This window comes from Rosa rugosa, chromosome 3 (genome assembly GCF_958449725.1).
Source record: "Rosa rugosa chromosome 3, drRosRugo1.1, whole genome shotgun sequence".
Taxonomy (NCBI): domain Eukaryota; kingdom Viridiplantae; phylum Streptophyta; class Magnoliopsida; order Rosales; family Rosaceae; genus Rosa; species Rosa rugosa.
Genome location: NC_084822.1, coordinates 9,345,227 through 9,415,912, shown reverse-complemented (window position 1 = coordinate 9,415,912; position 70,686 = coordinate 9,345,227). Strand labels below are relative to the sequence as shown.

Below are 70,686 nucleotides of genomic sequence, written 5' to 3'. Positions count from 1 at the left end.
GTCTGATGGTCCGGAATACATCACACAATGTCCTATTCAACCTGGGGGAAGTTTCAAACAAAAGATCATATTTTCTACAGAAGAAGGTACCATTTGGTGGCACGCTCACAGTGATTGGTCACGTGCGACAGTTCATGGAGCAATCTATGTCTATCCAAAGCCAGGAACTAGCTACCCTTTTCCCAAGCCCCATGATGAAGTTCCCATAATATTAGGTATCAATTAGTTTTAAACCTCTGTGCCAGGCGTTACATTAAAGATTGAAATTAAAAAAAGAAAAAAAAAGTCAAAAACCAAAAATTGCTATTTCGAACCTAGTCTAAGTTTAACTCTTGGAGTCTGGATTTATGGAGATGACCGGACCCGGGAGATTTCCTCAAAATTGAAAACTAACAGGTAATGAACTGTTGATGAAAATGCAGGTGAGTGGTGGAAGCAAGATGTAATGGAGGTACTTACTGAATTTGTTAGAACCGGAGACACTCCAATTACCTCTGACGCATACACCATAAATGGTCAACCTGGAGACCTCTATCCTTGCTCAAAATCAGGTTCGAACTCTCATAGTAATTAGTTAAATTTCCTAGAGCCAAATTTCACTCTTCTTATATTTGCTTTATTTGATTAGCAATAAAGGTGTGCTTTAGTTTTCTCAAAAAAAAAAAAAAAAATGCAGATACATTCAAACTCTCTGTGGACCAAAACAAGACCTACTTGCTCCGAATAATCCACGCAGGAATGAACGAGATCCACTTCATGGCGGTGGCAAACCATAAACTCACGGTGGTCGCGACAGACGCAAGCTACACGAAGCCAATCGAAACGGACTACATCGCAATAGCTCCTGGCCAATCCATGGATGCCTTGTTGGTCACGAACCAACAACCTGGTCGCTATTACATGGCTGCTAGGGCATACCAGAGTAACTCTATGATTCCTTTCGACAACACCACCACCACAGCAATAGTTGAGTACAATAATGGAAATCATAATGAGAATGATACTCCATTATTTCCTTACCTTCCTCCCCTTAATGACACAGAAAGAGCCTTTGGCTTTTTCACTAGCCTTAAGAGCCTACCCGTTGAGTTCAAACAGCATGTCCCGAAAACTATCACAACTCGAATAATTTCAACAGTTTCACTCAACACATTCCCTTGCCAGGGAAATCAAACCTGTCAAGGACCCAACGGGACCCGATTAGCTGCCAGTATGAACAACATAAGCTTTGTGGGGCCAGATACAGTTGACATATTAGAAGCTTATTACTACTATATCAATGGAGTCTTCAACAAGGGTTTTCCAGATTCTCCGCCGTACGTGTTTAATTTCACTGCTCAGGACCTGCCTCTGATTTTGCAAATACCAAAGAGGGGGACGAAGGTGAAGATTTTGGAATATGGGACGGATGTGGAAGTTGTGTATCAAAATACAAACCTAGTGGCTGGGCTAGATCATCCTATGCATCTACATGGGTATGACTTCCACATAGTTGGAAATGGCTTTGGAAATTTTGATGAAGAAAAGGACCCATTGAACTACAATCTTGTTGATCCCCCTCTTAGGAACACTGTCAATGTCCCCATAGGTGGTTGGGCTGCAATGAGATTCAAGGCCACAAATCCTGGTAATCATGCTATACTCAGAATGTAAATTATTATTTAGTTGAACATATCTTACAAATATTTTGCTATTTTAGGAGTATGGTTTTTGCACTGCCATTTGGAGCGTCACCTAACATGGGGAATGGAAACGGTTTTTATTGTGAAGAATGGGAAATACAAGAAGGAAAGGTTGCTGCTTCCTCCACCGGATATGCCTCCGTGTTAAGAATCTGGCTGAAATTAGTGTCACTATTGCCGTATCTATGCATATTTACATATATCTAAAAACTCATAGTGTCTAATGTATATGGAAAATAAACGATAAAGATCAGGGTGTTGCACGTGTGGTATATTAAATTACATTTTTTTTTCAAGAGAGAATATTAGAAAAAATTACAAATAAAACCTTCTAAGGTAATTCGACCCAAAAGAATCAAAATTGAAGGCCCTTTATCACACTAAGGGGTAGACAATCGTCCAAAACTTGCTCATCACTAATTGAGTCGCCAAGATTTGCTAAGACATCTGCCACATAGCACACTTCTCTTAAACCATGTTTGAAGTTGATTGAAGAAAAAGACTTGTTAGAGTCAACGCAGTTGAAATCAAAACCGAACCAAAGCAGTGCAATTTCGTTTTTGAAAAATGAACCGAAATCATGAGTTCAGTTAGGAATTAGTACCCAAAATGGGAATAGAACAAACCAAGTCCGCCTTTAGCCACGACAGAGGATAGAATAAAAAAGCTTACAATCGAATCCCATAGGTCCATCATTATTTTTTTGTGTCTCTGTAATGGAGTCTCTCATTCCTATCCTACCAACTACAACTATGGACGTCAAACGCTATAAAATCGAATGTTCAATACCCTTGGCCTCGTTTACTTGTTATCTCTGATCATTCCTCCACAATGTCTTTATTTTACGCCAAAAATACGTATTTAACTATTCATCAACGACCTGTGATACTCCATAGAACGTCATACAAGTTTTTAGTATCATCTTTTTGAATTTTGATAACTCAGATCAATTGTGGAGTAAAAGGTCATCTGTGCACTTTCGGTTAGCCCAAGGGGTAGCGGGATTATGTTAGGCCGAAGAGTGATTCTCCTCCAATCTTCCAGAGTTTCTAGTTTACCCAAACTCATACTCGTGACCATAAACTCAAAACACCTTTACGCAACACAACCTCGGTTACTCAAAACCCAAGACATGGAGTATGCCCAATACAGGCGTATAGTAGAAGTTAAAACTCAGTATTCTGTTTACTCTAAAAGACTGTCAAGATGATGAATAAATGGAAAGCTTCCCACTCATTTTAATTATCATCTTCTAAATGGCAAAATTCATCTTTGAAACGCGAGTTCAACAAAAGAAATCCCATAACTTTATCAAGAGAAAGGAATAGAACACTAATGCAGTTGAATTACAATAAAATCCATGCATAGTACAGCAATAAGCAAAACAGTCCGTATTCCATAAACATAGCAAATGGTTCATACTGTCAGATATAATGTTATTCCAATATATTCATTATTGTCAAAGGATTAAAAGGTATCTTTTCTAACCGAGAAACAAATCCTTTTATGATCAATGTAGCAGAGTTTCTTCTTTTTTATTTTTATTTTTTTATGGACTGTTTCTCTTTTCCGCTTTTCATCAAACCAAGTACTTCATGCACAAATAACCCGGTTTCAGACAAAAGGGAGTAGATTCTCCAACCAGCTTTTGGATTTAACAATACAGCAGCAAGAAAATCAAATTGCAGGATGGAACATATTGGTCTTCCCTTTCATGTCAGCAAGGCTGGCGTTTTACAAATCGGGCACAGATTCTTCTGCATTAGCCACTGTTTAATGCAGTTGGTGTGGAAGTCATGCCCACAATCCAGTCTGCCAATATCATCCCCATCAGCATATTGCTCCTGCCATATATATTCAGTTCAGAAAAGTTGGAAGAAATCAAATGCATGAAGCACTTGAAACAATAAAACAGATTCCTATAACTCATACCTGACAGATACAGCAGGGTTCCATATCTGCTGGGAATTCTGTTGTAACAGATAGACATTTTCTCTGTTTCATCAATTTCAATATGGTCTCCTCACTCAATCCAGTGCTAACATCTCCTATACGTTCCTCCAATGCTAATAGTTCCTATTATCCAACAGCATAGTTATTGGAACAGCTTTAAAGCAAAAACCTATGGGAAAATACTTGCTTCAGTTTTACCTCGTAAGACATGTTATCAACATCAAGGCGCATGTCTCTGTGCCTATCATGCATCTCGGCCATGCCATGATATATGAATGGGTCAAAGAGCATATAATCCTGAAAATAATCATATGAATATCAATTGTCAAAGAGATAAAATCTCTTGTATATAAAAAGCTAAACCATTTTTTTTTTCAGAGTAAACCCCAATAGATGCAAACAGAAGAACCATCAAGTGTGTACCTGCTCATAAACACACGCATTGCAGCTTAATTATGCTGCCCTGATTAATCATTAGTTTCTATGAACCATACAACTCTTTTTCCTAATACAGGGATGTTTCTCCCATCAAATTATAACTATAGTTCGAGAATTAAAGATGATTGATTATCCATATATATTGTAATCTTATTCAAGAGAAGACCTATAAATGCTATGCACCAAAAAAGGAAAAAAAAGACAGCCGTTGCCATTAAAAAATGGAATAACCATAGTTTTATTATTCCTAGCATCTTTACCTAGCAAAACATATAGTGGTTGGGGACTTTGGGCACACTTTGTTGTGCTAATTGAGTAATTGATACTGCTTTCATGTAGTAAACCCATTATTGACGCTATACAGTGGCAATTGAAAAGAGATTTTTAAACCTTTCCTAGATATCATCATGATACAGAAATGGATCAGACTATTCAGCTGGCAAATGTAACACCGCCTTTATCCACAAAAAGATAGAAGCAGATGCAATAGACCTGAACAGTGTAAAGGCTCAGAGCTACTAATTATTGCAATTTCGAAGAACTAAATTCCATCGGCACCAACAATGATGAATGTCATATTTTATGGCTGCCTAAATGAACTCATGGGGTATGAAAAATCAAATTTTAATCATTCATAAAGATGGCAAAAAAATTTAATAAACAGAAATTAATGTAGAGGTGAATATCAAACCTCGACTCGTAAGTTCTCACCCCTGCGCATAGCATTCAAAACTTGACGAATCTGGTACATGGAGGAAGTTCTAATTGTTAGTTTCAGAGCAGATATGTCTTATGCAAAATTTAGTGAATATCTAAGAACAAAACTTGAAAGCATTACTTGTCTCTTTGGTCAGAGGCAAGAAAGAAAAGAAAAGAGGCCAGCGTCTGCAACCCTCTACTTGTAAATACTAAGAATAAGTAATTCAGTACAAGGATACACTTGTAACATAACACCCACTAAACAAGAGGTAGATAAGAGTAGAATGGAAGATGGAAATAGAACCACGCAATATGAAAAAGATCACTTTCCAAGCAAAAGTAAATCGTTACAAATTAAGTGAAACTTAACAATTCATTGTTCATGAAAAAGCAAGGAGAACGAAGGAAACAACATTAAAGCAATTTTGAAGTGAATATTTAATCAAGTGAGCATGTAGAAATTTAAATTGCGATAGATTTTCAGTGAACAAGCAGCGATATAAGTCAACGCCAAACCGAAACATTTCAAAAGTGATATCCAGACTCTGTCATCTGGATACAAAGAGTCAAACTGAAAAGTAGCAAAAAGAGAAATGCCACAAACCTCAGATATAAGTCGGCGCCTCCCATCAATGTCAGCTGCTAATGCCCGTAGTGAATGGGGCATATTAAGAACATCATCACCTTGTCTGTCCAACAAGAATGCTGACCTAGGATGTGGTTGTTGACGACCCTGATTATTTGATCCAGAAGAAGTTCCAGAATCCTGAGAGGAAGCAGGTCCTGATGGTATTGGATTATAATGATTATGACCTCCGGGTTGAGAATCTATAGATGGAAACAAAGACCAAGGTGCAAATTCAGTAATCCTTTGATTTTCCGTTGAAGGGCTGTTGAGAGGGATCCATGAGGGATTAGGCAAAGAATGAACGCTGGAACTGGAGCCAATTCTAGCAGAGGAAGGACCACCTACAGAAGTGCTTAAGTTTCCCGGGGTTAAACTCCAACCTGTTGGATCCTGTGCTGAATTTCTCATATCAGTAACAGCTACAAACATGGGGTGCTCAACATTGTTTCTAGAAATGCTTCGTGAGCTTGCTTCTTCTCTTAACTCAGCACCTCTATATCCGGACATAACAGAGCCTGATAAGCTGCCCACTCGTGAACTGGAAGCACCATTCCAAGGGAAAGGAAGCATGTTTCCCGACGAACTGTTGATATGCATAGCAGGAGACTGGCTTTGAGGACCACCCGAATTTGTTGCAGCTACTGTTGTTGATCTTCCAGCTGATGATAAGTTTGATGGTGCAGATTCTTGCTGAGACCCAGTACTACAGAAACCCCTAACATATTGTCTCAGTGGGCTCTCTGCATTTCCTGTAACACCTAATGAAGGAAAGGTATCAGATGCTCCAACTCTCAAACCAATCCTGGTTCTTGAGTTCTGCTGCTCTGAAGGAATGCCACTAGGAGAATTACGGGGCGTAGATAAACTTAAACTACTAGAAGGATTATAACATGCAGGACCAGCATTCCATGCTCGATTTTCAGGTTGAGGAAATGAGCTAGAACTTCCACCGGGATAAGACTGCCCTGACGTACCCTCAAGAGCCTTTCGCTTGCAGGATAAACCCCAATTGCCAAAAGAAGAGCCTGGATTACCATCGTCTTCCCCAACCATATAATCAGAGCTTCCAGATGAAGTCCCAACAATATCATGTGAAGCACTGCCTGGAGATGTCTGTTCTGCTTCTAATCCACTTGACTTGTAGAATTTAGGGTCTGCATCAGCTTCCATACCATGCCCATAGTTACCACTATTTTCAACATATCCTGCATTTAAATTTACATGCTGAGGGATATAACTAGAGCTAGAACCTTCTGAAAAAGAAGGCCCACCTGGTATCTGATTGCCACCAAGGCCAATAAGAGATCTCCCAGGAAAAAGGATATTTGGCTCAATTCGTCTATCTTCTGATCTTTGAGCAATCACAGGACAAGCACTATATGGAGCAGACCAACCATGTTCCATTCTGGTCCCACCATCATTGACCGTGTTTTGCAAATTCAATCTAGAGCTAGGTTCACCTGGAAACAGTAAAGCTATGGGTATCATGACTAGGGCATTTAAACATGTTATTTCACCATAAAATACCATATAGCTTGACAAATAGATTTGTACAGGGTTTAGCATATTATTCAAAGAAGTCTGCTGATTCATACCAGTGCTGTTGGAAACAGGTCCAAGACCAACATCAGTGATTTCTGAAAAAGTATCAATTCCACTCCCTTGACCTTGCATTAGGGACAGCAACTTCCCCCTAATAACCTGATAAAGTGCAGAAGACACTATATTGTATCCGCAGGTGGTTCAGATTAATCACTTCAACAACACATCTGGAATCTGCAGATAGCAGCATAAACTATATATCTCAACTCTATGCTGGTCAAACTAAAGAGTACGCAATAGTAAACATCTGCAGGAATTCAGATATAAATATTAATGCAAGATAAATAGATATATAAACATATATATATAAGTAGTGTCTCTGTGTGTGTGTGTGTGTATCGGGAGAGAGGGAGAGAGGGGAAGAGAAGAAGAAGAAGAAGAAGAAGAAGAAGAAGAAGAAGAGACTGTATCTCCTTACTTACTAATACTGATCAGGTGATATGAAATAAATTTATTGCATTAGGTGCATGTCTTCAACTGAAAATCCTGAAAATTAATATCAAAAACATGTGTAGACAAGAATTAGAAAGTGCATGGAACTCCGATTCTAAAACTACAGACATGCACATTCTCGCATAGCAATTCGGCAGAATTGGGATCAAGTAGACCACAAAAGTAAAACAAAAAAAAAATCATAATACTGAACAATGGTGCAAGAAAAGTAAAGAACAGAGAAAGCCGGAAAACTAGAACAAGAACAATTAGCATAGACAATATCACAATAATCTTAATATATTTCAATCATGTACAAGAAGCCTAAAACCCAAAAGACAATCCCATAACAATAAAAAACCTAAAATATTCTAAACACTAAAACATTTAAACTAATGAGAAAAGTTTATTTGATACTTGTAATAAGCAGCTTTAATTTCGGAATGTTAAAAAACTGCTCTTGTAATAGGTTGGTCAAGGATGTCATGCACTATAACCAAGAGAACAGCTTGGCTTAGAGCTAAGAATCAAGCACACACCACTTTGTCAGAACCTTTATTCAAGACGAATTAGTAGCACAAACCATCAATTGATTTTAAATTATTTCCAGGAAAACCAACTTAGGACTCCAAAGACAGCTCTACAAATGGTCTAGTTACTCTATCCTACTTTGCATTGTATAGATATACTTGTTAATGTTAGATTGACATCATTGTTTCATTCCTCAATACTGAAAGGGCAAGAAGAGAAAGACAGAGGGAGGGAGAGACTTCATATCATACATAGGAGAGCTCCGGAACAGGGAGCCAGTTCCACACTCAAATCTGCACCCCTCTGATATGTTTTCCGTAGGCCACACACATACCTTTGAGGGCGATAGTATTTATCTATATGTTCTTGTTGGACTTGGACCTATATTGCAACAACTCGGTTTCTTAGATAACTGTCTATCTACATAGTTACCGCTTTATTATGTCTGCCAAAATGCAGAAACTTAACATGACATAGCTGAATTCCACTCCTAATCCAAAATGGCATCTCTGTTCAACTATCCTTACTATTTGATTCCTTGTATGCTGCTCTGTTTGCAACAAGAACTTTTGAAAGCTAACTTCAGGAAACATTTTCAATGGTTGCCACTACAACAAGCAATTGATTTTCCAGTAACCAACATAATGTTGTCAAAAGACCATTGATCAACAATATGAGAAGCAAATTGCTAGATTCAACCTTTGGCACAAACAATATATTGTCACCTCGAAACAATGTCAGCGAAATTCTTGATCCTAATATTGATATTAAAACAAAAGAAACTGCTGAGTACAATAAATCAGCGCAACAAACAAACAAGACTACATATATGCATTAGTAATGCAGAAACCTACAGCCCATTATTATCCCTATGAAAGTGATTGCCAAGCTAATAAAAACACAGTCATATAAACAGAAAATGACCAAGTTTGGGAAAAATCGCCCCATCCATTCCTATGAACTGATTACCCAAGTCAGGATCTTTACAATTCTTACCCAAAAACGAATACCCAATCGATTCTATGAATGTGGACAGCAACAATGACCCAAACAACAACCAATTGATAGGCATATCCCGGCGAATATCCACACATAATCAATTGAAAAAAAAACGAAGGAACGGGCAATTGGGTCGATTCCGATCCCCTCTAATTCTCCAATCCTCATGAAATGAAAATAAAATTAACAAAAATAAATAGAAAATGACCTGAATTTGGAAAATAAGAGTGAGAGATGAAAAAGAGAGAGAAGTACCGAAGGAGAGTGAGATCAAATTGGTTGAAAAAAAACCGCTTCCCTAGTCTCTGGCTTTGCGGGTCGGACCTTGTTTCGCCTCGGTTTCAGTTACCTCATTTTTTAATATTAATTTTGGTCCGGAAGAGATAACCGAAAACGACAAAGCGGACTGAGCAAACGGATGAGAGAGAGAGAGAGAGAGAGAGAGATTGAAGAGGAGGAATTGGAATCAGAGAGAGAGATGAAAAGAAACAGAATCAAGAGAGGAAGAAAGAAAGAAAGAGTAATGTTGAATCTTTGGATTTTCCAATTGATGTGTTGGAGATTTTATTTGGCTGAGAGAGAGAGAGGGGGTGGGGTTTGGGTTTGTTAGGGGGGGGGGGGTCTCTTGAGTGCTCTCCCAGAGGAGGGAGAGCCCCCATTTCAATGTCCCCACATAGCTTTGCATGCACCCCCTCTCTGCTTGTGGGACCCACGTCCCGTGATGTGTTTTTTCCTCCTCTCTTCGCTAATTAGTCAGTTTAATATTTTTTATGTGCTGTGGCACGTGGTCCTTGCTCGCAACCGTACGGTGGTTTAAGGTGATAGGCTGTCCCCCCCCCCCCCCCCATACGGAGTGAAACGTGTCCCACTTTTTGTTTTAATGACTTCTAACAAGTCTTTGGCCACATATGCATAGCATATGTAAAACAGTTTTTTTTTTTTTTTAATTTTCTTTTTGTAATATTTATGTTTTAATTTTATTTTCTGAAATTTGCACATGCAGAGCATTGTGTAGAGAAAGACTAGTAATATATGATATGGGGGTCTTCGTGTCTTTTCACATCTACTTTGGCTAACAAAGTGGGTTCTCTTAATAATAGTATAGATATAGACCGCAAAAAAAAAAAAAAAGTTGAAGACTGAAGGAGTGTTTTTTTTTTTTTTTTTTCAATTACACGCTTGTAGTACCAGAGGAGGTCCAGGAGGATGCGATGGAGCTTCGTTCGATGAAGTGTACGACGGTTTTTTGTGTTTCATTCTTGTTCTTCTTATACAATTTCAAGAGTTTGTATTTTGTAATAACAACATCTAATGTGTGGTTATGATCACTTTGTTATTACCTTATGTTCCTGTTTGGACCAAAAATGAGCATTTTGGCCTGACAAGCTATATATTGTCGACAAGTTCAAAATATATTATTTAGAGGCTATAAAGCCTACTATGGAAGATTATGCGAGCTGCAAGAAAAGGAAATGATGGAAGCATGGAAATGAAAAGTCAACTTTAGCACATTTTCCTACTTCGGCTAGGAGAAACCGAGCTAAACAAAGAAGGAGGGGTGGTAGACTAACTAAATGAAATCCAAATGAGCTAAAACTTTCCAGATTAATTCAAGACATCCCAAGGATCATTTCTTATGAAGAGTTCCAGAGCTAGTTATGAGTGGAAAGCCTTCAAACAATCAGTCCAATTTTCTGCAGAAGCAAAACTGGAAAACTGGACCTGTAAGGAGTCCAGCAGTATTTCCGGCCCAACCACATGGAAGAAAGCTCTGAAAATTTGCCACAATGATCTATACTCATTGTGGATCATTTGATATGAAGAAGTCGAAGGCCCATTTTGAGTTTTTGGTGGAGATATAGCTACAGTAAAATTGGAGCAGTAAGTGCTTAAACCTAACACTCCATTAGTGTTTAAGTGCTTAAACCTAATATTCCATTAGTGTTTTAAGTGCTTAAACCTAACATTTCATCATGATTTGTTTAAAGGTCAACCACTATGGCTTGGTAGCCTATATATAGAGGCTACAACAAGTACCAAAAAACAACACAATTCAACAACAATCTCTAAGATTATCCAAGCCTCTCTAGAGCAACCCCTCTCTAAGAGCAACTCCTCTCCTTCTCTTACCAGTGATCACACTCCAGTCCTAGTCTTCTCAAGAGCCGACTGTCAGTGCCACCAAACCCTCTGTCAATGTGCTTCGGTCCTAGTCTCCTCGGGAGCCGACTGTAGTACCACGACCACAACGGTTACGGAACCAGCTAAGCAAGGGTAACGCCCTCGCAAACCAGCTAAGCTAAAGTCACGCTTTGGCAAGTTCTCTCTACTTCCCGGTGATTTCGCTCTGCTTAACCTACAACGTTGAGTATCGACTTGGTGACACAAGATAAAGTCCTCACCACGAGGCACAGAAGACCCCCACGACGAGGTTGGTGCTCTCCTCGTCTACAGTGACTCAAAAAAAGTCAGGTCAAGAGACACCCCCGACGACCGCACCCAAACGGTGCTGGCACGCCCGCGCAGAAAAGAGACTGTTGACCAGCTGCAACAAAACTGGAGCCAAACATTTTGGCACGCCCAGTGGGACAACATCAGAAGTTTTTCTCTTGAAGCACATTCAACCATCGGGCTTCAAAACAAACATTTTGGCACGCCCAGTGGGACTACACCAGAGTCTTTTTGTATTCACCATCATTGGGATGCCAGGGGAAAATCTTTACCAAAAGAAATTCCTGAAGTCATGCCCGTTTTTCTCAAGAAGAAGTGCAAATTCCTAAACTTCCCAAAGAGCAAGACCTCCAGTCACAGGCCTCATGAGAATGCTGCTTGTCGTGGTCTTTCTGAGGAAGAGGACACTATTGTCAAGCCTGCTTCCACCGATGTGCCCTATCCTGGCGACACCGCGGTGTCCGACGAGCTCGATCCTCACCCCGTCCCAGAAGGTGCAAGCATAGAGGATCTGTTGGCCATCATGAAGATTAACAGTGATAGATTCTCGAAAAAGATGAACAGATCATTCGCGGAATTCGCAAATTTGAGCAAAGAATGGTCCAGAGTGCCTACTCAAGTGGATTTGCAGCACGGCAAGTTTGACGCCATCAACACAAAATAAGAAAGCTTCTTGGAAAGTCAACAAGTGGCGCGCGAAGATGCTGTTACCAAAATTGAATTGCCTATAAGAGGCGATCAATCTAAAGGCAAAAACCTTCCTCTCGACCAACTCGTCGCAGAAGAAGAAAGTAGCATGTCCATTGTTGAATCACAGCCTTACATAGAGGCTGTTTATGGAGAAGATGGTCCACAAGATTGTTCTTCTGACAAGAAAGTTGTCTCTGAACATGTACTTGACTTCTCCAATGATCAAGCCAAATATGTGGCTACTGATCAGATGCTTGGGGGGCAAGACGTAGCCCACGTTCATACTGGTGATCACCAAAAGCAAGTTCTTAAGGATTCTAATAGCCAAGCAGTGATTAAATATGGTATAGGCGACCAAATCGTCGTTTACCAGGAAGAAAAGCCTCTAGAAGTTCATGATCAATTCAATTGTGACTCTGCTACTGGACGTCATCATGACCATACAGAGGGTCAAGGGCAGTGCCCACCTTACTATCATCAATTTAGCCTTGGCCATGCTGGACGTCATGGTGGAGTTAATCAATTAAGCCATGACCAACTTAATTATCAATTAAGTTGTGGTCTACGGAAACCAATCTGTGGCTTTATTAATCAATTCAACTTGAAGTTCTTCATATATTCTTCAAGGCCAAGCGGTGGCTTTGATATATGTGAAGGGCACATCTACAACCCACTTTGCATGAATGGCCAGAACAATTATTCTAGTGGCCAAGTTGTCCTTTGCGACTGTAAATTTGAGTATCATCAATACAAGTTAACTCTTGTTTACAATTATCCAGCTCCAAATTTCTTGCAAAAGAAATTTGTCTATAATACTAAACAGTCCATAGAGGCGTCTCAATATGATGCCTGGAAAGAATATAGAGGCAAACAAATATTTGATATGCCTATTTTCGAAGAAGAGATCAATTCATCGAATTTTGGTGATTCTAAATTTGATCTCGATGCGGAACCAATCTATAATAAATATGATGATAATTATAATTTTATTATTAGTTCCAAAAATCATATGCAGGAGTACAAGTCCTTTGAAGCTCTTGATATGGAGAATTTAGACCAGCAAGTGGTCGTCTATAATGGCCAATCTGTGGCTAATTCTACAAAGACCATGGTCTATGACATGGTCGTTGGCGACAAACCCGATCTTGGGACATCTTCATCGCCAAAGTTGCAATTGAAGATCATCATTCACCAACCAACAAAGATACTTGGGGGGCAAGACTACTCTTCCTGTGAGCCAAATTGCTTTCAATTCATCGACGCGAAGTATCTTTGTTCTTTTCCTACAAGCTCTCACAAGAGGGGTTTTCATGCTATAAATTTTGACACATCGGAGTTTGGAGTGAAGCATAGGTGGCCTCCCCCGTGACCTTTTAGAGGTTAGCCAAACGTGTCGTTGCTAGCTCCTTTCTTTGATTTTAATTTCCTGTCAATTTTCAGTTTTTACTTTTCTTTTCGTCATTTGTCAAAAAAAAAAATTTAAAAAAAAAAAATACAAAGAGTTTCAAATTTGTGCGTCGCGGAGGATGCAAAAATTGTGTTCTTGCCTAAACAGTGGCTTGAACTTTTTGATATATTTAGAGGCCATTAGTTTTGGCCTGGGCACATATACAAGAGGCATTTAATATGCCTAGTATGGTATCAGCAGTAATTTCAGTCAGGCCAATAAAAGTGGCTTTGGACCAACGACATTATAAGAGCAGTGCTGATTCAAGACCTCTTCAGTCAAGACGAAGACCTTTGACTTCGAGGTCTGGGGGGCAATGTTTGGACCCAAAATGAGCATTTTGGCCTGACAAGGCGTGTCTTGGAGAAATTGAGCCAAAGTCAGTGGCTCAACCTATATATTGTTGACAAGTTCGAAATATATTATTTAGAGGCTAAATAAAGCCTACTATGGAAGATTATGCGAGCTGCAAGAAAAGAAAATGATGGAATCATGAAAATGAAAAGTCAACTTTAGCACATTTTCCTACTTCGGCTAGGAGAAACCGAGCTAAACAAGGAAGGAGGGGCGGCATACTAACCAAATGAAATCCAAATGAGCTAAAACTTTCCAGATTAATTCTAGACATCGCAAGGATCATTTCTTATGAAGAGTTCCAGAGCTAGTTATGAGTGGAAAGCCTTCAAACAATCAATCCAATTTTCTACAGGAGCAAAACTGGAAAACTGGACCTGTAAGGAGTCCAACAGTATTTCCGGCCCAACCACATGGAAGAAAGCTCTGAAGATTTGCCACAATGATCTACACTCATTGTGGATCATTTGATATGAAGAAGTCGAATGCCCATTTTGAGTTCTTGGTGGAGATATAGCTGCAGAAAAATTGGAGCAGTAAGTGCTTAAACCTAACATTCCATTAGTGTTTTAAGTGCTTAAACCTAACATTCCATCATGATTTGTTTAAAGGCCAACCACTATAGCTTGGTAGCCTATATATAGAGGCTACAACAAGTAACAAAAAACAATATAATTCAACAACAATCTCTAAGATTATCCAAGCCTCTCTAGAGCAACCCCTCTCTAAGAACAACTCCTCTCCTTCTCTTACCAGTGATCACACTCCAGTCCTAGTCTTCTCAAGAGCCGACTGTCAGTGCCACCAAACCTTCTATCAATGTGCTTCGGTCCTAGTCTCATCGGGAGCCGACTGTAGTACCACGACCACAACGGTTACTGAACCAGCTTAGCAAGGGTAACGCCCTCGCAAACCAGCTAAGCTAAAGTCACGCTTTGACAAGTTCTCTCTACTTCCCGGTGATTTCGCTCTGCTTAACCTACAACGTTGAGTATCGACTTGGTGACACAAGACAAAGTCCTCACCACGAGGCATAGAAGACCCCCACGACGAGGTTGGTGCTCTCCTCGTCTACAATTGCTCAAAAGAAGTCAGGTCAAGGGACACCCCCGACGACCGCACCCGAATGGTGTTGGCACGCCCGCGCAGAAAAGAGACTGTTGACTAGCTGCAACAAAACTGGAGCCATATTGTTATGAAAGTTTCATAGCTCAATTTTTAGGGAGAGTGTAAGTTGATGTGATGAGATGTGTTGTGGTGTTTTTTTTTTTTTTCTTTTTATTTGTGGTGGAATGTGATTAATAAAATCATTGTGCGTCCATTGACTATTGTTGAATATTTTAATCCCATTGATCCATATATTTTTGAATTGTTTTAGGGAATCGATATTTGAGAGAGAATTTTATGTGTTTTAATTGATAGGACTAAATTCAGTTTACTCCCTCCAACTTTAGGGCTAAAATTACTTTGGTCCCTGACTTTTTTTTTTAATCACGATGGTCCTTGCACTTCCAAATTACATCAACCTAGTCCAAAATTTGACTTTGACTCGAAACATGACGTCATACGCTGATGTGGAACCGACATGGGGTCCCACTTTTCAGACTCTGACCCTCAGTTTGAACGAAAAGTCCAAACTGCCCCTACTTCTTCAGATTTTTTTTTTCTTTTTCTTTCTTCCTTTCCCCGATTCTATTCCCTTTCGTCTTCTTCCTTTCTTCCAACCCTCTTCCTACTCCGATTTGAGAAGAAGAATTCAAACTTCTCCTCCAGAACACTAATCTCCAATCAAGATCCTATGTTTCCTCCCATTCCGCCGCCAGTTACACCACCGCCGCGCTGGAGAAAAGACCAGCCCCACCTAGAAGGTCTCAGCGATCACGGACGAGATCGGGGCTTACTCTGCTCGAGGTCTCAGACCTAACGGAGGTCTTGAGAGTAGAATTGGGGATGAAGCCGACAATGATAATGATGATGCCGGGGATGGGAATCGACGGGCTCTAGGGCGCCGATAAGGGCAGCGATACGGCATTGGGAAGGCGGAGGAGAAGGGCGTCGTTTTTGTTGTGTTGAATAATCAGGACTTAAAGGAGCTGCCTTCTTCGCTGCCCACGAGCTCCGAGGCTCAGTTTTACCCGGAGGCACATGGCCCACAGCTGCCGGGGTCGAACTTTGACCAGCCCTACATGCAACCCGGTTCCCAGCTTTGACTTCGGGCCCTAGCTCAATCAAAGGTGTGATCTTTTGAACTGAATGAGTTGAGTTCATGTGTACTTAGTTTGGGTTGTGATTTTTGCGTCAGAGCTGAGACTTTCTTCGCAATGGACTGCTTGAAATAGAAGACAGCGTTTGATGTGAAGCTTGATTCTTGGTGGGCATTCATAGGAGGTGCTGTAGCATCTGAGACCCTATGCCAAGACCACTCCGCTTCTTTCCCCCCTAACAAATTCACATTTCCTCCTATTCTCAAAGCCTGTGCCAAGCTCCGATCAGTCCCTCAAGTCCAAATGGTCCACACCCATCTCCTCAAAACCGGGTTCTTCTCCAACGTCTATGCAGCCACTGCTCTCACAGACGCTTCCATGAAGCTCAACCTCATGGACGATGCACTCAAGGTGTTCGACGAAATGCCTCACTAAAACTTGGCTCCCGTAAACACTGTGATTTCCGAGTTGTTGCATAATGGACATCACAGAAAGGCTTTAAAGGTGTGCAAGAGCGTTGGTTTCGGAGGGCTCGGGTTGAATTCGGTTACTATAGCTAGTGTGTTTTTGGCGTGTGACAATGCGAAGCAGGGGATGGGAATGGATTGCGTGGCGGTGAAGCTCGGGGTTGAGAATGATGTTTATGTTGCTACCTTAGCTGTGAGTATGTATTGGAGCTGTGGGGAGTTGGTTTCTGCTGCAAAGTTGTTTGAACATATGCCTGTCAAGAATGTGGTGAGCTATAATGCTTTTATAACAGGGCTTTTGCAGAATGGGGTTCCAAGGGTGGTGTTGGATGTGTTTAAGAAAATGAAAGCATGTAGAGGTGAAAATCCGAATTCAGTGACATTGGTTTCGGTTCTTTCTGCTTGTGCTAGTGTTTTGTATCTCTGATTTGGCAGGCAGGTGCATGGTTTGATCATGAAAGATGATGGTATCGGCGTTGGAGTTCGGATGCGGTGGAGGAGGTGGTGGAGGAGGGTGTGTGTTGGATCGATTTGGCTTTTAGGCTTGGGAGATCTGAGAGAGATGTAAAGTTAGAAGGGAGAAAAAGAAAGAAAATTAGAAATTAGAATAAATTTTGGTAAAAAGAAAAAAATCAGATTAAATTGGAAATGTCTATTTTACCCTTCGTGGGAGTTTAAAATTTGCAAAGTGGGACCCCATGTCGGTTCCACATCAGCGTATGACGTCATGTTTCGAGTCAAAGTCAAATTTTGGACTAAATTGATGTAATTTGGAAGTGCAGGGACCATCGTGATTAAAAAAGAAGTCAAGGACCAAAGTGATTGTAGCCCTAAAGTTCGAGGGACTAAACTGAATTTAGTCCTAATTGATAATAGGGGCCTCTTTATATAAAGGAGGATTAAATTCAGTTTACCCCCCCTGAGGTTTGGGGGTAATTTCATGTTAGTCCATGTCCTCTCAATTTAATCAGTTTACCCATTGAGCTTGTCAATTTTCCTCAACCGTGTCCAATTTCTCATATTCCGTCTAAATCGAACGTTAAATCTGACTATGGGGCCCACTTTCAGGGCTAAAATGGTCATTTCAGAACAAAAAAGGCCAAAAAAAAAAACATTCTTTCTTCTTCCTCCAATCCTCAAAGCTTTCTCAACAGTCAACCTCACAAAACCCAACCCCAAAACTCTCTCTCTCTCTCTCTCCACCGCCACGCCGAGAACCTCATCTTCAACTTCCACAACCTCGCCTTCCTCGCGCAACTCCCACATCGGCAACTGCGACGTTGGCCTCACCAGTGACCTCCCCGTCCCCACATCCTCCGCCGGCTCTGTCCTCTACAACTCCCCCATCCGCTTTGTAACGCCCCAAGCTGCACCTCACCAGCTTAAGCACGTCACAGTGTCATGAGTCTCTAAAATGTAAACCAAACACTCAATTTACATCCTAGAGAACCGCTAGGCATTTTGTTTGAAAAATTTTTTGGAAAACACAGTGGAAGCTACAAATATTTTTGAGGTGAAAACTTGAATTGCTAAAATCTATTTCGTTCGTCCAGAACTTGGATAAAGACTCACACGAGGTACGACTTTCAATGAAAGAGAATTCAACTGAATTTAACACGAGGCTAGATAACAACAAGCTCTGAAACGCAAAGTTCGAGAAAGAGAATTTAAAATAAAATCCAAACGATGATTTATCGAGCTTTCGCACACCCAGCTCAGCCCGCTACAGTCCCGTCACCAGTGCACAGTACCTGCATTCATACTGTTGTAGGGGTGAGCTTTCGTCCTCAATGCTCAATAGGAACTCTAACTCGACTAGGTTTGAAAATCAATAGATAAATGTTTGGAGCTCCAGTATGAAAACATGCTTAAACCAAATATTTAAAGGAACGACAAACTTTAATGTTTTTCAATTTGAAAACTGATGCATGATGCTTAAATAAATACGGCGCCAAATCCAAGTATTACCTGATGGCCGGTCCCATAGACCCACTACATGACCTTACCTCAACTAATTTGTAAACCAGGTAAGCGTAGCGAGAGCGTCCGCTACCTAGCTACACACATGGAATCAGGTCGTCTTTGCGATCGCTCACTGTCCGACCGGTGTAGCTAACCCTCCGGAGGTTTAGGGAATCGAACCCAAGGAAGTCAGTGCCCCTTTCGCCCTCAAGCCATCACATTTCTCATATGGTTTGGTCAGTATGCATCGCATTTTAACTTAACCAAGCCACACTATGTCACGTGCATCATATTGAAAACAACTAAGGAAGTAAAAATACGCATCGAGGAGAGTTCCGAATCCCTACCTGAATTTCGATGCTTTCTCTCACGTACTCCGAAAGTCGCGAATCTTCCGTTCCTCGGGTAACTAGTGGCCTAAATTCCGACATTTCGATAGTCAATATCTTTTGAACAATTTATGTGAAATATCGACGATTACTAAATCGTCCAACCAACCTTTCCTGGGTTGACCAGGAGTTAACCAATTTGACCACGTTTGACCAACATTGACCAGTTTGACCACATTTGACCAATCGAGATAGGTTCGATAATTACCTAAATTATCGAACATTCACTTGAAAATACGATATCGACCAAATATATATATTTATAATATATATATTAAGTGCACCCGATTTACTAAGGCCACCCAATATATATATATAATTTCTTTTCTTTACTCACGACCAATTTAACATATGCACAAGCAAAGCTCATGTTTCCGATTTCTTCAACGATTTATCTCAATTTATCTGACACTTGGTCTTTTACTTCCAATTCACCTTTTGTCGCATAGTAATTCGACGGAATTTACTATGGACACCCAAAACCATAACTTGTCCATTTTTCAATTATTTCACAACCAAGTTTTCCTGTCATAACAACAGACATGCAATGCAAGCAACCAATGTCAGTCCACAATCTCAATTCAAATATCAATTCCCAAATTTACTCGCAACAACTCAAAATACTATGATCAAGACAACACCATAATCCGATAACAAGTCTTTAATTCCACCATACCAACCAAACTCAATTCCACAGCTTCTGATCACTAACACAAGAACAAAACGGGATTCAAGTTCGAGATTATACCTTCAAATGCAAAAATCAACTTTGATCAAGCCAATCTCAGTTCTCAGAACAAAGACGATGATCCAAACCTAGTTTCCCACACCCTGCCGAAGCTGGCTTGAGGGAGAACTGAGGGTTTCTGGTGCTACAACCCCACGTGATCCCTGATGCCCGGCCTACAGCTGCTGTCAACCCAAAAACTAAGTCCAGACGGGACGGAAGAGTTGCCCGCGTAGCGACAACGTCGAATTCGAGCTAACCCAAAAACGTAAACCATGAAAACTTAATCCAAATTGAAAACGAACTGCACATACTTGAAGAGCATGATGAGGAGCTGAGTTTTCATACCACAGGCGGCCCAAACGGGGGCCAGAGGTGCTGGAAATTGCAGAGGTTGCCGGTAAAGGCTCGGGCTTCTCGTCGTCGGGTTTTCTTCTCCGTTCAGTGCATAGACGATCCAAGAGCATGAGGATATAGGCGACTAAGAGGCGAAGAAGATGGTGGTCGTCCGTCGTCGATCGGTGGCCGGACGAAGTAGCGCCGGTCGGATCCTGTTGCGGGTTTCTGGGTCGCGTCGGGTCAGAGAGCATCAAAGCTCTCACGCGTGTTCTGGTGCAAGCTGACCTGGTCTTCCTACTATTCACCACTTATATAGATGCGTCCAATTGATAATGGATGGCTAGGATCAAGCGGTGGACACGGTGGATGGCTAGGATTGCTCCATCTGTTTCCTATTTCTTGAATTAATTCCAAAACTTCGGAAAGTCACGATAATTAGCTCGAGTATCCGAAAACTTCTCCGAAAATTTCCACGAACTCGTCGTGACGTGTACTTTATTATCCAACTCCTAAATTGAGGATTTCACTTTACGAAAATTTCTGAAAATATTCTTGAGCACTTTGACAATTGTCGAGATCGTTACATAATTTCTCGTACGATCCTCAATAAGCTCAATACATTTTTCCGAGGCTCACACGCTTCTTCGACCATGGGCTCTCTCCTCCCAATTCTTAACCTTAATGACTCCCCTCAATTCGCCCCCAATTCAACCCTAGCCACTGCCACAATAGCCCTCAAGGTCCCCAAATGGAACCCAAGGCCGAACCTTGCGATGACCCAACTCCCCAACAGCCCCAACTCTCAAACTATACCTCTCCCCCAGACCTCGATCTCGCCGCCGCGCCTGACAACTTCTACTATGAGTTCCACTGCATTTCGGAGCTCTTCCACACCGCGTTAGCGAAGGGGATTCAGAATTGTGACTGCGGATGAGGCGACAAGAACGGCGTCGTTTCAGACCTAGAGTCCGGCGCAATTTTTCCAGTGGAGAAGAGCGGCCAGCAGCAGCAGCTGGCGAAGGTCGTGTAGCGGAAGAAGTACCCACAGCGGTTGAACAAGCTCGTCCGGGTCACCGATCTCAGCGAAGAGGACCATCGTTACTTCTGGAGAGGCGTGGCGGCGGAGGAGTCGATCTCATTGGGTTTCAATTTTGATTTTTGGAGTTGCATATCTGAGTTGGAAGTGGGTTTTTGTTGTTTTGGGATATGGAGCTTGAAAATGTCTTCGGTGAATGTGTTCTGGGTTAGAAAGATTGTTGCTTTACGGAGCTGGGTTTTAGTATAATTGATGTCTTGGATTTCATGTTTCTAGATTGATTCTTTTCTATATTTGAAGTTGGAGGCTTTACAGAGTGAGAATGGGTTGCTGAGAAAAGTTGTGGAGGATCTCCGGCAAGAAATCGCCGGAGGGAGTTTGAATTCGGGGATGTACCGTGGAATGGAGAGTAGTGGGAATTGGGGCTCCAGCAATAATGAGAAGAAGTCGCAGGAGGGAGATGTGAGTGAGGAGGAGTTGAAGAAGGCACTGATGGGTGCTTGAATCTGTCAAAAATTTAGTTATAGGTTCAAGATGGATGTGATCAAGATGGAGACGTTAGGATGAAGGAAAGGTTGGGGATGAAAGGCTATAGCTATTGCCCAGTGTTGGCTTCAATTTTCCCAATTGAAACTTGAATGAGGTGGGTTTTGGCTGAGCGGTAAAGGGGTTTTGGGATTGGGTTTTGTGAGGTTGATTGTTGAGAAAGCTTTGGGGATTGGAGGAAGAAGAAAGAATGTTAATTTTTTTTTTTTTTTGCCTTTTTTGTTCTGAAATGACCATTTTAGCCCTGAAAGTGGGCCCCATAGTCAGATTTAACGTTCAATTTAGACGAAATCTGAGAAATTGGACACGGTTGAGAAAAATTGACAAGCTCAGGGGCTAAACTGATTAAATTGAGAAGACAGGGACTAACATGAAATTACCCCCAAACCTCAGGGGGGTAAACTGAATTTAATCCTATAAATGATTACAAGCATAGAGATAGATTTGTACATGGAAACATAATCATACATTAATTGGATATCTACTAAGATTATCCGAGATTATCTCTAATACAAACCATATTACAACTAGAGCAAGTAATCTAGAGTTTGGGCCATATACATATTTTGGATTTACTTGAGCACTCCCCCTTGTGTCGCCCAAATGTGGTGCTCCTCTCGTTGCCTCATTAAAAACCTTGCCGAGTAACAAAAACTCAGTGGGACAAAAATAACCTCGGTCGAAGGGGAAAATGAGCACAACACACCATTCACGTTTCGAGATCAACATGTAGACATCTCTCCCTGATGTCTGCATCTCTCCCTGATGACTACGATCATGGGAGTTCGGATAACTTCCACAAGCCAATGCTTGCAACATGTTTCTCGAACGTGGATTTGGCCAATGACTTAATAAACAAGTCTGCCACATTGTTTTCAGATCGAACCTGGTTCACTTTGATCTTGAGAAGCTTCTGTTATTGCTGATTGTAGAAGAACTTAGGCGATATATGCTTGGTGTTGTCGTCTTTGATGTAGCCTTGCTTCATTTGCTCAAAGCAAGCAGCATTATCCTCACAAAGGCTAGTAGGCTCATCTGTGGTAGACTTCAAACCACAATTGTTTCGAACATGCGTAACTATAGATCTAAGCCATATACATTCACGAACTGCTTCGTGAAGAGCAATAATCTCTGCATGGTTCAAAGAAGTAGCGACTAGGGTCTGTTTATTAGACCTCCAAGATATCGTTGTCTTACCCATGGTGAACACATAACTAGTTTAGGAATGACCTTTGTGTGGGTTAGTGAGGTACCTAGCATCAGCAAAACCTTCCAAAACACTTATGTTGTTTTGGGATGGGGAGAGGGAAGGCAGACCACTGTTGGTGGCGTTCTTGACATATGATGGGTCTGAATCCATCGTCTCTCTGAAGGGATAGAACAAGCCCATATCAATCGTACCACTTAAGTATTGAAAGATATCCTCAACACCGTACCAGTTCAATGGCGTCGTGTTGGCGCAAAGCTATATCTAGCTAACAAGTTGACAGCAAAAGAGATATCTAGTCTTATGTATTGAGCTAACTACAATAATGCGCCTATTGCACTTAGGTATGACACTTCTGTCTCTAGCACATCTTCATCATCATCTTTTGGATGTAATGGATCCTTCTTTGGATCAAGACTACGGACGACCATTGGGATGCTTGAAGGCTTAACTTTTTCAGTATTGAAATGCCAAAGCATTTTTTTGGTATAAGCTGATTGATGAATCAGGATACCATCTTCATGGTGCTCAAGTTCCAAACCAAGGAAAAAACGTGTTCTCCCAAGATCTTTCATCTCAAACTCGGATTTCAAGTGTTCAACAGTTTCCCTTAACTCTTTAAGGGTGCAAATTATGTTCATGTCATCAACATAAACCGCTACTATTGCAAATTCAGAACTTGTTCTTTTTATGAACATACATGAACATAGTTCATTGTTCACATATCCCTTACCAATCAAGTAGTCACTTAGATGGTTATACCACATCCATCTAGATTGCTTCAATTCATATAGTGAGCGTTTCAACCTTATTGCAAACGCGCTCCGTGGTTTCGAGCCACTTGACTTGGGTAACTGAAGTCCATCCGGAACCTTCATATAAATCTCTGTATCTAGATCCCTATACAGATACGCAGTAACCACATCCATAAGCTGCATGTTCAGTTTTTCAGAAACTACCAAACTGACAAGGTAGCGGAACGTAATAATGTCTATTACGGGAGAATAAGTTTCCTCATAATCGATTCCAGGGCGTTGTGAGAAGCCTTGCTCCACAAGGCGAGCTTTGTACCTTACAATCTTGTTTCTCTCATTAAGCTTTCTAACGAATTATACCCATTTATGACCAACTGGTTTGGTGTTGGGTGGTATTGGCACAACTGGCCCAAATACGTTTCTCTTCGCTAGAGAATCAAGTTTTGCCTAGATTGCATCTTTCCATTTTGCCCAATCAGCTCTACGTTGGCATTCATCAACGGAGTGTAGTTCGATGTCATCTGTCTCAATAATCTCACGCGCTACAAAATACGCGAATACATCATCAATGATGATGGAGATTCTTTCCCACTTCCCATGTACACTAGTGTAATTTACAAAGATCTCTACGTTTTCAGAGATAGGTTCTGACATTGAAGCGCCCCCCAAAGATGTCTCTTGGACATAACCATAATCCGGAACATTCTCATGGGACGGATTTTGAGTATCGATGATCAAATGATTTGTTTGTGCCTCATTCGCTCTCTTTCTAGGGTGAGAATCCTTCGAACCAACTAGTCTATCGCGCTTCCTCGTAGGACCTACGGCCATAGAAGCCACATCACTGCCAATATGGGCAGTGGCGCCATCTCCTGGTACTCAGGAGCGGCGTTAGACCAGTATTTGAGACGTCAATCCTTACAGGCACATTTGTAGCAGGTATATATGATCTCATCACTTTAGCAACATCAGAAAACGCATCAGGTAGAGTATCTACTATGTTCTGGAGTTAGATTATTCTTCGCACATCAAGTTTGAAATGTGCAATACGGGGATTGAGATGAGACATGGTGGGGACAGACCACGACAATTCATGTCGTTCCTACTGAACATCTATGTTCTTATCTCCCTCTAACGACGGGAAGACTGTCTCATCAAAGTGACAATCCGCAAATCTAGCGGTAAAGAGATCACCTATCAAGGGTTCCAAGTAGTGGACGATAGTTGGAGCCTCATATCCAACGTATATGCTCATTCGTATCTGTAGACCCATCTTAGTACGCTGTGGCGATGTAATAGACACATAAATGACACACCCAAAAATGTTTAAGTGCAAGATATCAGGCTCGTATCCAGTCACTAGCTGTAACACAGAGTAAGGTTGGGTGGCAGTGGGTCGTAGACGTTGCTGCGTGCAATATTGCATATCCCAAAGCGGAAACATGGAGATTGGTGCTCATAACCAATATCTGTGCTATCATTTGTAGGTGCTTCATAACGACTTCCGCGAGACCATTTTGGGTATGAACATGGGGAACTGGATGCTCTACATCAATCCCCAGTGACATGCAATAGTCATCAAACGTTTTCAATGTAAACTCCCCAACATTATCAAGTTGAATAGACTTAATAGAATGGTCCAGGTAGTGAGCCCGTAAACATATAATATGGGCTAGGAGTTTAGTATAAGCAGCATTTCGAGTGGACAACAGCGCAACATGTGACCAGCGTGTTGACGCATCAACCAATACCATAAATTATTTTAAAGGTCTGCAAGATGGTTGAATTGGTCTACAGATATCCCCTTCGATCGATACTCTGTAAGAACAGAATGAGTATTTTTGGATCCTTGGCGTAGGATGGTCTTGGTCCTAATTTCCATAAGGAACAGGCTTTGCAAAATGAACAAGGGGCCTTAGAAGCAACCAATGAGGATTTTGGTTGGGCCAGAGCATCTGACGCACTATTCAAAGCAAAATTGGTGACTACATCACCAATCATGGCTTTAGAACCATGGGAAGTGGCATCCATAGCGCCATGGCCATGGGAATTGACATCCATGGTGTCATGGCCATGTGTGACTCCATTTATGGAGTTGTCAAGGGGGACAGAGGCGGCCATAGGGCGGCGCAGAGGCGGCTACAGCGGCGGTCACACTAAGTCCGGGAATCAATCTTTGATTCTTGCTTCGTTTTGCTCAAAATAATGAATGTCCATGTGAAGTCTTTAATATACGGATCATCATATCACGACTAGGATGTCCTAGTCGGTCATACCAAAGCCAATATGTGTCTGAATCCAAGGGATCTTCTCTTATCACGTTATTGGATTCAATATATCAAATTGTAGTGACATAAATTCCACTAGATTGACACATAAGCTTCTTTAAGATGTGCTTTCATCCGCAATTATTAGAGGTAATGCAAAGGAACTCTTTTCCGTTCTCAATATGCATTTCCGCATGGAATCCGTTGGCTCTAATATCTTTAAAGCTCAATAAGGTTCGATTTGGCTTAGGAGTGTAGAGAGCTTCTGCGACATTAATCAAGGTGCCATTTGGCAAAAGGAATTGGGTCATTCCATGTCTTTGAACTAAACCTGATAGCCTAGCCATCGTAATCATAGAGGAATATGTAGGCAACATCTCTAAGAATAATTGCCTATGGCATAGAATGGTGTGCATAGTCGCACTATCCACAAGACATTGCATTTCTCCAGAATCCATTCATAAAAGAAAAAGCTCATATTAAAAAGGAGTCATAATGAAAAGAACTCAACTTTTATTAATAAGCCAAACGGAATTACATCACTGTCTCTTTTAACCAAAGAAATTCTAATCCAATGAACGAGCTAATGCAAAACAATGGTAGTCGTCTAACTTCTTCGGTAACTCCAAAGCAAATGTGACCAAGTGAATAGAGAGATGTCAGCGGAGCTAGGCTCGCTTAAGTACCACTAATCTTAAAACCTTCCTAGATATCACACTTACTTTGGATGAGCTTAGTTTGAAGAAAGACTAAACCATTGGCATTTATTACAAAAATATGGCAATTGCCTACATCTCTTGGAAAATAAAAAGACTTAATCAAAATCCCCAGTCTCTTGGCCCTTGAAGTCTTCCACCCTAAGAGCGAGATCGTCATCTTGATCTTCTTGCTCCATGTAATTTTCTTCCTTTGCTTCACGATACATCTTGTACGCGTTTGTAACATTCTGGGATGCTTTGCATACTTTGGCCCAATGTTCGGACGCTCCACACCGAAGACAAGCATCATTATGGTCAGGCTCCCTTGATCGAGGCGCTTTAGGGGCGCGTTGGGGATGGCTTCTTTCCTTGGTGGCATCACCACCATAGCCAGAGGCTTGCCCTCTCTCTCTCTCTCTTCACACGTTGACCTCCACGGTTTCGTGTACGTCTATCTTAGCGGTTTCCTTCCTCTTTGGGGTGAGAATATGGATCAGAACGTCCGGAATTATCCTTAGGCTTAGGGTTTCGCTTCTTGCGTCCTCCTTTAGGGGCGCGATTATAGTTAGACTCCGGAATAGACTTGGTTCCCACGGGTCTAGAGTTATAGTTCTTCACAAGGATATTGTCGTGCTTTTCAGCTACGTTCATGGCACCAATAAGCTCATGAAACCTTGTGATGCGTCCTGCATTTACATCAATCCGATAATTCTTAGAAATCATCAGTGTAGAGACAGGGAAGGTAAAGAGAGTCTTCTCGATCAACATCATATCAGTGATGTTCTTTCCATAGAACTCCATCAAAGACTTGATATGAAGTGCTTCTGAATTGTAGTCAAGTACCGACTTGAAATCACAAAAGCGGAGGTTATGCCATCTCACTTCTAAATCAGGAAGCAGGGAGTCACGATCGTTGCCAAACCGTTGCTCGAGTTCTACCCATAGCTTTCTAGGGTCCTCTTCAATGAGGTACTCATTCTGGAGCGCGTCATTCATGTGCCTTGTCATGAGAATGATGGCTTTAGTTTGGTTTGCCTCCATAGTAGCTCTATTCGCTTCGAAAGTGGCAGCTTGTGCAGGAATAAGCACGTTCTGACTTGGCTCTTAGATTGTATCCAGGATCCCTTCAACCTTAAGATGCTGACGCACATCATGGACCCATTTGTGGTATCATGCGCCTCTTGTCTCCAGTGGAGCAAAGTTAAACTAGTTCAGGTTACTCATCCTGAAAAACAACAAGAAATTAGGGTTAGTTTCAGAGCGAAAAAGGCTACCACGAAACCATATAAAATTTCTGAGCGTAGTCGCTCCTAAAAAATTAGGGATTTCTGAGCGTAGTCGCTTCCAAGAAATCTGATTCCAAGAGGTATTCGATTAGATCGAAACAATGATGTGTTTGTGGTCGATCATAACTTCTCAACAAAGTCTAAGTTTGGAGGACTCTATAAGATCCAAGCTTGGAGTGAGCACGTATCCCCATAGTTCAAATTTTGGTCTCCCCTATGAAGAAGAAAGGAGGGTAGAAGAAGGGAGCTTGCAAGTCCCCAAGAAAAAGAAGAGAAAAGAAATAAAACTTTAAAAATGGGAACTTTTAAAACATACCTTGAATTAGGGTTGCCGGAAAACTTAATCAGATTTTGCAGGAAGACTATGGCAGGCGCTGATTGTTGTTGGCCGAAGGATCGCTGGAAGTGGTTGCAGGTTGCTGCGCAAGGGCAGCGCTTGCGGCGTTGTTGTGCGCTGGTGTGCGCGCTAGTGTTGTTTGCTGGTGCTGCTGGCACTCTAGCGTTGCGTGCAGGTGCTGCTAGTGTGCTGGGTAGACGAGCTGAGGAGGCGTGCAGGAGGCGCGCGGGGGCAGCAAGTGTGCGCAGGCGCTGAAGGGCTGGCTTGTGTGCTTGCATGCGGGCTGCTGCGGTGGTGAGGCTAGCACGGGCTAGGAGTTGTGGTAGCAAGGTTGAGGTCTTTCCGGGTTTTGGTTTTGAAATTTCAGGGTTAGGGCTTCGTGCTGATAACGTATTTTAGGGAATCGAAATTTGAGAGAGAATTTTATGTGCTTTCATTGATAATAGGGGCCTCTTTATATACATGATTACAAGCATAGAGATAGAGTTGTACACAGAAACATAATCGTGCATTGATTGGATATCTACTAAGATTCTCCGAGATTATCTCTAATACAAACTCTATTACAACTATAGCAAGTAATCTAGAGTTTGAGCCAGACACATATTCTGGATTTACTTGAACATGAATATTTTTTTTTTTTTGGGTAGTTTTGGTTGGATCTCCAACTTTAATATATGGAACTCCATCTTTTTTCAATTGTTATTGAACTATGTTAACTCATATGAAAAGACAACGAGTGGTTCTAGTTGGAGCTCCAAATTTGATATTTGGACCTCTCCTATTTAATAAACTTCCGATTCACTTTTTTGAATACGTGAAAAGCTAAGCACACCTTCTTAATTTTACCAAAACACCCTTGAACAATTAAATCTGTATCTTCAACAATTTGTTATTCTTTTTTTTTTCTTTTCTTTCTAATCTTTATTTTTTTTTATCTCTATCAATTCTTATTAGAGCAATAGTTGTTCATCTCCTTCGTCAATTGCAAAGGTAGTACCATATTTAAGAGAACATAGGTAACCTAGGGTCTGTTTGGTTAAGAAAAGTTGGCTTTTGCTTATTTATGAGAATAAGTGGCCGAAAAGTAAAGCAGCTAAGTGTTTGGTAAACTGAACTTTTATAAGGGCTGTGAGTGTTAAAATCAGTGGCAAAGTTTGGTAAACTCGAAACTAAAAGTGTTTTGAGTTTGTAGAATGACCAATTTAGACATGAAAGAATTTTTTGCCTTAATTGTTTGATATTATTCTTAACTATCAATTTTTTTTTGTTAGGCAAATAGCACAGGCCTTGTGAACCATTTTTTCATTAGGTGTAAGTTTCTCCTTGATCTCCCATATCTGCAGCTTATTTATAATGTTGGGAAGTTAGAACACAACATAAAGCTCAATCCATAAGTTGCAATTCCATCTAGAAAGAAACTATGTGGTGAACACTGGAACCACCATTACCAGAAAATAGGTCTTTTACGGCCCACAATATGCGCCGTAAATGACCTTTTACAGCCCACAAATGCCAGCCGTAAATGGACATGCCATAAAAGACAACTATTATTTACGGCACTCATTTTGTGCACCGTAAATGAGTCCAAACGTGCATCGTAAATGAGTCAAAAGTGTGCTATAAAAGAGAGGTACATTTACGGCACACGTACCATATACGTACTAAATGAGTTATAACGTGCGTCGTTAATGAGTCAAATGTGTGCCGTAAAAAGGGGTATATTTACGGCACACATACTATGCACGCCATAAATGATGTTTGACAAAATAAAATAAAAAACAATCCAATTCACAATTTGTATATTATTTCATATTTCTATATTTTTATCAAGGTTCGAAAAATCGCTAGGCGCTAGTCGGGCGGTGGGTTAAGGAGGAGCGCCCAGGCGCCCAGGCGGTTTTGTATTTTTAAAATTTTTATTTTATTTTTATAACTTTTATTTAGACTTAAAGAGTAATAAACTAAATATTTATCTTCCTCCAAAGAAAAATAAACTAAATATTTATTTCATTAACTATTTATTTAAGAGAGAGAGGTAGAACTGAAGTTGAATTGTCCAACAAAGTTATGCTTCTTGTTGCCCTGCACGTGCCCATCCTATCCTTCTTCTCTCTACCGACTAAAAACAGCCACAATTATATTCTCACTGACACAGTTAACCACCCACTCACTTCACTCCCTTCTCTCTCTCTCACTTCCACTCCCTTCTCTTTCTCTCTCCTTTGCAAAACCAGTACCCACCATCTCCACCTTCTCTCTTCTTCAATTTTTCAGTAACAGAATGCATTTCATAGCGGCAGAATGCATTAATCATTACCAAGAATAAAGGCACGGAGGAGGCGTGGAGCTGTGGTGGCTGGGAGGGGGGGAGGGAGCTACTGTGGCTCTGGGGAGCTCCGGTGGAGGTGTGGAGCAGAGGCGTGGTGACTTGGTGGGGAGAGCGAATAAAAGCTGCGGTCTATTTTTCGGGTTTTGGGGTCGAATGAGTTTTATGTTTTCTGATGTTGAGTTTAGGTTTTGGGGGGAAAAAAAAAATAAAAGGGAGGAAACCGCCTAGCCGCCCAGAACGCCTAGGCGGCCGCCCAAATTCTATCCGCATAAGGCTTCCGATTTGCCGTTACTCACCTCGGTCTGCTGCCGCCCAGCGCCTAGGCGGCCTGGGCGGCCGAATTTTAGAACATTGATTTTTATTAGTAAATAAACTTCATTTTTATATTATTAAAAAAAAAACTTCATTTATATATTTATTGTACATCATATATAATTTGCACACAAGCAAAGAAAAATCCATAGCAAGCAAAAACAAACCTACACAACTGCTTATCCATTTCCTACACTATTTTACATACATTTCTCTTATCCACTCAAAAGCATCTACTACACCAGTTAAAAGATAGGCTTATTTGAACTACCTTCTTGTGTCTGAGCTACTTATTTGAGTTACTTTACAACTTTCTGTGATTACCTGCAACACAAAATCAACAATCAATGTGGTCATATATGAACATAGAAGTGTTCATGACACAGCAAAAACATTCTAACAAGATACCATCCTTGCTACATAAAAAGCTACTAGCTTAGATAACCTGCCATCTGAAAAATGATAACAAGTTCCAATATTCTGACTCCCACTCTAAATATTTATATCTCAACTGTTTCAAATTGTAACCTGTGTTTGTTGCATATAAGGATGATATTATCCCATATAGATAAAACAAGAAGTCATTTACTTGTCAAAAGTCACCCACCAAAAGATCAGGCTACTATTTCAAATTATATGTTAACCCAACCAGAAACCAGTAACCATTCACCAATGAACATTCAGACATGAACCTAAATAACAACAAAAATTAGAAAATCTGTTTAGTACTTTTAATGCACTAAGTTTTCCATTGTTTTTCGTCAACAACACCATTAACAAAGTAAAAACTGGAAATCTGTTTGGTTTCATAGAAAATGCAAGGTTTCCAATTAGTATCAATACCAAATGTAAATCAAAACCAAAAGTGCTTAATATATTAGCTAAAAATCTAAACAAACAAAGTAAATGAATAAACTATTATTCAAGCTAAGGGACGGTAATACTCAGTACTTAAATAAACCATTCATTTGATTTCCAAACATGTCTGCAATCTAGCACTTCTTACCTCCAAAGCCATGTCTTCGGTGGTTACATCATCGTTTTCATCATAACCTAACTTACCGCTACTTCTGCTAGGACAAGAAGATATGTTAGAACCAACGAGGATATATAATCTATTACATAATTGCTAACAAGACAAATTCAAGGGAATATATAATTACAAGTTCAAGGAGAAAGAGATGACCTCTGTATATGATACGGAAGTAGATAGATTGTATGCAGAGAGCTGAGTTTGATCTTCGACCAGACCCATGTTCACAATGTCTAAAGGTACGTCAATATATATCATGATCCCATGTCTTAAAAGAGCCCTACATATGTACTGAAACAAGTCAGAACTACACAACTAATATCAATTAGGATAAATGGAATGATATATCAAAAAATGAGATGGGGTTCCATTTGTTGAACTCTGAGTTGCACCATCTCCAGCACAGACAACTAACCGACCCATGGATGATAATTACTTCAGCCTGCAGCAAAATTTTGATTTAGATACACATAGTGTCTAGCATTTAAAAAAGAAAAAAAGAAAAGAAAATAAGAAAGATACAAATAGAGTACCAAATAATCTACAAACACCTTCAGGGCATTTTTCTGAGGCATTTTCACAAATACCTTTCGTGCATTCTTCAAGTTTCTCTACCAGCCTCTAACTCTTCCCCGAGATCCGGCTTGTACTCGAGATTCAAATCCAACTCTGAAATCGGCTTCTCGGGGAATAAATCCGGCGGAAGTGCCCACACCCTCTTCTTCGCCGACAACGATTACGTGCACAGTTTATTAAACCGCATGTTAATTGACGCTAATCATACATTAGTATCGAATATAACTCATAATTTCTAATAAAGAGTTTTTCAACTCTACCAAGCATAAATTTAACCCTGAATATAACTAACAAAATCAAACTAGTTCTACATCCCACTTAGTGCAAAGTTAAACAAACACAAAAGCCACTGGAAGCCCTCATCATGACGAACAAGAAGATAAAGATCGAGCACCGCAAGAACAAGACTCTTGCAAAACTCAAAATACATTCAGTTAGCTCAGTTTTATATTAATTTCGGTCTGGAAGAGATGACTGTAAAACGACAAAGCCACTGAGGAAACATATTAGAGAGATTGATGAGAATGGAGGAGAGAGAGGGAATTGAAATCAGAGGGAGATGAGAGGAGAATCAGAATTGAGAGAGGAAGAGAGAAAGAGTAACGTTGAATCTTTTCCCATTCTCTCCTCCTCCCAACTGTATAAACTCAAAATACCCCATATTGGGCATCAGGGTGAACGCTACGTCGGTATGAACTTGAAACCCTTGTGTGAGCTTGCGGACGTACGTAGCGTTCACCCTGATGCCCAATATGCATACATGGTGCAGACTAACCGGCGGTAGTGTGACCGATCTTACCTACTCCATGCAGAAAAATACGTCGAATAGAGAGCAATTTTCTACCTAAGTAACTAAAAAACTTATTCCAAAATGCTGAGAAATTTTGGGCTCATAAGAAATCTCATGGATCCCAGATACGAACCCTAACAGCATTGGGCTCATACACCAGTTGCAAAGGCCTAAAAGGGAAGGCCTAACCAAAAAAGGCCCACAAACTTCTCCTCTGGGCACCAAGAAGTTCTCTGGGCACCTAGACCGTCCCTAACTTTGACCCCAGTCGCTGCTCCACCACCCTTGGTCGGAGAAAGGTCATCCCAGCCCCACCAACAAGACGCCCCCCCACTGCCACCATTGTCACCTACGGGAAAGCATATCCCGCCCAAACCCCATGCACCAATTTCGCTCTACTACCGGATCACCCACTCGATCTGGAACACTGCCGGACAACCGCCACTCCAACGCACCAGGAAATTGAGCCGAACTCCAGCCCTTCTCGAGCCCCTCACTCAGCCACACCGCCTCCAAACCAAAGCCACACGCCGGCGACTTAAGTCGTGCCTGACTTGGCCGAAGAAGCCCAACTCTCGATGCAGACCCGATTTGGGAAGGCAACGCAGCCGTGGCTTCTTCCCAGTGAACATAGATACGGTCATAATGGATCTGAAAAGGAGAGATTGCCACATGCCGAGATGCGAATCACGACCCGATATAGGGAATGACAAGAGCCGTGCGCGAGAGAACCGACACTGAGGGCTGTATCGGAACAATACTCCATCGATGATGGAGAAAGGTACAAAGAGGCCGGAGACGACGCTCTCCCAACCCTAGCAGAGCAAACTCGCTAGATATTTTCATATCTCCTATTTTCAATTAATTATGAGTTTGCCTGTGTTAAGTTATTCCAAAGCCAAAGATTAAAGCCACTCTTTTTGTTTTCCACATTACTGCAACCTAATTGGGAAAAGTGTGCATCTTTCCAGTTTGAAACACAAAGTAATTCATATTTAGACTACATGTTTATTAATTAAAAATCTCCATGCTGTAGTACCTCAGCTCTTTTGACTTTATGTATAATTGATTACTAAGCTAGGAGATTCTTAATGAGTTGAAGAAGATAAGATTCTCTCATTTAGGATAAAAGTTGTGTGCTTATTACGTAATATAACATGTCAAGAAGGTTTTTTTAATGACTTTTATTATTTTAAATGTTGATGAAATAATTTTAGAGTTAAAACTTAAAAGTCATTTTTTCAACCATAAAATTATTCCATCAACATTTATTTTTAAATAAATTAAATTCGTAAGATGTTAAATCACATAATGAGCACACAATTTTTACATTCCTCACTTTATACTTTAAATTTTATGTATGCCATACCACGTACTAAGGCAAAACCACGTATAATGAATTACAATATGAAAATTTTAATTTGTGGTTTGAAAGCAGAACCACCAACAAACACCATCACCATCATAACTGCTTTAAATTTCAAATTCATTCAACTTGTGGCCGTGCCACAAAGCTAGAGAGATAGCCGGTTAACACCGATTTAAACCTATTTCCAATATTCATCATTAACTATTGGATAAGGCAATGGAAGATGGAATGCCTATGGAAATTAGACTACTCCTTATACCATTTGATGGTGATTAATAACTAGCACCATCATCATGCATATACATTTGCTTCCATGATCTATAGCAGGACAATGTGATGCACAATTTCTAGTACTCATCGATTTTATGGACAACAATGAGATCACAAGTATCTGGTTCTACATCATGGATTGTCCACATGTTAGATCAAGGATTTCTTTTTGCTCTTGGTTTGTGTCAATGAATTTGTGAGAAAAGCCCTGATCAACAACTTTCTTCATAGTACCTGTTCCCCTCTATATCTCATAACAGAATGTGACGTGTAAAACACAAGCAAATGAAAGCCCTAATCCTACTTCACTGCATTCTCAATAGCATAGCAATTCTAGCCGGCTAGAATCCAAAAGGTACGTAAGGTCATTTTTTAAACGCCCATTAAGCTAAAGATATTCCTGAGTACACAGTTAAAGTATATTGAATTGGATTTACTACAAAATTGCCGAACATATCCACAGAATTCTGCTATGGACCGCGGTCCAAATGCACCATAGTCAAATTCCGCGCGTGAGCAACATGCGTGAGTGGGATTAGTTAATTTGTTAAGGTTGGGTGTTGAATTTAGCTTCCGTTGCTTCAGTTAACGATCGAATTGAAACCGAGGAACAGTGTGCTGCGAGTATACTCGCTAAATTTGAATGGGCAATTATGTACTCGCCGAAGTCATCTCCTCTCCTTCCATTCCATTAAGGCCATGTTTGGTTGACTGGAAAGGAAAGGAATCACTTTCCTTTCCTTTGGGAAAGTGTTTCCGGAGGGGGGGGGGGGGGGGAGGGAACCAAATTCCTCCACTTTTTCCTTTGCTTTGGGAAAGTGTTTCCCTTCCTTGGCTGTCCCCAAACGCAGGAAAGAAAAGTATTTCCTTTCCCAACACCCACTTTCTGGGAAACAAACATGGCCTAAGAGTTAAATTCACTATCAGTCTGATACCCAGACTCACAAATCTATCAATATGATACCTGGAGTCTTAAATTGCTATCAATGACATACCTCCGTCAAATTTTCGTGACGGTTCTAGGGGGAGGGAAGGAAGATAGGCCATGCCGGCAGCGCTGCCTACCGGTCTGAGTCCCGTGAGGATGGCGCTAGGGTTCAAGGTTGGGAAAAAACAACATGTTCAACACCAAGATTAACCTGCTTAATTTATCAGTCATCATAGACTCAAGAGAACGGAACATTGAAAAAAGTGTGACCGGGTTGACAAGCCTACTCAAAAGCGATAGCTTTGAGCTAACCCATTAACCAATTGATACATTAGAAAATGATACAAGGTAACGTACCTGACATGCTAGTTTGTTATCAAAAATGGGACATGTCTCCTCAGGCTAAGCTTAGTATGGTAGTCGAGACAAAAAAAGTAAAGAAAAAAAGAGAAGAGACTAGTACTGTTGCTAAAAAAAAAAGAATATGGAAGAGTAGCTTCTCTATGGAAGCTGCAATTGCATAAAAAAGTTAATGAAGGCAAAGCAAAAGATGATGAAGGTGAGAATGAGAGACAGTACCGTCATGTCATAATGAACATTTCCATCTTCGATGCACATAATCCAAAGAAATAGAAAATTTTCAGAATGAGGATAATTAGTTATATATTCACTAATCTGTGTTTTCTTGACGCATTGATCTGGTCCAATCTCAATCCAATGCACATCCACGCAAAAAATGTAGCAGTTTGGAGCGAGTCTTCTTCCTAGCTTTCCAACCAAACACTTTGTCATACAAACAAGTCGTGAAAGTTCATAACCCCTAGCTGCTCAGGGTAGGGTTTCAGAGCGTTGAAACATGCAAAAGTGGCACTCATTAGGAGTCCCCGTTTAACCTCCCAAGGCACACAAGTACGTCTTTGTTATGATCTTCCTCCTACTTTCGAATTCCTGAATAGCCTTAATTGAGTTCTCATTAGTTTTGGTCAATTTGCGCCTTTACTCATGACCTCCTTATTCTTTCATGATTTCTGTCATCAGGAGCATGGCTTCTGAAGGAGTATTAGATTTACTAGCATCGACCGGTCACGTCTGGACTTTCTCTAGCTAATTATTTTGGAATAGGGCATTAGAAATCTGGAATAGGGCAATAGCACCCTTATCCAATACACAAATTGGCCGATCTAGGATCTAGGGTCCATAACGCATGCATTCGATGGCATTAAGCTTGGAATTTAGGGATTAAATGTATCCCACAAGCGGTGTAAGGTCTTAAGGCATATCAGATTCTAACTTAATTGGTTGAAACTTGGACGGACAAAATTCTCAAGCCAACCATTTAAAAGAAAAATTAAAAAAAGTTCTCAAGCCAATATTCAGTGCACTAAGTCGTAAAAGGTTGGCAATATTTTGAAGAAAAAAAAAAGAAAGGAAAAAAAAAGAAAGAAAAAAGATGGCTAATAATGTGTAACTCCTCAATTTCTCATCTTTGTGACTCCCTATAAAATTACTAGTAATTGCTTCGTCAAAATTACTAGTAACTGGTAGACTATTTCATCCACATTTCCAGATAATGTATGAATCTCGTCTGACTGATTAGTTAGAAAATACAAGAGTATCTTAATATGTCTATACAATGCATCCTCCTTAACTCCAATCAAGACATTTTCAAAGCAAACGAAAGTTGGAGTTTCCTGCTCTCTATTTTTTATAAGCAAAAGTTTATATATAGCAGATTACAATATACAAAGATTGACTTATTAATGAGATCGATATTAACCGCTCGAGATATCATGGATAGATATGGTTATCAACTTATGATAAGTTTCCTTGTTTGTTTTTGTTTGAACGGAAAATCTATAATAATTGTTTCTAACCTTGAACTTCACATCCAAGCTGGAATATGCTCTATGATATGACAAACGTACCAAAAGGTCTATTTACGACCATATCTATAAAAAAAAAACCCCAAATATTCATTCATTACAATAGAACATATTATCTATCATATGCTTCCTTCTTTTATTTTTACGAGTCACATTCATCTTCTTCACAGGTCCATATATATGTACAAGTGGTGTACAAAACAATGTGAGCATTACCACTTGCCTAGCAATTCCCCTTCCTGTTTGGGACTAATGAAAGGACAAGGACAAAGCAAAAGACTACGAAGAAATGTCTTGATGAGAATATCTCTAAGATTCAAATCAATACCCCATATCAATTAGTTTTTAACTATTGATTAGTACGTAAGACATGAAATGAGAATTTTTTATTATTTTGCATTCTAGATTGGACATGCCTAACGCTTGATTCTTATGCAATATTCAAGCTTTTCTATAAGGTTGAACCAGAGAATTTAATACTTTTTTTTTTTTTTTTTTGTAATTCTAGACGATAGTGTAACTCCCCACCTCACTCTTGATATCAGTGAGATTTAAACTCATGACCGCCAGGATGTTAGTTAGGCTAGCTAAACAATTGGCCACGGCTTATTGACAGAGAATTTAGTACTTAACTTTAGGTTAGAAATTAAATTCTTTTTTTTTTTTTAGAATAATCAAACATTAAACTTTAAATCCTTTCCAATAAAAAAGAGAGAGGAAAATAGAAACAATTTATATAGAAAATAAGTATTATTGACACTATAGATGGTAACTCTTCAAAAGAGCATATAATTCATTAACGAAAAAAGAGAGCATATAATTCAAACAGGGAGACTCTTGAAACCTCAGATTTCCCAAAAAAAGAATCCTCTTAAGTTCCCCCAAAACAACTAAAGAAAAGTTTCTAAAAATAGTAAAAACAAAAACCAAATGTACAATTACCAACAGCCAGGTGTTGCCTCTGTATTTCGTCTCCCAGATTTAACCCCCCACGATTCCCAAGAAGCGAAAAAAAAAAATTCCAAAATCAAAACCCCCAACAAAACACAAAAAAAAATGGAATCTTCAACCCTCGTAGCTTTACTCTCCTCCATCTCCCAACTCCTCGTCCTCCTCGTCCTCTCCCCCAATCCCTCCACCGATTCCTCCTCCTCCCCCAACCATGCCTTCCCCGCCGTCCACCACTTCCTCTCCTCCCAAGAAATCGCCGCCACCCTCTCCCTCCTCTCCCTCTCCCGCAAACGCAAGCGGGCCCGTCTGGACTCCTCCGAGCCCACTCCCCCGGCCCAACTCGGCCTCCCTCTCCCTCTCCCTCGCACCCCCGACTCCTTCAAGACCTCTTTCCGAATGACCTCCTCAACCTTCGAGTGGCTCTGCTCTTTACTCGAGCCCTTACTCGAGTGCAGGGACCCGATTGGCTCCCCGCTCAATCTCTCCGCCGACCTCCGCCTCGGAATCGGCCTGTTCCGCCTGGCCACCGGAGCCAATTACCCGGAGATATCGAGGCAATTCCGGGTTTCGGAGTCTGTGTCGAGATTTTGCTCCAAGCAATTGTGTCGTGTTCTCTGCACTAACTACCGGTTCTGGATTGAGTTTCCGAATAAGACTGAGCTTGAATCGGTGTCTTCGGGTTTCGAAACCCACACCGGGTTGCCCAATTGCTGCGGTGTGATTGACTGTACCCGGTTCAAGTTTGTGAGAAGTAATGGGGTTGATCGAGAAGAAGTTGCAGCCCAAATCATGGTGGATGCTAATTCCAGAATTCTCAGCATTGTGGCTGGGTTCAGGGGGAATAAAAGTGATGCTAGGGTTTTGAAGGGTTCGACTCTGTATGCAGATATTGAGGGTGGGAAGTTACTGAATTCGGATCCGGTTAGTGTGAATGGGGTGCCGGTGAATCAGTACTTGGTTGGAGATGAAGGGTACCCTTTGCTTCCTTGGCTTATGGTGCCCTTTGTTGATGCAATGCCGGGGTCGGATGAGGAGCAATTCAATGCAGCACACAGTAGAATGCGGCTTTCGGGGCTTAGAGCTATTGATAGTTTGAAGAATTGGGGGGTTTTGAGCAGACCGATTCGCGAGGAGATGAAGATGGCTGTTGCTTATATTGGTGCATGTTCTATACTACATAATGGTTTGTTGATGAGGGAGGACTATTCGGCAATGTCTGCTGGGTTGGATGATTACTCTGTCTATGATCAGAGCTCTCAGTATCATAGGGACAATTCGAGTTTGGAGGAGAGTTCAATTGAGAGGAAGGCTTCTGTTATAAGAAATGCATTGGCTACAAAAGCAAAAGAGTTTCAAGAATCAATATTTTCGACACATTCTAGCTCGTTGGTGTCATTGCAATCACCCTAGGGAATTGGTTCAATAGAGGGAGCTGATATAGAACAATTTTGTTTGTCAGGTACTTTTAGATTACTTTTTCTTTCATGATCATTGTTGTGTTTCCTTAGATCACAGGCCCTTTGTTTCTTTTACATTCTTTTGATTTATTTCGGGAAAGAATTGCTATTTGAATTCAACTATTGTAGGTTTGATTTGTGAAGATATACCAGTTTAGCATGTTCTATCATATTCAAAAGTATAAAGATGAGATTTTTGCCCCTTGAGAATGTGAATGCTTTATTAACTGTTGAGTGATGAAGTAAAGGCTTAATGTTTCTGTAATGGCTTCATCAAATTAAGCAAAAATATAACAATCCCATAACAGGAGGAACAAACAAGATTTCTGAAGAATGCATTGGTCTGTGGACTATAGGAACAACAATTGATTTCCTAAGAATGGAAAACTGGCAATTGTTATTTGTCGACCTTGAGTTTTGCAGATTGCAGAAACAATAAAATTATTAATGGAAATCCTCAAGTCAATCGGATGGAGACGGCTAGCTGGGTTGCACACTAAAACCCGGAAACACTATTAACAAAAGCTTGGTATCATAGCTTCTGAAGTAAGACAATTCGATAAACTATTCTGCATTATAGTTGACTGTTCATAACAGCAAATTAGTTTAATAATCTTAAACTTAGGGTTCTTCAGTTTAATGTTCAAAATCCTCCTCAACCTCTTCCTTGTATAGCTTAGCATTTGCACAACTCAACAGCCACTAGTGTTGCACATCTCAATAACATAGCAGCAGCTTAACCTCTAACTCTTTGCACTAACTATTCCTCTAAGCCAATTGTTTAGTGGTAACTGGGGTATGCCAATTTTTCTCACCCTTCAGATGATGCTTGTCTGTGCTTCGTAGTGCAAGACCAATCTATTACGGTTACTTCTCTCATTCTGTTCTGGGCTTGATGCAAAATCTTACTGCTGCAACTTCTGTTTGCCCTTCTTATTTCTCTATTGATGGGGCTTGAGGACTATAGTGACTTGAGATTCTTGTTGTACCATACTATTCTTCATGTGAATACCTACTTCCAAAACAGCTATGGACTTGCTCTATTTTAAAAATGGCATGGCATTTACCCTACTCTTCAGTCATTCTAGAAAATATATCAACACCCGTATTCTCAGCTCCCTTTTTATATTGTACTTAATAATCTATTCACCTGGTTAGCCATTTCTGCTGCTCTGCCTGCTCTACAAGGTGCTAACCCTTCACTCCAATGTTTAAGACTTTGATGATCAGTTCCAAACTTCCAAGGATGTATTGGTTTCCATGAGAGTGCCGAAGAGCCCAATTTCATAGGTAGACAGCTCCGTATTTTCCTTGGGCACAAGGCAACAACTCGCATGCCTCTAAAAAGTTGAAAGGCGTGCCCCTTTCTTGTAAGCCTCCCAAACTCCAATTCAACGAGCTTCGGTGAAATCTGGTGCGGTGTTCATGGCCTTTTTCAGTAGTTGAAAGGCATTCAGCCATTGAGCTTCTAAATTCGACTTGAAGCTGTCCTTATCAGAGAGATCAGTTAGGCCTGTATAATTAATTTGTCAATATCAAAGGTTTCAACTGAACAAGAGTATACTTTAAGTAAAACAAGAATAGAGAGATATCAGTTAGGCCAGACAATGGGGTTGGTGAGCCTTTAAAGAATCTGAAGAGGACTAAATTCACACGATAGGGACACAAGAACCATTCCCTAACGCTGTCACGCCAGCAAGGATATATATATATAGAGGATTTTTCTCACGTGTGGACTTCCGTACCGAAATTTCGGTACGGATTTCCTGTTTTTGACCATTTTCCGGCCACATTTTTACATCTTAACCGTTCAGTTTTTAGGTCCTAATGTATAGATCACCTTTGCAAAATTTCAGCCAATTTGGTGATCGTTAAGGCATCCAAAACTGCAATTTACACGAATGGACCGAATCTGTCTAACCGGAACCGTTCGTATTTATAATGGTAAATTGTAGTTTTGGATGCCTTAACGATCACCAAATTGGCTGAAATTTTACAGAGGTGATCTATACATTAGGACCTAAAAACTGAACGGTTAAGATGTGAAAATGTGATCGAAAAGTGAGGGAAAACGGGAAATCGGTACAGTCCGCACGGTACAGACGTTCACACCGTAGCCGGACTGTGTATATATGTCCAAGAAACGACTTACCTCAGGTCCTCACCTAACAAGTATCCTCATTCAGATCATATTCATTCATCTCAATACCCAAATCAGCTTTCATTTTCGTTTCCTAAAATGGTAAAAATCCATTTTTTGGGGCAACTTATTCATGATAACCAGTAATTGCTGAAGATGGCAACACAATTTTAAGAGATTCAGGCCAGATAGTTAAGAGTTCTGTTCTGATAGTTAATTGGTTCCGACTCAATTGAGTAGCCAAACATGACTATAGCTGTTTACGTGTAACAGCAGCAGTAAAATGATTAAGTGGAAAAGGAGAGGAAAGAGGTCACCTGTTTCTATACGTAAACAGCCGAGTTCTCGAGCATTCTCACCAACCCTATTTCCAAAAGAATCCACCATTGTAGGCAGCCAACTCCTTTTCTTTTCTGCTTTTTAAATGGAATGTCGATTATGACAAATCTGCATATAATTTTATTTTTTATAGTTAGATAGCTACGCCTTTCGTGAAATTTATTACAAATTTGAGTATAATTGTTATTATTATTAATATAAAACTGTGTCACAGCGTCAACCCAGCAACAGACATATATATAAGAATATCAAAGACACATGAAAGAAGTTATCCAGCACCAAATTAAGAATAATATCATTAATATGTATAACCGTCCGTAATTGTTAGTAAAATCAACAACGTGAATTTGATTGATTCAAAATCTCATTTAGGGCTGAAGCATGCTGTTGGTTTTCTATTATACTATTACTATTTTTTTAAGAATCATATTCAAAAATGTATGAACTTGAGAATCTTTATAAGCAGTGAGGAGTCCTATTAAAAATTGAACTCTTTAGATAAAGTTTAACGCTTAATCACTCACTTCTTTCTCCTTTTCTTCATTTTCTTCTATTGACATCTAAGTTTCTTTCTATTACAATTCCTATACTCTATTTCGTGCAATTGATAAACATTTGGCATCTCGTCTACCGTGTACGTGTGAAGCGGATTAGACATCCTATAAGAGAGATTCTTAGGTAGGGCAGGCGTGTTACATGACGGTTCACCTAAGAAACATGATTGACTGAGTGTACCAGCCACGTGGCATGTCTGCCATATTTAAGAATTTCTCGAGGTATAAAGGTTGTATTTTAGAGTTTGTAGACGACCGCCAATACCTGCACATGGAAAGATGTCTACGGCTTTAAGACAGGCCCTCTTTTGTTCTCACAAGCCAGATTTCTCTAACCATCTTCTTCATCCTATTTATAATTGTGGTTATATGGAGATGGATGGAGTCAGAATAAAAATAAAAACCAATATCTACGACTCGTAAAAAAAATAATAATGACGTAATAAGAACTCAGTTTAGTGTCAGCAAGTCCCAACGACAACACTCACAAAGTCTCCCCCATGAGGACTACCAGATCAGTGGGCCCCGAAGAGAGTATGATGGGTTTGATTGTTTGGACTTTGGAGTTCCAAAACTCACACAAAGCCAGGGACCTCACCAACCCCGGACCGGTTTGGTGGCCGGTCCAACCAACTATCCGGTTCAAACCGCATAATTTCCTTCCTTATATACCTGGGTCTTTCCTCTTCTGCAATCCAGGCTTTGATCTACTTTTAAGTCTCTCACCTTTTTATTAATCATATTCACAAAGCAAGGAAGATTAACACAGCAATGGCAGCAAATGGAGAGGAGCAGAAAAGCAGGCACCAGGAAGTTGGCCACAAAAGCCTTCTTCAAAGTGATGCTCTTTACCAGGTACTACTTCCACTACAATTGGATTATAGCTATGAATTGAATCAAAATCTTCAGAATTTATAGGAATATAATTTTGAAAGCTTTGTTTGATTTGGGTTTTCGGTTTTGATTTTGTTTTTGTAGTATATTTTGGAGACTAGTGTGTACCCAAGAGAGCCTGAATCCATGAAGGAGCTCAGAGAGTTGACAGCAAAGCACCCATGGTTTGTTTCTTTGATCCTTGATTTGATTTCATCAACCAATTTGATTCATTCAATAATACAGAGATACCCATTTCTTTGATTTCTTGTTTGAGATTGATGATTGGGAAATTCAATTCAAAACAGGAACATCATGACCACTTCAGCTGATGAAGGTCAATTCTTGAACATGCTTCTCAAGCTCATCAATGCCAAGAACACCATGGAGATTGGTGTCTACACTGGCTACTCCCTCTTGGCCACAGCCCTTGCTCTCCCTGAAGATGGAAAGGTCGATAATTCATCCCTCAAAATCGATCATATATACGAACAATATATTTTTCTTTAGAAATGATGACTTAATATATATTGGTTTGTCACAGATCTTGGCCATGGACATCAACAAAGAAAACTATGAATTGGGTCTCCCAGTCATCGAAAAAGCTGGTGTTGCCCACAAGATTGACTTCAGGGAAGGCCCTGCCCTCCCCGTCCTCGACCATATGATCGAAGATGTAAGAATTCAAGCACTCAACAAGTGATAAGTTGAACCGGTCTAACATGTTATGTTGTCAGAATTTAGATTCATAGAGAATATATTATCAGAAAAGAGTTGAATTTGTCATTTCTTTAAGATCAAGTTCCGACATGTACAATTCGTACATTATAATCCATGATCAAACATATTTTAAATAGTGTTTTAATCATTGGTAACTCGTATGTTTAATATAAACGATGTGTTCTTATAAAACCCTATCTCACTGCTCTTTCTTGGTATTGAAAGTGACATTTTATTGATGGAACAGGAGAAGAATCATGGATCTTTCGACTTCATCTTCGTTGACGCAGACAAGGACAACTATATCAACTACCACAAGAGGCTGATCGACCTGGTCAAGGTCGGAGGCCTGATCGGCTACGACAACACCCTATGGAACGGCTCTGTGGTGGCACCACCTGATGCTCCTCTCCGCAAGTACGTCAGGTACTACAGGGACTTTGTGATCGAGCTCAACAAGGCTCTCGCAGCAGACCCCAGAATTGAGATTTGCATGCTTCCAGTTGGGGATGGCATCACTCTCTGCCGTCGGATTAAATGATCATCTCCATTGAGCGATCGTGGTCGTTGGTTCCTGGTCAATATATGATAAAGAGGCAAAATGGTCTTTCCTTTTCTTTTCCTTATTTTCATGTGTAAAAGTTGTAATTTGGGGGCCAAAAATGCTCATGTTTGGAGGATTAAATGGCATACCATATTGAATTGTGCTGAATTAATTTTCTGCCATAATTATAATACCAAATGGTTTCATTTTTATATCTTTTTATTTCTGGGTTTATTTTATAGTTTCCCTCTTGATTTCATTCCGTTAATTTGTACATTCCCCATATCGAAATGTACAATAAATTATTGGTGACTTTTTATATTGAATGTTTAATCAAGTTGAAATTGAACAAGGAGCTTGTCGTTTGAAGGATTAGACATACATTTATTTTGAAGTATCACTCACTCCATATAATTTTATAAACAAAAATTACTTTAGAGTACTTTTAGTTTCTAGATACACTCTGAATTGGTAATTGTAGTGGTTAAGAATGATTAGCTCCACTCCACACAGTTGTTTGGAATTCAAATTGTCACTCAGTCATGCCATTCCGGCATACACTATGATTAAGGGAGAAGCCAGTGCTATTCCGGCATACACTATGGCTTGCTTCAAATTTCCCGCTTCTACTTGTAAAGAACTCAATTCGATCCTTAGTGATTTTTGGTGGGGAAGTTCAACCTCTTCTGGTATTCACTGGAAAGCCTGGGATTTTCTTGGTCTCCCAAAATCGGAAGGTGGGATGGGTTTCCGCAACTTTCAGGATTTTAACGATGCCCTCCTTGCAAAGCAAGTCTGGAGGTTGATTCAATCCCCAAATTCCTTATGTGCTCAAGTCATCAAGCAGATTTACCACCCTTTCACCAACATTCTTGAAGCTAAACGAGGGGCTGCACCTTCTTGGCTATGGTCTAGCCTTCTAGTTGGCAGAAAGGTAATCCAAGCTGGTTCCTTGTGGAACATTGGCAATGGCACTTCAGTTAATCTGTGGTCAGATAAGTGGATTCCGACAGTCCCTCCCTCTCCTCTCTGTTTGGCCAAAGCTAATCGAAACATTGCAGTTTCTTCCTTGATTGATTGGAATCAACAAAGTTGGGATCTCAGCTCCATTCAGTCGGAACTCTCTCCCATCCAGTGCAGCAAGATTTTGTCTATCCATCTGGTGGCCCGAGATTGTCATGATAAGCTCGTTTGGCCTTTCTCCAAGAATGGGAGTTATAGTGTCAAATCAGGTTATCACTTCCTAGCTTCTCGTAACTGCACCACTACTTCCACTCATCCTCATCACTCTCGTTTCACCTCCTCCTTCATCTGGAAGTGGATTCACAATATTCATACTCTCCCCAAAGTCAAACTCTTCTTTTGGAGAATTGCTCACAACATATTGGCCACTAAAGCAGCCCTTTTTCATAGACACATTGCTCAGCATCCCACTTGTACTCTTTGCAATCTGTTTCCTGAGACGGTGGAACATGTTCTATTTTCTTGCCCGTGGGTTGTAGCTACTTGGTTCGCTCATCCTCTAGGGTACAAAGTCTCCGTGCAATCCATCACTTCAATGGTCAATTGGTTTGATATGATTCGCCAATTTTCTGCTCCTAAAGATTTTTTCACTCATATTTCTTTCTTAATGTGGAATATTTGGAAGCACAGATGTTGGTGTGTATTTAACCACCAGACCCCAAATCCTATCAAGGTTGCTATGAAAGCTCACTCTGATGCTTTGGAGTTCTTGGATCTTGTTCCTCCAAAGGAAGTTCTTAAACCCCCCATCATATTGGTTCCTCTGACCACTGCAGCTCATACATGGACTCCTCCCCCTGTTCACTGCCTCAAGTTAAATACTGATGCTTCCTTTTCTGCATCCTCTTCCACTTGTGGTATTGCAGTTGTTGTTCGTAACGATTTGGGTAAATTAATGGATGGTTTTGCTGGAGTTCTTCCTGCTCTTTCGCCGCTTGCGGCCGAACTCCTTGCCATTTGTGAAGCTTTGTCTATTGTGGAAACACTACCTCCCGGTCCTGTCATCATCGCTTCGGACTCTCTCATCCTGATTCATGCCCTCAAATCTGGAATGGCTCCTCAAGTCACAAATCTGTTTTCAAAAGCCCGGTACCTATCCCTAAACCGGCAAATCAGCTGGATCTGGTCCAGCAGGAAAGCTAACCAAGCAGCGGATCACATTGCTGCTTTAGCTCTAAGAGGAATGTGCCCTTCAGACTAGATGATTAATCCTCCTTCCTCTTTACTTAGTGTTCTGTTGTATGATGGGCTTCCTTGCCCTCCTTAGTCTTTCGGTGTGCAGGTTTTGTCCTGCCTGCCTCTCCTTTTTTTTTTTCTTTGCTTTTTGTTATTGTAATCTTTCCGCCAAAAAAAAAAAAAAATTGTCACTCAGTCAATATCAAATGACAAAAGAATTTCACACATTATTTTCTAAAAGCAACAAATTTTATAAAACTATGGACATGGATCAGAAGGTTCCTGAAGAAGTGAAGATGACCTTTTATCATATATGGTGATCGATCATGACCTCCACTCCACGCCACCTACCGCCTCACCCACCCCACCAGATTGATTTGTTTTATAGCCATTGTTTGTTGTTCATATATTTGACTTTTAATTCTCTTTTTCTCATCGAGTTGGAAACTTGGTGAACCACCTGGGTTTGGTATGATACCGTTGTACATGGCATAATTGCATATGCAGGAACAAATTGTGTGCGCCTCAAAATATCTCGATGGCTATCCGTGTAGACATATGTTGGTAAAAACCATGAAATTCTTAGTTTTGGTAATTATACAAGAGTATGCTTACTCTTCAAGATAATTAGATCAGACATTTTTTTATTTAAATTTCCGTTCATCAGGGTAAACGTTCATCGGTACATGTAATTATGAATAAATAAAAAAAAGACAATAAAGGAGATGATTTGATATTCTAAAACGAGAAAGTTATCATGGATTTTTAATTTGAAAACATTTTTTTTTAAAGGATATTGATTTCATTAGATTCAATAATCATTAGCAGGGTTAGAGTCTACCATGTACTTGAATAGAAAACGGATAAAATCTCGAACTCTATCTTTTTTTTTTTTTTTTAAAGAACCTTATTAGATAACCAGCCAACAGGCCAGAGTCTAACATACACTTAAAAGACAGAAAAAATGGCGGGGTAACAAACTAACAACCAATCCCCTATCTAAGCAATGTAAACTCATTATAAGTCAAGCAAATGCAAACTCATTACAGATCTGTTTTAAATTGAAAATATTTAAAGATTAAGAGAGAGAAAAAAATACATATTAACGCATGATTATCTAATTTGATATTATATATTGCATTTATTTAAAAACATATAATATATTGTCTTTAATTCAGCCACGAATAGATATAGAGTATAGGCAACTACCCTTTGGTCTAATAACATAAGTCTCCCCTTCGTAAGGGAGGTCGTGAGTCCGACTCATAAAATGCTAGTTGTTGATATGATAAAAAAAAATAGATATAGAGTATAATTTTAACTATAAAATAGGTGGCAACGGATTTGTCCCCTGATTAGTATTATGAAATGAGCTATTTACCAAAAAGGTTATATTAGCTGGTCAAAGCTCCATGCGGAGCAGTCCACTTTATTATTATTATTTTTTTACAAAGTAAGAGAGATTTCATTTAATCCCAAAGCCAGAACGACACATACAAATAAACCCTAAACCCTATATGCTTGTACCCTAAATCAGTGGTCAAGCAGGTAAGGGAATACGGGTACCATCCACTAGTACAATGATGCTCATTTGAATTTTACGAGCCTACACAACTACAAATCTCAGCGTACACAAAGAAAACTATCTTGAATCTCCTTTCGTCAATGCACTCAATTGTGGTACTCCAGGAGATTCATTAACTTGGTGTAAAAAGAAACCATAGCTACGTAGACTAATGCTCACTAAAAAATAGCAAGCCTCTAGGTGCACAAAAAGTGCCTAACTGTCCTTAGAAAAAAGGAATTATTGAAAATAATACTAAGTAAATTTGGGCTAGGCCCACGTAGTGAACCCAACGCCCATCTCTAGCCCAGAACAGGCCCTTTAGCAACCTCCAAGCCCAAAAGGCCACATCAGCAACGTATCCAGCCTTCCCAGCCCAAAGCAACAGCCGGTTGCCCCGCCACCAAAACCACCATCCCACCACTGGCGTTGGGCCACCCTCACGCCCTCGTCGCCGTCCAACCAACGCCGGACAACTCCAAGCATCGTAGACCACCCAGCACCAGCCGGCATCTGGACCCCCTGCAAATGAATCAGGATCGATCGCCTTATCACGCCATCGATCTCAGCCAACCTTCGATCTGCACCAACCGGCCGGCCGACCATCGAGCGCCAACAGACACCGCTCCGATCCAGCGAAAACCATTTCCAACCCCAGCCCGCTTCCCCGACGCAGCCATTCGTTTCGACCCAGAAAGTGCCAGAACACAGACCGATCCAAACCCTCGAGCTTTGGAGACATACCTGAAACAAATCACCCGTCCGGCCTCACCCTACATGCGCCGGCTAGGCCAAAGGCCATCACCGGTGCTAAGGCGGAGCCGGACAGGTTGTAGCACAGACCACGGCGTCCTCTAGGGTTGCATTAATTAGATGAACATATGAAAATATTATTATATTTTTTAGTTCAAATTGCGGTCCACTTTATATGGACCAAGCAGATAGTAGAAAAACACGGAGCAGGGGTCATTACCAAAACAAACAGTATAATTGTTATTTATTACGAAATTGCCACCGTTTATATTAATGGGTCTTCAACTATATACCTTTCGTAAGTCAATCTTAAACCAAATTGCCAATAGGTATTATTATTATTTTTTTCCAGAAAATGAGTGAACTCTAACTTCTCAGTTCTCAGTTCTCACTATGTTAAAATCTCAGTAGCAGTAAGATATGACTATGGACCTCAGTAGCAAATAAGACATGCATACTGAACCTCAGTAGCAAATAAAATATGACTACAAAAACCATAAATAGAAGATCAGGTATGACTTACTGGCTCACAAAAAGAATATGATATGCTTATTGACCATTTTTTAGCAAACATATATAACAGGGCTACTGACCATCAATAGCAAATATGACATGGCTTACTAGCTCACAAAAAAGAAAACGTATGGCTATTGACCCTTAAAAGCACACATGACATGCATATTGGCTATTGACCCTCAATAACACACATGACATGCATATTGAACCTCAGTAGCCTTAGTAGAAAATAGAATAGAACTACTGACCCTCAATAGCAAATTAATAAGGTAGATTCACTATTGCTACTGATCTTCAGTAACAAACGGTTGGCGAAATCAAACTCCATAAAAAATTAATTTCATCATGCACGTATGGATTTAAAATGAGTTTGCTGTCAATACCTATCTAACACAATTAACTAAACTAAAACATAAATACCATGAAAAACACAAATGCAAGGTTGTATTGCTTCATGAGTTGATGACCAGGGCTACTGTGAATTGTGATCGTACATCACAACAGTATTCAAGAATGCTACAGCCCAGTAAGAGGTGCAACTGGAAAGAATGGGCTTTCAAATTCGTCAGCAAACAGGGGATCTCTTCTCTCTCTCTTTCAATCCGAAATCGATTCTTATCGAATAGAAATGGAATTGTTCAATTGAATTAGAACTTACCTGAATGATCATTCACTCCATCTCTCTTGATTTTCGTCAGATCTCTCTCTCTCTCTCTCTCTCTCTGTGTAAGTGAAATAGATGATAAATATTTGAGTAAAGTAGAAGACAGATCAAATCTGAGCAAATGACGGATCTGAGGAAGCATATTGTTGATTAGAGGGGTGTTTTCGTCAATGTTAAATGAAAATAAATGGAACCCTCTTGGGCAACTATAATTTACAGTCCCTTCGGGGACATCCGATAAAATTGGAACTATAATTTACAACATCAAATAAAAGAACTCTAGTACCTGCACTTGGGACCATGTTGGTCCAGCTGTGACCATTACAAGACTTATGACATAAATTTGCAATAACATCTGCTACAAAGTTTGCTTCTCTAAGAACATGTTTAAAAGTGATACAAATAAACATTGCAGGAAGATTTTAGATGTCTTGAACAACTTTGATAAGCCTCCAAGGTGGAGATATGGCACCATTTACCGAGTCTATGACAAGGTTTGAGTCTCCTTCTACTTGGACAATGAGATAACATTTTTGCTGAGCATTTATAAGGCTATCACAAAGAGATTTTACTTCTGCCACTGGTACAGTTGCATTCCCTAATTTTTTGCTAGCTGCAAGGAGAGGATTATCATCGGAGTCTCGAATGATAAATCCCCCAGCAGAAGAGACCCTGTTTACATATTCGTCAAAGTTTATTTTGACACAATTACTAGGAAAAGACTGCCACATGATAGTGGTCGGATGGTTTTGGGTAGTATCTCCTCTAGTAATTGGAGAATTTTCATTAATGGAATTGTTCAAAACTGTAGCCGAGATTGCCACCATAGAAGTGGGATTAGCATAAGTCCTTCTGAACACAACGTCATTCCTAGCTTTCCAAATCTGCCAACACAGAGTTGATAATTTGGTGAAAGCTTTACTATCATAAGGCTGTAGAATGAAGGTTTCTTTGAAGACTTTTAAATAGCCTTTCTTCCAGTCAATTGGGGCAGCTACTCCTTCTATTCTCCAGACCTCTTTGGTAAAGGCACAATAACCAACTAATTGGTTAGCAGTTTCATTATGACTATCACATAGTGTCACGCCTTGAATATTAAACACAATTAAAATTCAATATAATCCCATAATTATATATGCGTGATGGTTCAGTCATCAATACAAAATACCTAGAAATTTTTTTCCCTTTAAACCAAGTACATATTGATGCCCTGAACCCACTATGTCAATACAGACTCCCTCCACAGAGTCAAATATTACATAAGTTTACGAATTAAATTGCCACAACAAAATAAAAGTAAATGCTCCTCAAAGCTTACTACACAGTGGAAGTCTTAACAACGGTAAAGTCACAAAATTGGCTTCCTACAGTAAAGCTGCAACTATCAGAACCAGTTTCAGCCACGATTACCCTAACATGCAGGATTAACCCCTACACCATCAAATAGTACACCGGGTTGCCACACAACAAACCCGGTAAGCTTATGAAAACTTGTATGAGTAAACTCAAACACTAAAACGAGGAAAACCTTTCAACTCGAGAAAAGGAACACATACCATGATTCCCAAAATAATATTTTTTTCCCAAAAGAAACAACAAAAGTCACCCCGTGAAAAAATCATATTAATTGAGACTCCAACAATTAAAATATGATAAATCAATCCAACCTGGATAATGAAAATCAACAACACAACAAATCATATCTATTGTTATCCTAACAAATCGAATGTGATACTTCGGTCCAACCTGGACAATAAAAGTCAACTCAGTGACCAAATCATATAAATTGTTGCCCCAACAAATAAATATGAAAAACAAGTCCATCCTGGACATTAAAAGAAAGAATCCCCGAAACTCCCTTTTAAAATGCATACTCATGAGCATCAAGTAACTCCCAGCTACTCCCTATGACTCCCAGCAAAAAGTCCACCCTGGACATTAAAGAAAGAATCCCAGCTACTCCCTTTTAAAACGCATACTCATGAGCATTGTATCCACTAAGCCGGCCAAAGGTGTGAAGTCCCGATATATATGCCTGAGGTCACTCCTAGTGACCCCGGATCTTCAGGTCCCCGACCTTCATATCAAAACATGTAAAAGTGGTCACTCAGGACCAAAATGTTACTAAACTCTCAAAGGAGAAATCACAACCTGTGACTCTCAATCCTCAAACCCCTGGTCGTCAGATTAAAACATTAAGCAAGTCACTCTAGACCCAAATTGTTAAACCAAATCAAAAGGAGATGTCACCTTGTGACCTCCAAATCCTCGGACCCCCGGTTGTCAGATTTAAAACATTAAGAAAGTCACTCTGGACCCAAAATGTTAAAGCAAAACAAAAGGAGATATCATAACCTGTGACTCTTAGGTCTTCAAATCCCCGGTCGTTAGATCAAAACATTTCAAATCTCGTTAAAGCAACTCACACAAAATCTTGGTACTTTTCAAACAATGGAAATTCTCAATTCCTAAAACATTGTCTCCCGAAAAGTCACGCCTCAAAATAATAGAATGGAAACCATCAATCCACATTGCATAAATCATCTTTCAATCCATAAAGATATATATATTTCACGTAAATATATATACCTAGTCATTCACTCAGGAATGCCACTAATACCAACTATAGTTTGCAGTTAAATAAATAACTCCCAAAATGATAAGGTAACTTTGTTCGTAAATGAACATTGTGAGATTACTCATCTCTGAATCTCGCTGCGTCTTCTATACAGAACCGAGATATCACACTCGCAAAATATCCGTCCAAGAATACTTTGTCAAGTACCTAATCACATACGGTCTCATCTCAGTACACGAAACACAAAGCGATTAAGGTTCGAACCCCCGTTTGAACTAAAACCTTGAAAGTAATGCCAAGTAATGCCAATCGAGGCGGAACTTCATCCGAGACCACCCAAAGTCTTCGGAATACTTCTACGATCGATATATCAAAGCTACAAGTCGATCGAACAGTCGGATCCTCACGAAACGAAAACCGAGCGAATCAGAATCGCTAAAAACCCTAACATGCTCATACGATCTCCAAAAATTACGTATTATATATCAAAACGCTCATATCGACGAGTAGATGATATATAAAACCAGAAATTGCCCCTGACATGGCCAGAAATGCCACCAAGCGCCACCACAGGCTGTGGCACACCGCCGCCGGCCAAACTCAAAACCACAACAATTCAACCGTAAAAAATGGAGGTAATACCAACTGGAGCAACTTTAATACCTGGAGTTTGAACCAACTCGGCCTAGATCGGCTGGAATCAAGCTCCTAAGCCGGAATCCACTGTTTACCTCGAGTTGACTATGCTCCAGTGCAAATCTTCCAAAACCACCACCATGGATCGAAAGAGGAAGCTCCCACGAGAAGAACAAGACTGGTTTCGAGCCTTGCCGTCACCGGAGTGTAGAGAACCAGTCGGGTCCGACGCCGCTCGACTTTGCAGCCTCGATGCATCGCCGTGGGTGAGAACCCCATGCCATGGAGACCACAGCAGGGAGGACTGGGATGAGGAGGTGAATCGATCTGGGTTAACACTGTCATCGGAGATCACTGGAGAACGAAACGCCGGTCGGGTCTGTTTTTCGGGTTCGGGTCAAGTCGGCCTGAAGTTTGGGAAAGAATGGTTATGGAAATTTCTGGAAAAACGACGGAAATGGAAATACGGAAATGGAAAGCCTCTATTTATAGTAATTTCCAAAATTAGTAGAAACTTCCGTTGACCATAACTTTCATATAAGAACTCTGATTTCTGCGTTCCACATATCTACGACTCGTATCGACGCGCTCTACAACTTTGGTGAAGGAAATTTTCAGAGAAACTGAACGAATAAAAAATCAACCCTTTGACTCCTCGAAAATACAATGTTTCGAGTAATTATTCGTTCGAAATACTTCCACCTCATCCTCGTACTACGTACTCGTACCAACAACCACTGAATTAATTTCAGAAAATCCTCAGAAAATAATAACGAATTTCTGGGTATTACACATAGCATATAGGAGTTGTCATCTATCATCCTGAATCTGGATAGTCTATCTCTTATTTTTAGCCTTCCCCTAAGTAAAAGCCATCCAAAAAGCTTAACTTTTAGTGGAATATCAAGTTTCCACAATTTATTAATGAGGTCAATTTTACGATGTTTTTCTAGATTGTTATACTATAACCAGGTTGCAGATTTAATGGAGAATTTTGCATTTGAGGAAGGTCCCTAAACATACTCATTTTCCTATTCTGAAACAGGAATGGGAATTCCCCAAATATTTTGATTAAAGTAGAGAAAAATTTTATTTTTGTTCCAGGTATTTTCAAGTAATCAGCTACAGTTTCATTTTTTTTTCTATCTTCAGCAACTAGTTCATGTAAAGGAAAATCAAAAGCTCAATTGAAAGTTCAGAAGTTGATACTCTTACCATTGCCTATAATCCATCTCATACCTTTGAGAATGAGTTGTCTTACATCTAAAATTCTCTTCCAAGCTAATGAGCTTGACTGCCTCTTTTTGGCCTGAAAAAGAAAGGAATTTTCCTTAGATATTTCTTTCTTATAATTTAAGACCACCAATTGTCTATATCATTAAAGACTTTCCAAGTTAATTTAGCAATGGCTGCATTAGTAAAGAAAGCAGTAGGCCTAATTCCAAGTCCTCCTAATTTCTTAGGATTACATACCTGTTTCCAAGCTACAGGAGGACATTTTGTATCTGAGCCCCAAAAAAAAGATCTAGCTTGATTATCAATACTGTGTGTTACCTTTTGTAGGCATTTGAAGCAAGATATAACATGGTTAGGCATACCAGAAAGGTAGGATTTGATGAGAGTTATCCTTCCTACCTTTGAGAGGATACCTTTTTTCCATCCTGCAAGCTTATTTGAGATTTTCAAAAGCAATTTCTTTGCATTATTAGGATCTTTCCAAAAAATGAGTGGTGTATTAAGGTAAGGGTGTGCATTTAGTATCTAAGGATGTATAGATAAATTTTCCAAGTATGTCGAAATTTCGTGAAGCCGGATTATTATTATTATTTTTTTTTTGTAAGGGGTTTGGAACCCAGCCTAGCTGGGAGGCTCAGCCCCACGCCCGGTTCCATTTATTATATTAATAGTAAAATTTTGCATCGGGAAGCCGGATTATTTCTTGCAACTCTAGAAAAACTATTGACACATGTGGGTGAACCCATATATAAACGAAAGCAAATATATTTTTGAAATCATAAATGTAATTAATTTGTTATTTTAATAAGAAATTGCTTTCATTTTTGGAAAATATTGTGGTCTTTTTTTACTTTTTTTAAACTGACATCTCATCCACATGTGTCAATAATAAAGGAAAATATTGTTGAAAAAAAGATTAATATAGAAAAATAATGAATTAAATTAACTTTGATCGCATGACTAAAATCAATAAAGAAAAAACTTTCATTTTTTTTTTTTGGGGATAAAGGGCTGGTTCGGCGGCCATCAATCCTTTATTAATGAAACTATCGAATACAAAGGGGGGACATTGACCCTAAACCCCTGATTGCAATAAACACATAGAAAATGTCTTCAAATGATATCAAGAGTCTTTACGAAATAAATGTATTCAACCAGGCATCAACTAGCAAAAAATGATATACTAGCTACTCTATTTGCTTTGACATAACGAAAAGATAACTCAATATTTCATCTTTATTACTACAAATGGAAGCCAAAGTTTGGTGTCAAAGACCTCACCAAATTTGAATTATATACCACAAGTACCCTGTGAATAAAATAAATTGAATTAGCATAAAAAACATCTAAAAATGTTATTATGGTAAACTACAAAAATCAAATGAAAAGAAATTAGAGAAAAAAAAGAGTTGATGAGAAATACAATTTCAATCCAAAAATTGATGTGGGCAGTCTTAATTTATTTATGGGTGCGGCTATTGCCACCCTACCATTTTCTTAGTTCACCCTACAAACATTTGAATTATTGAAAGAATATATTACCCAAGTGCAAAATGACTAATAAGTACACTAATTTTCTAAAATCCAAATATGTAAGGACAACTAAATACAGTATGCTTACTAAAATCCAAATCGGTGCCTTCTGGTTGTCAATGTGATGGTGAATTGACCTTGCATGTGGTCTGGTAGTATTTGGACACGGTGCTGGAGAGGGTGAAATCATTCGTCTTAATGTTGGTAGCAAGGTTGTATCGAGACACTCGGGAGTTCTCTTTCTTTGTAGCCCATGATTTGGGGCATGAAATTTGGTTAGGGGCTGGGCTCTTTTGGCTCATGGATGTCACTGATTGTGGCAGACCCATAAGTACGGTTCTTGATAGGAATGTGTGTAGTGGTGTTGTGACCACAACCGGTCATTCTAATGCTTTGTAATCTTATCAGTTATTAATGAATTTATTTCTTCTAAAAAAAAAAAAGGACAACTAAATACATAACCAATTAATTAAATACAAAGACTACTTAATTTCTCATTGGATAACATTGATATTCATCTTCTCCACCCAAATTTGAAATTTTTACTATTTTTTGGTCTTTTTATTATTGACTCCTCATCGTTAATTCGTTATTCAATTCACAAACCATTAGTGTTAACTTCATCAAAATCTTTGCAACACCCTTTGTGAACACTGATGTAAAAGTATAAAACACAAAAAAAAAAAAATCAATCTCTTCTTCGTTGCTCATAGTTGTTAACTTACTAATATTTTGACATGGATTGAAATAGATGAACATTGAAACTAAATGGAAAATTTTAAAAAAATGGAAGTAAATCAGATTATGATTTTATTATGAAACTTTAATATATTTTTGTTCTTTTATTGGTATAAATTAAATGAGAGATTTTCGTTAAAAAAATTCTTTTTCAATTGGATATGTCATATAAGGATAATTTTGGAAGGAGAAATGGGTTAGATAAGTATATTTAATAATTGAAATTAAAATGTAGGGTGTAATGAGCAAGTAGGGTGAACAAAGAAAATGGTAGGGTGGCAATAGCCGTACCTTTTTTTTATCCGAACAAAAACACAGGTCAAAGGCTAGTCACTTTATAGCAAAAATTCTAATTTTCCACTATTAAATCACTATATAAGCCCAAAAGCCATGGCTTCAATTCTACAATTCTCACAAGAGTGTATAGTATATGTAAATCCTTGACGGAATAATGACATCACCCAAGTTTCAAAATTGTCACCCTTCTTCTCATTTATCTTGTTATATTTTCTCATTGCTCTACTAAGATCTCTACCTCTTTCGATTTGGCTTTGCTGAATGCTCAATTTCTCTTTCAAGTTTGGTATTTTTTTTTCCTCTCTTCTTAATGTTGCTTGATGTTTGATGTAGGAATCGATCAGTCAAGTGATTGCACCTTTATCAATCGTCCATGCAAAATCAAGGCAGACTGTGAAAGCCCTTGTGGACCAGTCCCTTCTCTATGCAAACCTTATGGTTCCCTTGGATTACAATGTTGTTGTATTACTGATGAAAAATATTCATCTGATAAGTTACATGAATGATCAGGCAAGTTATAGGAATGATCAGGCACAGGTTTATGTGGTTTGTCATCCTGAAATATGAAACATGATCGAATAAAACTTTACGGGCGCGGCTATTGCCACCCAACCATTTTCTTTGTTCACTCTACTTGCTCATTACACCCTACATTTTAGGGGAAATGATCATTTACCCAATTTTAGCTTAAAAATTGCCCACTTACCCAAACATTCTAAGAGATTGGCCACTTACCCAAACACTCTAAGAGATTATTTCCCTAATACCCAATTAAGTATTTTTTTATTCATTTTTATTTATTTTTGGGACAATTTTGCCCCCTCCTTCTTTGTCACTTAGAGAAAGAAGTCATTGGAGACCTTGCTTGACTCCGGTGGCAGACTCCGGCGACTGGTGACCCGACTCCGGCGACCGGTGACTGGACTCCGGCTACCGGATTGGTGACCGGATTCTGGCGTCTGAATTTATTGCCCCTAATAATACCCAGTAACCATATTATTGCCCCCCAATACTCTTATTATTGCCTCCCAATAATCATATTATTGCCCTCCAGTGAATTGCATAAACTCCCAAAACCAAAATGAATACACTACAGGCACAATTGATCAATTTATATGTTCAATTCTACATGTTCATTTTTTTTTCCTTCCCCAATACTATTCCACTTCCTTTCTCAACAGCGCAAAATCGCATTGATCCTCTTGGAAGAATTCAAAATCGCATTGATCCTCTCGGAAGAATTCAAAATCACTAGACCTCACGAAGACGACGACTTGCCCGAACTCTGCAAATTCAAAACCAAGCACAACTTTAACACTCGGTTCGCCGAAAAAAAAAAAAAAGCAAAACCTGTCAATGAATGGAGAACAATAGAGCAGATTTGATCGTGGATTGTGTGCTCTCCAAGAGGCTTGGCCAGAGGCGGATTTGATTGCGGAGGAGGACTGCAAAGATAAATCAAGAGTCCGACGCCGGCGAGAATTGGAGGAGGTGAGCGAGTGTGAGGGAGAGCGAGTCGGGATAGTATTTTTTGAAGATGTTATAGACGAGCTCGGCCCGAGATCGCTGCTCGGAATTGGAGGAGAAGAGGGAGGAGATTAGGCTTTCAAAATAGGAGGGGCAGAGGAGGTAGGAGATTAGGGTTTTGAAAGAGGCGACGGGGTCGGGGCCAAGAATCGTCGCAACTTGCTCAAGTTGAAGCTGGAGCTGAGTCGACTCGGCCATCGTCGAATTCTTTCTCACTTTGTCATTAACAGTTTCAGAGGGATAGAAAGAGAGAAAGGAGGGGGAGATCTGGCAGGAAGGAGAGGTGGGCTTCGTACTCTGGTTCCGCAGTTGCCATGGCAGAGAGAGAGAGAGAGCTACCAGAATTTTCCGATCCAGATCTGTGAGAGAGAGAGAGAGAGAGTCTGAGAGGAGAGAGTTAATTAATAGGGGCAAAACTGTCAGTAGATGTTAGATTGGGTAAATGGGGTTAAAAAACTCTTAGTGGAGTAAGTGAGCAATTTTTAAGATGAAATTGGGTAAGTGGTCACGGCCCCTAGTCTTGGCGTAGGATTGGCCTAATCCAATTCCTAATCCCGCTACCCCTTGGGCTAACTGAAAGGGCAAAGATGACCTTTTACTCCACAATTTTTCTCTGTTATCAAAATTCATAAAGGTGATACTAAAAACTTGTATGACGTTCTATGGAGTATCAGAGGTCGTTGATGAATAGTTACTCTCTGTTTTTTTGGCGTAAAAAAAAGACATTGTGGAGGAATGAGCGGAGATAACAAGGGTATTGAACATCCGATTTAATAGCGTTTGTCATGAGCTCATTCTAGTTGATGTCCATAGTTGTAGTTGGTAGGATTGGAATGAGAAACTCCATTACAAAGACACAAACATATAAAGTAATGATGGACCTATGGTATTGGATTGGAAGGCCATCTCCAATAATGTGTTCAAAGGGCCAATGTCTATAATTTAGCCTTTTTTTGATCTCTAACAACAAATTAGAAGAGGGCCAAAGGGCCATAAAAGGGCTATAGGGCTGTTAAGAGGGCCAAACTTAGCCATTTGGCTAGCCTAGTCCAAACTTGTGGCCCCAACATGGCAGATGAACAATCTAAACGCGGAGCATTTGGACTGATAGAAGAAGACCAAATAATGGGCAAGTAGTAGCTTGCCATTTGTTGAATTGAGAATCAATTTCTTCCCAATGGTCAAATGCTATCAATGGTTATCAATTATACATTGCTCAACATAATTACAATCAATGGTTAGGATTATATGGCGGTTAGCAACGTACACCTTAAAAAAATTATTTATTGTCTCAAAAATTAATTTTGGTCTAAATTAAAATATTATTATAATAAAATAAAATGATATATTTGAAAAACATAATTTAAAACCATAAAATACTTGAAAGAGCTAAAATTTAGCCATGTCTTACTGGAGATAGTTCACTATTTCATAAATAAAGAATAATATTTCTAGGGCTAAATTATAATTTAGCCCTGGCCCCAATATAGCCCACTCTTACTGGAGATGACCTAAGCTTTTTTATTTGATCCTTTTTGGCGTGGCTAAAGGTGGACTTGGTTTGTTCAATTCCGATTTTGGGTACTAATTTCAGTTTGCCATTTTTCAAAAACAAAATTGCACTGCTTTGGTTCGGTTTCGATTAATTTCAACTACGTTGACTTTAACAAGTTGGCTGCTATTTCTAGCAAAAATATTTACTTCCTTAATTGTTATTTTTAACAAGTTGGCTGCTATTTCTTCAATCAACTTCAGACATGTTCTAAGAGAAGTATTATGTGGTGGATGTCTTGGCAAATCTTGGCGACTCAATTAGTGATGAGTATGTTTTGGACGATTGTTGCCCCCTTAGTGTGATAAGGGCCTTCAATTTCGACTCTTTTGGGTTGAATTACCTTAGAAGGTTTTATTTGTAATTTTTGCAATGTATTAAGGCGCGCCTTAAGGCTTAGAAAGCGCGAGGCGCTGTAGAAAATGAGTGTGTTTTGCAGGTGAGGCGCAGAGGCGGACAAGGCGGCGATGCAGGCGGAAAAGGCGGCCAAAGCGCGCCTTAAGGCGTCTAAAGCGAACGCCTGAGATTTTTTTTTCATATTTTTTTTTCACTAAAACGACGTCGTTTTGGTGGTTTGAGAGTTAAAACTCCTTCAGGTCTCGAGCTGAAGTCATTTTCGATTCCTTCAGCCTCCTCCATCAAAACTCCGACTCTTTCACTTCCAAATCCCAATTCCCAGGCAACAAATTTGATAAAATCATCAAGAGCCCATGAGTTTTCTCAAGGATTTGGCTCTAAATGAGGCTTTTTTGGCACTTGGAGCAAGAGATTTTCTCACTTGGAGAGTTGGAATCGGATTTGCAGCAAAGGATTTAAGGTATGAATTTGATTTCCTCGATCTTGCTGATGAATCCGATTTGCAGCAAATGTTCTGTTTTCTTGTTCAATTAATCACTTTGGTGCAACTGGGAATGTGAGATTATGATAATAGCATAAATGAATGAAAATCATGTATGATAGCAATCGGTGCAGTGGTAGCAATTGATACTAAATGAGGGAAAGAACATGGGTATTGGCAAGGTTTGCAGAATATGCAGACCATAGTGTTGGGGATTATCATGTGCTTTGGTCATATTACTCATATATAATAGCAATCTGGGATTATCATGTGTTTCTGGTAATCATTTTGTAATCAAAACAAAGGAGTGGTGTTTCATTATGGCCAAAGTTGCTGGCTTTACCTCTAGAAGAATTGCTTTCTCAATTAAGTTTCTACTTGTTGCAGTAATGTTCCTTGTATGGCAGATCAAACACCTTCAAGTATAGCGAGGCTGGCTACAGTACTAATCACTGATAATTAGCTTCTGGTATAGCTTCTGGTATAGCTTCTGTTATTATCTTATAGAGAAACTGATGGTTATGTTTGTGTTGTGACGTGACGGTTATGTTTGTTTTGTGAGTTTCAGGGGCACATGATGTGGCTGCATAGACAAGACTCCTTCAAGGAGAAGTTTGAGGGATCTCAGTGAAGCCAGTAACAATGATGCTGATAATCAGCTTTTAAGCTTTGAGCCATTACCATAAGAATTGTATGTAAACAATTCCCAACTTCTGTTTTTTTCAGTCTGTGTGATTGGTTTCTGAGTTTCATTGTGTAATTGGGAGGGAGAATTGGTTGTCAAATTTTAGTGTTTGGTTAGATTACATGTTCTATACATAAGACTAGTTATATACATAAATACAACTAATTTATACGTAAGGCTTACGCCTTACGCCTCAAGGCGAACGCCTTGCTGAGGCTCTCCCGAAAACGCCTCGGCTACGCCTCAGCCTTTTAAAACATTGAATTTTTGTTTTCAATATTCTTTCTTAAAAAAAATGTAATTCAATATACCACACATGTGTAACACCATGATCTTTATCGTTTTTTTTTTTTCCATATACATTAGATACCATGACTTTCTAGATATATGTAAATATGCATAGATACGGCAATAGTGACAATGTGACATTAATTTCAGCAATATTCTTAACACGGTGGCATATCCGGTGGAGGAGGCAGCAACCTTTCCTTCTTGTATTTTCCATTCTTCACAATAAAAACCGTGTTCATTCCCCATGTTAGGTGACGCTCCAAATGGCAGTGCAAAAACCATACTCCTAAAATAGCAAAATATTTGTAAGATATATTCAACTAAATAATAATTTACATTCTGAGTATAGCATGATTACCAGGATTTGTGGCCTTGAATCTCATTGCGGCCCAACCACTTACGGGGACAGTCACAGTGTTCCTAAGAGGAGGATCAACAAGATTGTAGCTCAATGGGTCCTTTTCTTCATCAAAATTTCCAAAGCCAGTTCCAACTATGTGGAAGTCATACCCATGAAGATGCATAGGGTGATCTATCCCACCGACTAAGTTTGTATTTTGATACACAACTTCCACATCCGTCCCATATTCCAGAAACTTTACCTTCGTCCCCCTCTTTGGTATTTGCAAAATAAGAGGCAGGTCCTGAGCAGTGAAATTAAACATGTACGGCGGAGAATCTGGAAAACCCTTTTTGAAAACTCCATTGATATAGTAGTAGTAAGCTTCTAGTATGTCTACTGTATCTGGCTCCACAAAGCTTATGTTGTTCATACTGGCAGCTAATCGGGTCCCGTTGGGTCCTTGACATGTTTGATTTCCCTGGCAAGGGAATGTGTTGACTGAAACTGTTGAAATTATTCGAGTTGTGATAGTTTTCGGGACATGCTCTTTGAACTCAACGGGTAGGCTCTTAAGCTTAGTGAAAAAGCCTAAGGCTCTTTCTGTGTCATTAAAGGGAGGTAGGTAAGGAAATAATGGAGTATCATTCTCATTCTCATTTCCATTATTGTACTCAACTATTGCTGTGGTGGTGGTGTTGTCGAAAGCAATCGCAGGGTTACTGTGGTAAGCCCTAGCAGCCATGTAATAGCGACCAGGTTGTTGGTTCGTGACCAACAAGGCATCCATGGATTGGCCGGGAGATATTGCGATGTAGTCTGTTTCGATTGGCTTCGTGTAGCTTGCGTCTGTCGCGACCACCGTGAGTTTATGGTTTGCCACCGCCATGAAGTGGATCTCGTTGATTCCTGCGTGGATTATTCGGAGCAGGTAGGTCTTGTTTTGGTCCACAGAGAGTTTGAATGTATCTGCATTTTTTTTTTCGAGAAAACTAAAGCACACCGTAATTGATAATCAAATAAAGCAAATATAAGAAGAGTGAAATTTGGCTCTAGGAAATTTAACTAATTACTATGAGAGTTCGTACCTGATTTTGAGCAAGGATAGAGGTCTCCAGGTTGACCATTTATTGTGTATGCGTCAGAGGCATTTGGAGCTCCTCCGGTTCTAACAAATTCGTTAAGTACCTCCATTACATCTTGCTTCCACCACTCACCTGCATTTTCATCAACAGTTCATTACCTGTTAGTTTTCAATTTTGAGGAAATCTCCAGGGTCCGGTCATCTCCATAAATCCAAACTGCGAGAGATAAACTTAGACTAGGTTCAAAATAGCAATTTTTGGTTTTTGATTTTTTCCTTTTATTTAGTTTCAATCTTTAATGTAACGCCTGGCACAGAGATTTAAAACTAATTGATACCTAATATTATGGGAACTTCATCATGGGGCTTGGGAAAAGGGTAGCTAGTTCCTGTCTTTGGATAGACATAGATTGCTCCATGAACTGTCGCACGTGACCAATCACTGTGAGCGTGCCACCAAATGGTACCTTCTTCTGTAGAAAATATGATCTTTTGTTTGAAACTTCCCCCAGGTTGAATAGGACATTGTGTGATGTATTCCGGACCATCAGGCCATGGATTCCTTGGTTGCTTTACTCCATGCCTATTGTACTCAACCAATTAAGTAAGAAAAAGCACTACTTCTTTAAAATAAACTGAAGTAAGTTAGATAAATGACAGTATTATATATAATATTAGAAACTTACCAGTGAATAGTGATATTGTATCTGCCACCGTTATGAACATTGACATAGATTGTATCTCCTCTATAAGCTCGTAAAACTGGTCCAGGAAATTTTCCATTAACAGTCAATATCTTTTTAGTGCTGCACAGCCTTGTATATGTAGCTTCTTTCACCTGCACAATAGCTAAGTCACTAAGTAATTGACAAAGAAAACACAGTTAGGATTACAAATCGAGGAACTGAGCAAGTACATACGACCCAATTATAATCTGCCCAAGTGTCACTATGAAAGAAGAGTAGTAGAAATGATAAATTCTGCAGGGCAATGTTCCAGTTTTTAGACCACATCATTCTTGTTAGTAAGTATTGAACACAATTACATATATGAACAGTCGTCTAAGTTCTTCTGCTTTTGCTACTAATAATTTCTATTGAAAACATCCTAGTTTGCTGAATTTATAGAAGATCAGAGTTGATGACAGATAAGGGGCTGTTTTCATTGATAAAGTTGTAGATCGGAAACGACGTCAAAGTATTTCAATACAGGTATCTTAATTTAGTGCCACGAGATTAAGACTATTTTCTTTCGTTCACAAAGTTATGTTACTTAGTTACTTTTTTCGTGCTGATGAAGTATTTTCAGGGTACAAATCAGACCATATATTTCGGGTACAATTTGTATTCGATCGGCTCTTTTCATTTGACAACTGTTTTCCATGCATATGGGTGTTTATGATTATGACTTTACCATTCTTGTGTATAATTATGTTTTATGGATGCTAAAATTCTTTGAACTTGAAGTATCTATTCTGCTTGTACTCTTATTAATTAGTATCTATTCTGCTTGTACTCTTATTAATTAGTATGTGACTTTGAGAGTTTCTATGCATGTGAATAAGTTTCTGCTTGTTCTCTAATTAATTATTTTGTGACTTTCTGTGTGTATAAGTTTATGCTTGAAGTATCTATTCTGCTTGTACTGAAAAGGACTTGTAGTTAAGTATAAACTATAAACTGAACATGATTGCAAAGTATGAAGCTGTTGCTTTTAATTGTATGTTGCTTTTAAGTATATATAAACTCAACATGATTGCAAAGTATGAAGCTAGCTGTTCCTTTTAATTGTATGTTGCTTTTAAGTATAAACTGAACATGATTGCAAAGTATGAAGCTGTTGCTTTTAATTGTATGTTGCTTTTAAAGTTTTAAGTATAAATTGAACATGATTGCAAAAGTTTGAAAGTATGAAACGCATCTGTTGCTTTTAATTGTGTAATACCCCGGAAAATCCAAATTAAATTCCGTGGTTTTTTTTAGAAATGATTTCACGATAGTAGGAGCGAGTACGAAGCTTGGAAAAGTTGTGGAATTAGTTCGAACGATTTTATTTTCGAAAACGAACGTTTTTAGGGGGTCAACAAAGTTGACTTTTTATACGTTCAAAATTTGGGAAAACTTCCTTCATGAAAGTTGTAGAGCTCGTCGATACGAGTTCGTGCACATATGGAACGCAATATTCGGAGTTCGTATGATTAAGTTATGAATATTTGAAAATTGGGAATTTTCTATAAATAGGAAAAATATCTGATTTTTTTCATTAAGGACAAAAAATTTGTTTTTTTGCGGAATAGTCCCCCCTCTCTCTCTCTCTCTCTCTCTCGCGCAAAACCCTCCCCACCCTTGCCGACCCGCCGACCCGACCCGACGCCAGCGGCGCCGTCGCTCTTCCTCCGGCCACGACCCGGCCCTCCCCGAGGTCGCCTCGAGCCGCCCAGCCGCTCCCTGCCACCGCCTTGCCCCGCCGCTGCCCCCAGATGGAGATCGAAGACACCCCAGCTAGGTGAACCCGACCCGACCGGAAAACCATTTTTCCGGCGTTGCATGGGCCGATCGTCCCCATTTTCGTGATCTCCTCCTCATGCTGATCATCCCCATGTAAGCCTTTCATCACGATTTTTTGTATAGAACGCTAGATCATGGTTTGACTTTTTCGACGTCCCTGATTTAATCTGGAATCTGATCAGACGCTCCGGATTAATCCAACTTCAACGCTTGATCTAGGACGATCTAGGCCAAACCAGACTTAGCTCCAGGTATGGAAGTCGATCACCCTTTCATTTTGAACCAGTTTGTAGTTGGTCACTTTGCCATCTGAGGTGGTTGACCGGCGTTGACCGCCGCGTTGACCGCCCACTGACCACCGCTTGTGGCGGCGCATCAGACCATATTTCGAGTTTTCATTATCTAGGCGATGATCTATGCATCCATACGAGCGTTTTGATATATAACATGGTCATGTTAGAAAAAGTTGATAAATAGTGGATTTACGTTTTGACGTTACTATTTAACGTTTTTACGTTTATCTTCGGTTTACGATCTGTGAAGATCTGACCATCGGTTTTGCTTCAATTTTGGATATGTTGATCGTATGACTGTCCCGGTGACCTTGTGAGGTCACGGGCGAAGATCCGACCGTTGGATCTTCGTATAATTGAGAAATAGTGATTCGGAAGGCGATTCGTGAGAATCTGACCGTCGGATTTTCATATAATTTTGTGGAGATGTTAGTAAAGGCGATTCAGGAAGATCTGACCGTTGGATCTTCGTGATAATTTTGGAGGATGATCCTAAAGGCGATCCGTGAGGATCCGACCGTTGGATCATCATTAAATTCAGATCCGACCGTTGGATCATCGTTTAATTTGAATCTGAGCGTTGGATCGTCGTTTAATTACATATTTGAGTTGTTGGCTAAGTCAAGATCATTATTGGACTAGGTGATTGACGGTTTGAGTTGGTGGACGATTGTGGATCGTATTTTGAGCTGAATTGAAGACGCAGCGGGATTATCGAGGTGAGTAAACCTCACGTGGTTCATATTACGAACCCAATATATTTAATTGCTTTATTTTGCAATCATATGAACTATTGTTGGTGTATTAGACATTCCTGTGTGAATGTCTGTATATATATTATTACGTGAAATAATATGTATTGTTGGAGTTGTGTTGAGTTATTGTTGAGAAACAATATATTGTGAGAGGTGTTGAGTTTTATTGTTGAGGAACAATAAATTGTTGTGATCTGTGGAGATCACTAGGTCACGAGGTGACCATGGCATCTATTAGTGAATCACGCTCTCGTACCGGGCTGGTGGTTATTAATAGTATTAAATCGTAATCACGTCTGTGGCCGGACGAGTGGTTACGTTCAGTTAGAGCTCTAGTCTGTCTGCCAAATGTGGAGTGACCTTATGAGTGAAATTGAGAGTAACTCATAAGTGTCAATATATATATGGTAACCTTATGAGGGAAATTGAGAGTAACTCATAAGGGTCTATATATATATATGAGTCTGTCTACCAAATGTTGGGAAATCTTATGAGCGAATTTGAGAGTAACTCATAAGTGTCTATATATATATATGAGAGTGAGGGATCTTATGAGCTAAATTGAGAGTAACTCATAAGTGTCTACATATATATATGAGAGTGAGTGATCTTATGAGCTAAATTGAGAGTAACTCATAAGTGTCTATATATATATATGAGAGTGAGAAAGTAACGTGGGTTTGTGGTAGTCTTGAAATCTAATAAATCAACAGTTCTTTCTTGTTTACTCATACTGGCTGTAAAAAGCTTACCGGGTTTTGTGTTGTTGCAACTCCCGGTACACTATTCAAATTGTGTAGCGGGTAATCCTACAGGACAGGAGAACCAGGACGGTGATCGTGCGGTTAGAGCAATTGTTAGAGTTTTACAACAATTGTAAGTTGTGAGGTGTGTTATGCTCATTTGAGCTTTATAATATATTGTGAGAGTGAATTGTAATAATGAACTCGAAGTTTCGAGATTTGTTTTTTTGTAATTGTAATTATTCAGGTTTCGGATTTGAATTTATTATTCAAAATTCGGGGCGTGACAGTTTGGTATCAGAGCGTAAGGTGCATATTTGGTGATGTGTCAATACCTTCCGAGTGATGGCCCGTCTGCAGCGGATCCCCATCGTGTGCTCTTTGGTATTGGCTAAGTCATTGGGTATGCGTGAGTGTTGGGAGTTGTTTAGGCCGCTAGGTCGTTTAGGGAACGTGAATACATTCCCTATAGTATTGACTTGGTTAATATGAATTTGTATTTGACTTATACTGTGTTTTAAGTGTTATACAAGTATTAGCCAAGCATACTATACTCCTTAGGTGATGGATATTCGAAGGGGTTGTACTTAGAACCTTACAGTTGTCTTGTAGGTTCGTATGAGAATAAGTTCAGTGGCCGCGAGTTACAATCCTTGAGGAATAGGAACCTCTTGATTCAACTCTGTTAAGTCAACGAGGATTGTTTTATGGAAATGAGGTTCTTTTGATTGTTGAAGTGTTTGGTTGAAGGCATGGTCTGGACCTATGCTCGTCTGTAATGTGGATACGAGTATTAATCGATGGTAATTTTGCCTTTTTAAGTTGGATATACTAATGTTCTTGAATAGATTCTTGACTCATGTGGAGTTGTGAGTAGTGTTGCGGTTAGGGAAGGAATTATTGCGGTTACTTCTTCCTTGTGCTTGTAAGTTGTTAAGCAGGGTTTAAGGTGCGAGACAAGAATTTTATTTTGTGCTCGATGGTTAGAGAGGAGAGACCATTGTTTTGGGTTGTCGTTGAGTACTATAATTCCTTCAGAATCAGGATTGTTGGTAGAATTGGAATTAGTAGTAGTTTTGGTGATTCTGAATTTGAATTGAGTTCGCGAGATGTGTCTTATATACGTGGTTGATGTTACTTGCATCATTTTGGAACGATACGTTACGATTCACAAGGAAAACTGGATTTGAAATTTATTCATTTGAACACCATGGGTTGATGACCTGACCGTGACTTGTGAATATAGTTTTGTTCAAGTGAATGAAATTGAATTTTGTGGCCTTTGTGTGGTGAACTAGTTTTCTTAAGTTTTGGATCGTAGTATGGAGATGGGCTGCAGTGAATTTGAAGTTGTTGTGTGTTTTAAGTTTAAGTAGGCGGGACACTTAAAGTTTTGCAATGGAGTTGATTTTGGTGTAATTAATTGGGAGAGTTAGAATCAGTTCTTGTGAATGATGTTGGATGAGAGTGTGTGCCTTTGGTGATTGATTTTAGGTGTTATAGTTAAACGCAATTTCGGATATTGATTTTAGTGATTTTGTTAGGTATCCATAGTGGTTCAAGTGAATTACTATGTGATATGGAGTTTGATTTGATTTCTGAATCGCTAAATGTTAGGGATTGAATTGTGGTGAGTTTTTGTTGAAACAATTGATAGATGGAATTATCGAGATTCTATAAGAGTTGTAAGAGTAACTCTAAAAACGTGGGTTTTTCCTAGCTAACTCAGGATGTGTTTAGCTTTATAAATCCCTAATCCTATCGATGAAATTGTTGTGTTTGGTTTGACTCAGAGGATACTAGCTAGACCTCGATGCGACTTAATTGATTGTTGGATTCTTTTTGAGTGATTGTTTTTATTGCATCATTATGAAAGATGTGTGCAGTAGAGTTGTTTATGGTTTTGAAAACAGTATTGGGTGACCAAGGTTCGATCCTTGGTGTTGTTGTTGGTTAAACAAACAGGAAAGAAAACATGCACACCATCTTATTGAGTTTATATTACAAAAAAAAAAAAAAAAAAAAAAAAAAAAGCGAGGACTATCCTATACTAAGCCTAGTCAGCAGCTCCGGATGGGTTGAGGCTGAGCTCAAGAGAAACGTTTGAGCCACTGTGGTAACCGCCTGAGCCACCAGAATAGTAACCAAAAGCGCTACCTT

General features: G+C 39.7%; 5 protein-coding genes and 3 long non-coding RNA genes across 14 annotated transcripts in view; 4 read left to right on the top strand and 4 right to left on the bottom strand.

Moving 5' to 3' along the window:
- Positions 1-2,027, top strand: part of LOC133738588 (laccase-15-like) — a 2,600-nt gene extending 573 nt beyond the window's left edge. The window contains exons 3-6 of the mRNA XM_062166156.1: positions 1-215; positions 423-551; positions 677-1,627; positions 1,700-2,027. The exon at positions 1-215 is cut by the window's left edge and continues 30 nt beyond it. Coding sequence (XP_062022140.1) covers positions 1-215; positions 423-551; positions 677-1,627; positions 1,700-1,830 — 1,426 coding nt within the window. The 3' untranslated portion in view covers positions 1,831-2,027. The remainder of the gene's footprint in view (positions 216-422; positions 552-676; positions 1,628-1,699) is intronic.
- Positions 2,028-3,058: 1,031 nt separating this feature from the next.
- On the bottom strand, positions 3,059-9,568 carry LOC133735835 (E3 ubiquitin-protein ligase MBR2-like). 6 transcript variants are annotated; one of them, XM_062163262.1, is made up of 8 exons: positions 9,220-9,565; positions 7,425-7,488; positions 6,996-7,249; positions 5,377-6,860; positions 4,765-4,815; positions 3,834-3,932; positions 3,615-3,758; positions 3,059-3,526 (listed from the first exon to the last, which is right to left on the bottom strand). In XM_062163262.1, the coding sequence occupies exons 3-8, from the start codon at positions 7,072-7,074 to the stop codon at positions 3,395-3,397; spliced, it is 1,989 nt and encodes a 662-aa protein (XP_062019246.1). In that variant the 5' UTR covers positions 7,075-7,249; positions 7,425-7,488; positions 9,220-9,565; the 3' UTR covers positions 3,059-3,394. The 6 variants fall into 6 exon arrangements, with proteins under 6 accessions (XP_062019246.1, XP_062019242.1, XP_062019244.1 ...); XM_062163258.1 differs by having other exon boundaries at positions 5,377-7,249; positions 7,421-7,488; positions 9,220-9,568; XM_062163260.1 differs by having other exon boundaries at positions 5,377-7,176; positions 7,421-7,488; positions 9,220-9,568.
- A 9,946-nt stretch (positions 9,569-19,514) lies between these two features.
- Positions 19,515-20,262, bottom strand: LOC133741432 (uncharacterized). Its single transcript, XR_009861915.1, has 2 exons — positions 20,004-20,262; positions 19,515-19,910 (listed from the first exon to the last, which is right to left on the bottom strand). It is a non-coding gene; the product is annotated as an uncharacterized LOC133741432 (long non-coding RNA).
- Positions 20,263-30,915: 10,653 nt separating this feature from the next.
- On the bottom strand, positions 30,916-33,030 carry LOC133735162 (uncharacterized). Its single transcript, XR_009858787.1, has 4 exons — positions 32,391-33,030; positions 31,957-32,245; positions 31,777-31,840; positions 30,916-31,094 (listed from the first exon to the last, which is right to left on the bottom strand). It is a non-coding gene; the product is annotated as an uncharacterized LOC133735162 (long non-coding RNA).
- Positions 33,031-38,640: 5,610 nt separating this feature from the next.
- Positions 38,641-40,237, top strand: LOC133736822 (protein ALP1-like). The gene has a single exon (XM_062164419.1). The coding sequence runs from the start codon at positions 38,676-38,678 to the stop codon at positions 39,978-39,980; it is 1,305 nt and encodes a 434-aa protein (XP_062020403.1). The 5' UTR covers positions 38,641-38,675; the 3' UTR covers positions 39,981-40,237.
- A 3,506-nt stretch (positions 40,238-43,743) lies between these two features.
- Positions 43,744-45,409, top strand: LOC133736823 (caffeoyl-CoA O-methyltransferase). Its single transcript, XM_062164420.1, has 5 exons — positions 43,744-43,915; positions 44,039-44,118; positions 44,242-44,386; positions 44,478-44,609; positions 44,901-45,409. The coding sequence occupies exons 1-5, from the start codon at positions 43,832-43,834 to the stop codon at positions 45,192-45,194; spliced, it is 735 nt and encodes a 244-aa protein (XP_062020404.1). The 5' UTR covers positions 43,744-43,831; the 3' UTR covers positions 45,195-45,409.
- A 16,143-nt stretch (positions 45,410-61,552) lies between these two features.
- Positions 61,553-62,587, top strand: LOC133735671 (uncharacterized). Of its 2 annotated transcripts, XR_009859209.1 has the most exons (3): positions 61,553-61,807; positions 62,216-62,297; positions 62,397-62,587. It is a non-coding gene; the product is annotated as an uncharacterized LOC133735671 (long non-coding RNA). The 2 variants fall into 2 exon arrangements; XR_009859208.1 differs by lacking the exon at positions 62,216-62,297.
- A 317-nt stretch (positions 62,588-62,904) lies between these two features.
- On the bottom strand, positions 62,905-65,284 carry LOC133741170 (laccase-15-like). The gene is made up of 6 exons (XM_062169115.1): positions 65,149-65,284; positions 64,915-65,066; positions 64,567-64,811; positions 64,233-64,361; positions 63,163-64,113; positions 62,905-63,090 (listed from the first exon to the last, which is right to left on the bottom strand). The coding sequence occupies exons 1-6, from the start codon at positions 65,242-65,244 to the stop codon at positions 62,960-62,962; spliced, it is 1,704 nt and encodes a 567-aa protein (XP_062025099.1). The 5' UTR covers positions 65,245-65,284; the 3' UTR covers positions 62,905-62,959.
- Between the last annotated feature and the right edge of the window lie 5,402 nt (positions 65,285-70,686).

What these genes read in the sequence shown, in the direction of transcription:
- LOC133735835 (XM_062163258.1), bottom strand. Translation starts at nt 7,074, where the DNA reads ATGCAAGGTCAAGGGAGTGGAATTGATACTTTTTCAGAAATCACTGAT. An exon ending in GGCGCCGACTTATATCTGAG is followed by an intron (nt 4,816 to 5,376) that starts GTTTGTGGCATT and finishes TCCATGTACCAG; the next exon opens with ATTCGTCAAGTTTTGAATGC. An exon ending in GTGAGAACTTACGAGTCGAG is followed by an intron (nt 3,933 to 4,764) that starts GTTTGATATTCA and finishes GATTATTTTCAG; the next exon opens with GATTATATGCTCTTTGACCC.
- LOC133736822 (XM_062164419.1), top strand. Translation starts at nt 38,676, where the DNA reads ATGGAATCTTCAACCCTCGTAGCTTTACTCTCCTCCATCTCCCAACTC.
- LOC133736823 (XM_062164420.1), top strand. Translation starts at nt 43,832, where the DNA reads ATGGCAGCAAATGGAGAGGAGCAGAAAAGCAGGCACCAGGAAGTTGGC. An exon ending in AAAGTGATGCTCTTTACCAG is followed by an intron (nt 43,916 to 44,038) that starts GTACTACTTCCA and finishes TTGTTTTTGTAG; the next exon opens with TATATTTTGGAGACTAGTGT. An exon ending in TCGACCATATGATCGAAGAT is followed by an intron (nt 44,610 to 44,900) that starts GTAAGAATTCAA and finishes TTGATGGAACAG; the next exon opens with GAGAAGAATCATGGATCTTT.
- LOC133741170 (XM_062169115.1), bottom strand. Translation starts at nt 65,244, where the DNA reads ATGATGTGGTCTAAAAACTGGAACATTGCCCTGCAGAATTTATCATTT. An exon ending in GGGCAGATTATAATTGGGTC is followed by an intron (nt 65,067 to 65,148) that starts GTATGTACTTGC and finishes GCTATTGTGCAG; the next exon opens with GTGAAAGAAGCTACATATAC. An exon ending in CTATCCTTGCTCAAAATCAG is followed by an intron (nt 64,114 to 64,232) that starts GTACGAACTCTC and finishes AAAAAAATGCAG; the next exon opens with ATACATTCAAACTCTCTGTG.